This window comes from Triturus cristatus, chromosome 2_1 (assembly GCF_964204655.1).
Source record: "Triturus cristatus chromosome 2_1, aTriCri1.1, whole genome shotgun sequence".
In the NCBI taxonomy this organism is placed as follows: domain Eukaryota; kingdom Metazoa; phylum Chordata; class Amphibia; order Caudata; family Salamandridae; genus Triturus; species Triturus cristatus.
Genome location: NC_140581.1, coordinates 1198299875 through 1198371617, shown reverse-complemented (window position 1 = coordinate 1198371617; position 71743 = coordinate 1198299875).

The window sequence follows — 71743 nt, the reverse complement described above, 5'->3', positions numbered from 1 at the left end:
AGGTATTAACTCTTACTCTGGCCTAATAGCTAAGGTCTTAACTCTTACTCTGGCCTAATAGCTAACGTCTTAGACTCGTACTCTGGCCTAATGGTTAAGGTCTTAACTCTTACTCTGGCCTAATAGCTAAGGTCTTAGACTCATACTCTGGCCCACTGGTTAAGGTCTTAACTCTTACTCTGGCCTAATAGCTAAGGTCTTAACTCTCACTCTGGCCTAATAGCTAAGGTCTTAACTCTTACTCTGGCCTGATAGCTAAGGTCTTAGACTCGTACTCTGGCATAATAGCTAAGGTCTTAGACTCGTACTCTGGCCTAATGGTTAAGGTCTTAACTCTTACTCTGGCCTAATAGCTAAGGTCATAGACTCGTACTCTGGCCTACTGGTTAAGGTCTTAACTCTTACTCTGGCCTAATAGCTAAGGTCTTAGACTCGTACTCTGGCCTACTGGTTAAGGTCTTAACTATTACTCTGGCCTAATAGCTAAGCTCTTAACTCTTACTCTGGCCAACTGGTTAAGGTCTTAACTCTTACTCTGGCCTACTGGTTAAGGTCTTAACTCTTACTCTGGCCTAATAGCTAAGGTCTTAGACTCGTACTCTGGCCTAATGGTTAAGGTCTTAACTCTTACTCTGGCCTAATGGCTAAGGTCTTAACTCTTACTCTGGCCTAATAGCTAAGGTCTTAGACTCTCACTCTGGCCTAATGGTTAAGGTCTTAACTCTTACTCTGGCCTAATAGCTAAGGTCTTAACTCTTACTCTGGCCTACTGGTTAAGGTCTTAGACTCGTACTCTGGCCTAATAGCTCAGGTCTTAACTCTTACTCTGGCCTAATAGCTAACGTCTTAGACTCATACTCTGGCCTAATGTTTAAGGTCTTAACTCTTACTCTGGCCTAATAGCTAAGGTCTTAGACTCGTACTCTGGCCTAATGGTTAAGGTCTTAACTCTTACTCTGGCCTAATAGCTAAGGTCTCAACTCTCACTCTGGCCGAATAGCTAAGGTCTTAACTCTTACTCTGGCCTGATAGCTAAGGTCTTAGACTAGTACTCTGGCATAATAGCTAAGGTCTTAGACTCGTACTCTGGCCAAATGGTTAAGGACTTAACTCTTACTCTGGCCTACAGGTTAAGGTCTTAACTCTTACTCTGACCTAATAGCTAAGGTCTTAGACTCTTACTCTGGCCTACTGGTTAAGGTCTTAACTCTTACTCTGGCCTAATAGCTAAGGTCTTAACTCTTACTCTGGCCTAATAGCTAAGGTCTTAGACTCGTACTATGGCCTACAGGTTAAGGTCTTAACTCTTACTCTGGCCTACTGGTTAAGATCTTAACTCATACTTTGGCCTAATAGCTAAGGTCTTAACTCTTACTCTGGCCTAATAGCTAAGGTCTTAGACTCATACTCTGGCCTAATGGTTAAGGTCTTAACTCTTACTCTGGCCAAATAGCTAAGGTCTTAACTCTTACTCTGGCCTAATGGTTAAGGTCTTAACTCTTACTCTGGCCTAATAGCTAAGGTCTTAACTCTTACTCTGGCCTAATAGCTAAGGTCTTAGACTCGTACTCTGGCCTAATGGTTAAGGTCTTAACTCTTACTCTGGCCTAATAGCTAAGGTCTTAACTCTTACTCTGGCCTAATAGCTAAGGTCTTAGACTCGTACTATGGCCTACAGGTTAAGGTCTTAACTCTTACTCTGGCCTACTGGTTAAGGTCTTAACTCTTACTCTGGCCTAATAGCTAATGTCTTAACTCTTACTCTGGCCTATTGGTTAAGGTCTTAACTCTTACTCTGGCCTAATAGCCAAGGTCTTAACTCTTAATCTGGCCTACTGGTTAAGGTCTTAACTCTTACTCTGGCCTAATAGCTAAGGTCTTAGACTCGTACTATGGCCTACAGGTTAAGGTCCTAACTCTTACTCTGGTCTACTGGTTAAGGTCTTAACTCTTACTCTGGCCTAATAGCTAAGGTCTTAACTCTTACTCTTGCCTAATAGCTAAGGTCTTTACTCTTACTCTGGCCTAATAGCTAAGGTCTTAGACTCGTACTCTGGCCTAATGGTTAAGGTCTTAACTCTTACTCTGGCCTAATAGCTAAGGTCTTTACTCTCACTCTGGCCTAATAGCTAAGGTCTTAGACTATTACTCTGGCCTACCGGTTAAGGTCTTAACTCTTACTCTGGCCTAATAGCTAAGGTCTTTACTCTTACTCTGGCCTAATAGCTAAGGTCTTAGACTCGTACTCTGGCCTACTGGTTCAGGTCTTAACTCTTACTCTGGCCTAATGTTTAAGGTCTTAACTCTTACTCTGGCCTAATATCTAAGGTCTTAGACTCGTACTCTGGCCTACTGGTTCAGGTCTTAACTCTTACTCTGGCCTAATGGTTAAGGTCTTATCTCTTACTCTGGCCTAATATCTAAGGTCGAAACTTTTACTCTGGCCTAATAGCTAAGGTCTTAGACTCATACTCTGGCCTACTGTTTAAGGTCTTAACTCTTACTCTGGCCTACTGGTTAAGGTCTTAACTCTTACTCTGGCCTACTGGTTAAGGTCTTAACTCTTACTCTGGCCTAATAGCTAAGGTCTTAGACTCGTACTCTGGCCTAATGGTTAAGGTCTTAACTCTTACTCTGGCCTAATAGCTAAGGTCTTAACTCTTACTCTGGCCTAATGGCTAAGGTCTTAGACTCATACTATGGCCTACAGGTTAAGGTCTTAACTCTTACTCTGGCCTAATAGCTAAGGTCTTAGACTCTTACTCTGGCCTAATGGTTAAGGTCTTAACTCTTACTCTGGCCTAATAGCTAAGGTCTTAACTCTTACTCTGGCCTAATAGCTAACGTCTTAGACTCGTACTCTGGCCTAATGGTTAAGGTCTTAACTCTTACTCTGGCCTAATAGCTAAGGTCTTAGACTCATACTCTGGCCCACTGGTTAAGGTCTTAACTCTTACTCTGGCCTAATAGCTAAGGTCTTAACTCTCACTCTGGCCTAATAGCTAAGGTCTTAACTCTTACTCTGGCCTGATAGCTAAGGTCTTAGACTCGTACTCTGGCATAATAGCTAAGGTCTTAGACTCGTACTCTGGCCTAATGGTTAAGGTCTTAACTCTTACTCTGGCCTAATAGCTAAGGTCATAGACTCGTACTCTGGCCTACTGGTTAAAGTCTTAACTCTTACTCTGGCCTACTGGTTAAGGTCTTAACTCTTACTCTGGCCTAATAGCTAAGGTCTTAACTCTTAATCTGGCCTACTGGTTAAGGTCTTAACTCTTACTCTGGCCTAATAGCTAAGGTCTTAGACTCGTACTATGGCCTACAGGTTAAGGTCTTAACTCTTACTCTGGTCTACTGGTTAAGGTCTTAACTCTTACTCTGGCCTAATAGCTAAGGTCTTAACTCTTACTCTTGCCTAATAGCTAAGGTCTTTACTCTTACTCTGGCCTAATAGCTAAGGTCTTAGACTCGTACTCTGGCCTAATGGTTAAGGTCTTAACTCTTACTCTGGCCTAATAGCTAAGGTCTTAACTCTTACTCTGGCCTAATAGCTAAGGTCTTAGACTCGTACTATGGCCTACAGGTTAAGGTCTTAACTCTTACTCTGGTCTACTGGTTAAGGTCTTAACTCTTACTCTGGCCTAATAGCTAAGGTCTTAACTCTTACTCTTGCCTAATAGCTAAGGTCTTTACTCTTACTCTGGCCTAATAGCTAAGGTCTTAGACTCTTACTCTGGCCTACAGGTTAAGGTCTTAACTCTTACTCTGACCTAATAGCTAAGGTCTTAGACTCTTACTCTTGCCTACTGGTTAAGGTCTTAACTCTTACTCTGGCCTAATAGCTAAGGTCTTAACTCTTACTCTGGCCTAATAGCTAAGGTCTTAGACTCGTACTATGGCCTACAGGTTAAGGTCTTAACTCTTACTCTGGCCTACTGGTTAAGATCTTAACTCATACTTTGGCCTAATAGCTAAGGTCTTAACTCTTACTCTGGCCTAATAGCTAAGGTCTTAGACTCATACTCTGGCCTAATGGTTAAGGTCTTAACTCTTACTCTGGCCAAATAGCTAAGGTCTTAACTCTTACTCTGGCCTAATGGTTAAGGTCTTAACTCTTACTCTGGCCTAATAGCTAAGGTCTTAACTCTTACTCTGGCCTAATAGCTAAGGTCTTAGACTCGTACTCTGGCCTAATGGTTAAGGTCTTAACTCTTACTCTGGCCTAATAGCTAAGGTCTTAACTCTTACTCTGGCCTAATAGCTAAGGTCTTAGACTCGTACTATGGCCTACAGGTTAAGGTCTTAACTCTTACTCTGGCCTACTGGTTAAGGTCTTAACTCTTACTCTGGCCTAATAGCTAATGTCTTAACTCTTACTCTGGCCTATTGGTTAAGGTCTTAACTCTTACTCTGGCCTAATAGCCAAGGTCTTAACTCTTAATCTGGCCTACTGGTTAAGGTCTTAACTCTTACTCTGGCCTAATAGCTAAGGTCTTAGACTCGTACTATGGCCTACAGGTTAAGGTCCTAACTCTTACTCTGGTCTACTGGTTAAGGTCTTAACTCTTACTCTGGCCTAATAGCTAAGGTCTTAACTCTTACTCTTGCCTAATAGCTAAGGTCTTTACTCTTACTCTGGCCTAATAGCTAAGGTCTTAGACTCGTACTCTGGCCTAATGGTTAAGGTCTTAACTCTTACTCTGGCCTAATAGCTAAGGTCTTTACTCTCACTCTGGCCTAATAGCTAAGGTCTTAGACTATTACTCTGGCCTACCGGTTAAGGTCTTAACTCTTACTCTGGCCTAATAGCTAAGGTCTTTACTCTTACTCTGGCCTAATAGCTAAGGTCTTAGACTCGTACTCTGGCCTACTGGTTCAGGTCTTAACTCTTACTCTGGCCTAATGGTTAAGGTCTTAACTCTTACTCTGGCCTAATATCTAAGGTCTTAGACTCGTACTCTGGCCTACTGGTTCAGGTCTTAACTCTTACTCTGGCCTAATGGTTAAGGTCTTATCTCTTACTCTGGCCTAATATCTAAGGTCGAAACTTTTACTCTGGCCTAATAGCTAAGGTCTTAGACTCATACTCTGGCCTACTGTTTAAGGTCTTAACTCTTACTCTGGCCTACTGGTTAAGGTCTTAACTCTTACTCTGGCCTACTGGTTAAGGTCTTAACTCTTACTCTGGCCTAATAGCTAAGGTCTTAGACTCGTACTCTGGCCTAATGGTTAAGGTCTTAACTCTTACTCTGGCCTAATAGCTAAGGTCTTAACTCTTACTCTGGCCTAATGGCTAAGGTCTTAGACTCATACTATGGCCTACAGGTTAAGGTCTTAACTCTTACTCTGGCCTAATAGCTAAGGTCTTAGACTCTTACTCTGGCCTAATGGTTAAGGTCTTAACTCTTACTCTGGCCTAATAGCTAACGTCTTAGACTCGTACTCTGGCCTAATGGTTAAGGTCTTAACTCTTACTCTGGCCTAATAGCTAAGGTCTTAGACTCATACTCTGGCCCACTGGTTAAGGTCTTAACTCTTACTCTGGCCTAATAGCTAAGGTCTTAACTCTCACTCTGGCCTAATAGCTAAGGTCTTAACTCTTACTCTGGCCTGATAGCTAAGGTCTTAGACTCGTACTCTGGCATAATAGCTAAGGTCTTAGACTCGTACTCTGGCCTAATGGTTAAGGTCTTAACTCTTACTCTGGCCTAATAGCTAAGGTCATAGACTCGTACTCTGGCCTACTGGTTAAAGTCTTAACTCTTACTCTGGCCTACTGGTTAAGGTCTTAACTCTTACTCTGGCCTAATAGCTGAGGTCTTAACTCTTAATCTAGCCTACTGGTTAAGGTCTTAACTCTTACTCTGGCCTAATAGCTAAGGTCTTAGACTCGTACTATGGCCTACAGGTTAAGGTCTTAACTCTTACTCTGGTCTACTGGTTAAGGTCTTAACTCTTACTCTGGCCTAATAGCTAAGGTCTTAACTCTTACTCTTGCCTAATAGCTAAGGTCTTTACTCTTACTCTGGCCTAATAGCTAAGGTCTTAGACTCTTACTCTGGCCTAATGGTTAAGGTCTTAACTCTTACTCTGGCCTAATAGCTAAGGTCTTTACTCTCACTCTGGCCTAATAGCTAAGGTCTTAGACTATTACTCTGGCCTACCGGTTAAGGTCTTAACTCTTACTCTGGCCTAATAGCTAAGGTCTTTACTCTTACTCTGGCCTAATAGCTAAGGTCTTAGACTCGTACTCTGGCCTACTGGTTCAGGTCTTAACTCTTACTCTGGCCTAATGGTTAAGGTCTTAACTCTTACTCTGGCCTAATGGTTAAGGTCTTAACTCTTACTCTGGCCTAATATCTAAGGTCTTAGACTCGTACTCTGGCCTACTGGTTCAGGTCTTAACTCTTACTCTGGCCTAATGGTTAAGGTCTTAACTCTTACTCTGGCCTAATATCTAAGGTCGAAACTTTTACTCTGGCCTAATAGCTAAGGTCTTAGACTCATACTCTGGCCTACTGTTTAAGGTCTTAACTCTTACTCTGGCCTACTGGTTAAGGTCTTAACTCTTACTCTGGCCTACTGGTTAAGGTCGTAACTCTTACTCTGGCCTAATAGCTAAGGTCTTAGACTCGTACTCTGGCCTAATGGTTAAGGTCTTAACTCTTACTCTGGCCTAATAGCTAAGGTCTTAACTCTTACTCTGGCCTAATGGCTAAGGTCTTAGACTCGTACTATGGCCTACAGGTTAAGGTCTTAACTCTTACTCTGGCCTAATAGCTAAGGTCTTAGACTCTTACTCTGGCCTAATGGTTAAGGTCTTAACTCTTACTCTGGCCTAATAGCTAAGGTCTTAACTCTTACTCTGGCCTAATAGCTAACGTCTTAGACTCGTACTCTGGCCTAATGGTTAAGGTCTTAACTCTTACTCTGGCCTAATAGCTAAGGTCTTAGACTCATACTCTGGCCCACTGGTTAAGGTCTTAACTCTTACTCTGGCCTAATAGCTAAGGTCTTAACTCTCACTCTGGCCTAATAGCTAAGGTCTTAACTCTTACTCTGGCCTGATAGCTAAGGTCTTAGACTCGTACTCTGGCATAATAGCTAAGGTCTTAGACTCGTACTCTGGCCTAATGGTTAAGGTCTTAACTCTTACTCTGGCCTAATAGCTAAGGTCATAGACTCGTACTCTGGCCTACTGGTTAAGGTCTTAACTCTTACTCTGGCCTAATAGCTAAGGTCTTAGACTCGTACTCTGGCCTACTGGTTAAGGTCTTAACTATTACTCTGGCCTAATAGCTAAGCTCTTAACTCTTACTCTGGCCAACTGGTTAAGGTCTTAACTCTTACTCTGGCCTACTGGTTAAGGTCTTAACTCTTACTCTGGCCTAATAGCTAAGGTCTTAGACTCGTACTCTGGCCTAATGGTTAAGGTCTTAACTCTTACTCTGGCCTAATGGCTAAGGTCTTAACTCTTACTCTGGCCTAATAGCTAAGGTCTTAGACTCTCACTCTGGCCTAATGGTTAAGGTCTTAACTCTTACTCTGGCCTAATAGCTAAGGTCTTAACTCTTACTCTGGCCTACTGGTTAAGGTCTTAGACTCGTACTCTGGCCTAATAGCTAAGGTCTTAACTCTTACTCTGGCCTAATAGCTAACGTCTTAGACTCATACTCTGGCCTAATGTTTAAGGTCTTAACTCTTACTCTGGCCTAATAGCTAAGGTCTTAGACTCGTACTCTGGCCTAATGGTTAAGGTCTTAACTCTTACTCTGGCCTAATAGCTAAGGTCTCAACTCTCACTCTGGCCGAATAGCTAAGGTCTTAACTCTTACTCTGGCCTGATAGCTAAGGTCTTAGACTAGTACTCTGGCATAATAGCTAAGGTCTTAGACTCGTACTCTGGCCAAATGGTTAAGGACTTAACTCTTACTCTGGCCTACAGGTTAAGGTCTTAACTCTTACTCTGACCTAATAGCTAAGGTCTTAGACTCTTACTCTGGCCTACTGGTTAAGGTCTTAACTCTTACTCTGGCCTAATAGCTAAGGTCTTAACTCTTACTCTGGCCTAATAGCTAAGGTCTTAGACTCGTACTATGGCCTACAGGTTAAGGTCTTAACTCTTACTCTGGCCTACTGGTTAAGATCTTAACTCATACTTTGGCCTAATAGCTAAGGTCTTAACTCTTACTCTGGCCTAATAGCTAAGGTCTTAGACTCATACTCTGGCCTAATGGTTAAGGTCTTAACTCTTACTCTGGCCAAATAGCTAAGGTCTTAACTCTTACTCTGGCCTAATGGTTAAGGTCTTAACTCTTACTCTGGCCTAATAGCTAAGGTCTTAACTCTTACTCTGGCCTAATAGCTAAGGTCTTAGACTCGTACTCTGGCCTAATGGTTAAGGTCTTAACTCTTACTCTGGCCTAATAGCTAAGGTCTTAACTCTTACTCTGGCCTAATAGCTAAGGTCTTAGACTCGTACTATGGCCTACAGGTTAAGGTCTTAACTCTTACTCTGGCCTACTGGTTAAGGTCTTAACTCTTACTCTGGCCTGATAGCTAATGTCTTAACTCTTACTCTGGCTTATTGGTTAAGGTCTTAACTCTTACTCTGGCCTAATAGCCAAGGTCTTAACTCTTAATCTGGCCTACAGGTTAAGGTCCTAACTCTTACTCTGGTCTACTGGTTAAGGTCTTAACTCTTACTCTGGCCTAATAGCTAAGGTCTTAACTCTTACTCTTGCCTAATAGCTAAGGTCTTTACTCTTACTCTGGCCTAATAGCTAAGGTCTTAGACTCGTACTCTGGCCTAATGGTTAAGGTCTTAACTCTTACTCTGGCCTAATAGCTAAGGTCTTTACTCTCACTCTGGCCTAATAGCTAAGGTCTTAGACTATTACTCTGGCCTACCGGTTAAGGTCTTAACTCTTACTCTGGCCTAATAGCTAAGGTCTTTACTCTTACTCTGGCCTAATAGCTAAGGTCTTAGACTCGTACTCTGGCCTACTGGTTCAGGTCTTAACTCTTACTCTGGCCTAATGGTTAAGGTCTTAACTCTTACTCTGGCCTAATATCTAAGGTCTTAGACTCGTACTCTGGCCTACTGGTTCAGGTCTTAACTCTTACTCTGGCCTAATGGTTAAGGTCTTATCTCTTACTCTGGCCTAATATCTAAGGTCGAAACTTTTACTCTAGCCTAATAGCTAAGGTCTTAGACTCATACTCTGGCCTACTGTTTAAGGTCTTAACTCTTACTCTGGCCTACTGGTTAAGGTCTTAACTCTTACTCTGGCCTACTGGTTAAGGTCCTAACTCTTACTCTGGCCTAATAGCTAAGGTCTTAGACTCGTACTCTGGCCTAATGGTTAAGGTCTTAACTCTTACTCTGGCCTAATAGCTAAGGTCTTAACTCTTACTCTGGCCTAATGGCTAAGGTCTTAGACTCATAATATGGCCTACAGGTTAAGGTCTTAACTCTTACTCTGGCCTAATAGCTAAGGTCTTAGACTCTTACTCTGGCCTAATGGTTAAGGTCTTAACTCTTACTCTGGCCTAATAGCTAAGGTCTTAACTCTTACTCTGGCCTAATAGCTAACGTCTTAGACTCGTACTCTGGCCTAATGGTTAAGGTCTTAACTCTTACTCTGGCCTAATAGCTAAGGTCTTAGACTCATACTCTGGCCCACTGGTTAAGGTCTTAACTCTTACTCTGGCCTAATAGCTAAGGTCTTAACTCTCACTCTGGCCTAATAGCTAAGGTCTTAACTCTTACTCTGGCCTGATAGCTAAGGTCTTAGACTCGTACTCTGGCATAATAGCTAAGGTCTTAGACTCGTACTCTGGCCTAATGGTTAAGGTCTTAACTCTTACTCTGGCCTAATAGCTAAGGTCATAGACTCGTACTCTGGCCTACTGGTTAAAGTCTTAACTCTTACTCTGGCCTACTGGTTAAGGTCTTAACTCTTACTCTGGCCTAATAGCTAAGGTCTTAACTCTTAATCTGGCCTACTGGTTAAGGTCTTAACTCTTACTCTGGCCTAATAGCTAAGGTCTTAGACTCGTACTATGGCCTACAGGTTAAGGTCTTAACTCTTACTCTGGTCTACTGGTTAAGGTCTTAACTCTTACTCTGGCCTAATAGCTAAGGTCTTAACTCTTACTCTTGCCTAATAGCTAAGGTCTTTACTCTTACTCTGGCCTAATAGCTAAGGTCTTAGACTCTTACTCTGGCCTAATGGTTAAGGTCTTAACTCTTACTCTGGCCTAATAGCTAAGGTCTTTACTCTCACTCTGGCCTAATAGCTAAGGTCTTAGACTATTACTCTGGCCTACCGGTTAAGGTCTTAACTCTTACTCTGGCCTAATAGCTAAGGTCTTTACTCTTACTCTGGCCTAATAGCTAAGGTCTTAGACTCGTACTCTGGCCTACTGGTTCAGGTCTTAACTCTTACTCTGGCCTAATGGTTAAGGTCTTAACTCTTACTCTGGCCTAATGGTTAAGGTCTTAACTCTTACTCTGGCCTAATATCTAAGGTCTTAGACTCGTACTCTGGCCTACTGGTTCAGGTCTTAACTCTTACTCTGGCCTAATGGTTAAGGTCTTAACTCTTACTCTGGCCTAATATCTAAGGTCGAAACTTTTACTCTGGCCTAATAGCTAAGGTCTTAGACTCATACTCTGGCCTACTGTTTAAGGTCTTAACTCTTACTCTGGCCTACTGGTTAAGGTCTTAACTCTTACTCTGGCCTACTGGTTAAGGTCGTAACTCTTACTCTGGCCTAATAGCTAAGGTCTTAGACTCGTACTCTGGCCTAATGGTTAAGGTCTTAACTCTTACTCTGGCCTAATAGCTAAGGTCTTAACTCTTACTCTGGCCTAATGGCTAAGGTCTTAGACTCGTACTATGGCCTACAGGTTAAGGTCTTAACTCTTACTCTGGCCTAATAGCTAAGGTCTTAGACTCTTACTCTGGCCTAATGGTTAAGGTCTTAACTCTTACTCTGGCCTAATAGCTAAGGTCTTAACTCTTACTCTGGCCTAATAGCTAACGTCTTAGACTCGTACTCTGGCCTAATGGTTAAGGTCTTAACTCTTACTCTGGCCTAATAGCTAAGGTCTTAGACTCATACTCTGGCCCACTGGTTAAGGTCTTAACTCTTACTCTGGCCTAATAGCTAAGGTCTTAACTCTCACTCTGGCCTAATAGCTAAGGTCTCAACTCTTACTCTGGCCTGATAGCTAAGGTCTTAGACTCGTACTCTGGCATAATAGCTAAGGTCTTAGACTCGTACTCTGGCCTAATGGTTAAGGTCTTAACTCTTACTCTGGCCTAATAGCTAAGGTCATAGACTCGTACTCTGGCCTACTGGTTAAAGTCTTAACTCTTACTCTGGCCTACTGGTTAAGGTCTTAACTCTTACTCTGGCCTAATAGCTAAGGTCTTAGACTCGTACTCTGGCCTACTGGTTAAGGTCCTAACTATTACTCTGGCCTAATAGCTAAGCTCTTAACTCTTACTCTGGCCTACTGGTTAAGGGCTTAACTCTTACTCTGGCCTACTGGTTAAGGTCTTAACTCTTACTCTGGCCTAATAGCTAAGGTCTTAGACTCGTACTCTGGCCTAATGGTTAAGGTCTTAACTCTTACTCTGGCCTAATGGCTAAGGTCTTAACTCTTACTCTGGCCTAATAGCTAAGGTCTTAGACTCTCACTCTGGCCTAATGGTTAAGGTCTTAACTCTTACTCTGGCCTAATAGCTAAGGTCTTAACTCTCACTCTGGCCTACTGGTTAAGGTCTTAGACTCGTACTCTGGCCTAATAGCTAAGGTCTTAACTCTTATTCTGGCCTAATAGCTAACGTCTTAGACTCGTACTCTGGCCTAATGTTTAAGGTCTTAACTCTTACTCTGGCCTAATAGCTAAGGTCTTAGACTCGTACTCTGGCCTAATGGTTAAGGTCTTAACTCTTACTCTGGCCTAATAGCTAAGGTCTTAACTCTCACTCTGGCCTAATAGCTAAGGTCTTAACTCTTACTCTGGCCTGCTAGCTAAGGTCTTAGACTCGTACTCTGGCCTACTGGTTAAGGTCCTAACTATTACTCTGGCCTAATAGCTAAGCTCTTAACTCTTACTCTGGCCTACTGGTTAAGGGCTTAACTCTTACTCTGGCCTACTGGTTAAGGTCTTAACTCTTACTCTGGCCTAATAGCTAAGGTCTTAGACTCGTACTCTGGCCTAATGGTTAAGGTCTTAACTCTTACTCTGGCCTAATGGCTAAGGTCTTAACTCTTACTCTGGCCTAATAGCTAAGGTCTTAGACTCTCACTCTGGCCTAATGGTTAAGGTCTTAACTCTTACTCTGGCCTAATAGCTAAGGTCTTAACTCTCACTCTGGCCTACTGGTTAAGGTCTTAGACTCGTACTCTGGCCTAATAGCTAAGGTCTTAACTCTTATTCTGGCCTAATAGCTAACGTCTTAGACTCGTACTCTGGCCTAATGTTTAAGGTCTTATCTCTTACTCTGGCCTAATAGCTAACGTCTTAGACTCGTACTCTGGCCTAATGTTTAAGGTCTTAACTCTTACTCTGGCCTAATAGCTAAGGTCTTAGACTCGTACTCTGGCCTAATGGTTAAGGTCTTAACTCTTACTCTGCCTAATAGCTAAGGTCTTAGACTGGTACTCTGGCCTAATGGTTAAGGTCTTAACTCTTACTCTGGCCTACAAGTTAAGGTCTTAACTCTTACTCTGGCCTAATAGCTAAGGTATTAGACTCTTACTCTGGTCTACTGGTTAAGGTCTTAACTCTTACTCTGGCCTAATAGCTAAGGTCTTTACTCTTACTCTGGCCTAATAGCTAAGGTCTTAGACTCGTACTCTGGCCTACTGGTTAAGGTCTTAACTCTTACTCTGGCTTAATAGCTAAGGTCTTAGACTCGTACTATGGCCTACTGGTTAAGGTCTTAACTCTTACTCTTTCCTACTGGTTAAGCTCTTAACTCTTACTCTGGCATAATAGCTAAGGTCTTAACTCTTACTCTGGCCTAGTAGCTAAGGTCTTAGACACGTACTCTGGCCTACTGGTTAAGGTCTTAACTCTTACTCTGGCCTACTGGTTAAGGTCTTAACTCTTACTCTGGCCTAATAGCTAAGATCTTAACTCTTACTCTGGCCTAATAGCTAAGGTCTTAGACTCGTACTCTGGCCTACTGGTTAAGGTCTTAACTCTTACTCTAGCCTAATAGCTAAGGTCTTAGACTCGTACTATGGCCTACTGGTTAAGGTCTTAACTCTTACTCTGGCCTACTGGTCAAGGTCTTAACTCTTACTCTGGCCTACTGGTTAAGGTCTTAACTCTTACTCTGGCCTAATAGCTAAGGTCTTAGACTCGTACTCTGGCCTACTGGTTAAAGTCTTAACTCTTACTCTGGCCTACTGGTTAAGGTCTTAACTCTTACTCTGGCCTAATAGCTAAGGTCTTAGACTCGTACTCTCTCCTAATGGTTAAGATCTTAACTCTTACTCTGGCATAATAGCTAAGCTCTTAACTCTTACTCTGGCCTACTGGTTAAGGTCTTAACTCTTACTCTGGCCTACTGGTTAAGGTCTTAACTCTTACTCTGGCCTAATAGCTAAGGTCTTAACTCTCACTCTGGCCTAATAGCTAAGGTCTTAACTCTTACACTGGCCTGATAGCTAAGGTCTTAGACTCGTACTCTGGCATAATAGCTAAGGTCTTAGACTCGTACTCTGGCCTAACGGTTAAGGTCTTAACTCTTACTCTGCCTAATAGCTAAGGTCTTGGACTCGTACTCTGGCCTAATGGTTAAGGTCTTAACTCTTACACTGGCCTACAGGTTAAGGTCTTAACTCTTACTCTGGCCTAATAGCTAAGGTCTTAGACTCTTACTCTGGCCTACTGGTTAAGGTCTTAACTCTTACTCTGGCCTAATAGCTAAGGTCTTTACTCTTACTCTGGCCTAATAGCTAAGGTCTTAGACTCATACTCTGGCCTAATGGTTAAGGTCTTAACTCTTACTCTGGCCTAATAGCTAAGGTCTTAGACTCGTACTATGGCCTACAGGTTAAGGTCTTAACTCTTACTCTGGCCTACTGGTTAAGATCTTAACTCATACTTTGGCCTAATAGCTAAGGTCTTAACTCTTACTCTGGCCTAATAGCTAAGGTCTTAGACTCATACTCTGGCCTAATGGTTAAGTTCTTAACTCTTACTCTGGCCTAATAGCTAAGGTCTTAACTCTTACTCTGGCCTAATGGTTAAGGTCTTAACTCTTACTCTGGCCTAATAGCTAAGGTCTTAACTCTTACTCTGGCCTAATAGCTAAGGTCTTAGACTCGTACTCTGGCCTAATGGTTAAGGTCTTAACTCTTACTCTGGCCTAATAGCTAAGGTCTTAACTCTTACTCTGGTCTAATAGCTAAGGTCTTAGACTCGTACTATGGCCTACAGGTTAAGGTCTTAACTCTTACTCTGGCCTACTGGTTAAGGTCTTAACTCTTACTCTGGCCTAATAGCTAATGTCTTAACTCTTACTCTGGCCTATTGGTTAAGGTCTTAACTCTTACTCTGGCCTAATAGCTAAGGTCTTAACTCTTAATCTGGCCTACTGGTTAAGGTCTTAACTCTTACTCTGGCCTAATAGCTAAGGTCTTAGACTCGTACTATGGCCTAGAGGTTAAGGTCTTAACTCTTACTCTGGCCTAATAGCTAAGGTCTTAGACTCGTACTCTGGCCTACTGGTTAAGGTCTTAACACTTACTCTGGCCTAATATCTAAGGTCGAAACTTTTACTCTGGCCTAATAGCAAAGGTCTTAGACTCATACTCTGGCCTACTGTTTAATGTCTTAACTCTTACTCTGGCCTACTGGTTGAGGTCTTAACTCTTACTCTGGCCTACTGGTTAAGGTCTTAACTCTTACTCTGGCCTAATAGCTAAGGTCTTAGACACGTACTCTGGCCTAATGGTTAAGGTCTTAACTCTTACTCTGGCCTAAAAGCTAAGGTCTTAACTCTTACTCTGGCCTAATGGCTAAGGTCTTAGACTCGTACTGTGGCCTACCGGTTAAGGTCTTAACTCTTACTCTGGCCTAATTGCTAAGGTCTTAGACTCTTACTCTGGCCTAATGGTTAAGGTCTTAACTCTTACTCTGGCCTAATAGCTAAGGTCTTAACTCTTACTCTGGCCTAATGGTTAATGTCTTAGACTCATACTCTGCCCTAATAGCTATGGTCTTAACTCTTACTCTGGCCTACTGGTTAAGGTCTTAACTCTTACTCTGGCCTAATAGCTAAGGTCTTCGACACGTACACTAGCCTAATGGTTAAGGTCTTAACTCTTACTCTGGCCTAAAAGCTAAGGTCTTAACTCTTACTCTGGCCTAATGGCTAAGGTCTTAGACTCGTACTGTGGCCTACCGGTTAAGGTCTTAACTCTTACTCTGGCCTAATAGCTAAGGTCTTAGACTCTTACTCTGGCCTAATGGTTAAGGTCTTAACTCTTACTCTGGCCTAATAGCTAAGGTCTTAACTCTTACTCTGGCCTAATGGTTAATGTCTTAGACTCGTACTCTGCCCTAATAGCTATGGTCTTAACTCTTACTCTGGCCTAATAACTAAGGTCTTAGACTCGTACTCTGGCATACTGGTTAATGTCTTAAATCTTACTCTGGCCTAATAGCTAAGGTCTTAGACTCGTACTATGGCCTACAGGTTAAGGTCTTAACTCTTACTCTGGCCTAATAGCTAAGGTCTTAACTCTTACTCTGGCCTGATAGCTAAGGTCTTAAACTCGTACTCTGGCCTACTGGTTAAGGTCTTAACTCTTACTCTGGCCTAATAGCTAAGGTCTTAGACTCGTACTCTGGTCTACTGGTTAAAGTCTTAACTCTTACTCTGGCGTAATGGTTAAGGTCTTAACTCTTACTCTGGCCTAATAGCTAAGGTCTTAACTCTAAATCTGGCCTACTGGTTAAGCTCTTAACTCTTACTCTGGCCTAATAGCTAATGTCTTAGACTCGTACTATGGCCTACAGGTTAAGGTCTTAACTCTTACTCTGGCCTAATAGCTAAGGTCTTAGACTCGTACTCTGGCCTACTGGTTAAAGTCTTAACTCTTACTCTGGCCTAATGGTTAAGGTCTTAACTCTTACTCTGGCCTAATAGCTAAGGTCTTAACTCTAAATCTGGCCTACTGGTTAAGGTCTTAACTCTTACTCTGGCCTAATAGCTAATGTCTTAGTCTCGTACTATGGCCTACAGGTTAAGGTCTTAACTCTTACTCTGGCCTAATAGCTAAGGTCTTAGACTCGTACTCTGGCCTACTGGTTAAGGTCTTAACTCTTACTCTGGACTAATGGTTAAGGTCCTAACTCTTACTCTGGCCTAATAGCTAAGGTGGAAACTTTTACTCTGGCCTAATAGCTAAGGTCTTAGACTCATACTCTGGCCTACTGTTTAAGGTCTTAACTCTTACTCTGGCCTACTGGTTAAGGTCTTAACTCTTACTCTGGCCTAATAGCTAAGGTCTTAGACTTGTACTCTGGCCTAATGGTTAAGGTCTTAACTCTTACTCTGGCCTAATAGCTAAGGTATTAACTCTAACTCTTTCCTACTGGTTAAGGTCTTAACTCTTACTCTGGCCTAAAAGCTAAGGTCTTAGACTTTTACTCTGGCCTAATAGCTAAGGTCTTAGACTCGTACTATGGCCTACAGGTTAAGGTCTTAACTCTCACTCTGGCCTAATAGCTAAGGTCTTAGACTCTTACTCTGGCCTAATGTTTAAGGTCTTAACTCTTACTCTGGCCTAATAGCTAAGGTCTTAACTCTTACTCTGGCCTACTGGTTAAGGTCTTAGACTCTTACTCTGGCCTAATAGTTATGGTCTTAACTCTTACTCTGGCCTAATAGCTAAGGCCTTAGACTCTTACTCTGGCCTAATAACTAAGGTCTTAGACTCGTACTCTGGCATACTGGTTAATGTCTTAAATCTTACTCTGGCCTAATAGATAAGGTCTTAGACTCGTAATATGGCCTACTGGTTAAGGTCTTAACTCTTACTCTGGCCTACTGGTTAAGCTCTTAACACTTACTCTGGCATAATAGCTAAGGTCTTAACTCTTACTCTGGCCTAGTAGCTAAGGTCTTAGACTCGTACTCTGGCCTACTGGTTAAGGTCTTAACTCTTACTCTGGCCTAATAGCTAAGGTCTTAACTCTTACTCTTGCCTAATAGCTAAGGTCTTTACTCTTACTCTGGCCTAATAGCTAAGGTCTTAGACTCGTACTCTGGCCTAATGGTTAAGGTCTTAACTCTTACTCTGGCCTAATAGCTAAGGTCTTTACTCTCACTCTGGCCTAATAGCTAAGGTCTTAGACTATTACTCTGGCCTACCGGTTAAGGTCTTAACTCTTACTCTGGCCTAATAGCTAAGGTCTTTACTCTTACTCTGGCCTAATAGCTAAGGTCTTAGACTCGTACTCTGGCCTACTGGTTCAGGTCTTAACTCTTACTCTGGCCTAATGGTTAAGGTCTTAACTCTTACTCTGGCCTAATATCTAAGGTCTTAGACTCGTACTCTGGCCTACTGGTTCAGGTCTTAACTCTTACTCTGGCCTAATGGTTAAGGTCTTATCTCTTACTCTGGCCTAATATCTAAGGTCGAAACTTTTACTCTGGCCTAATAGCTAAGGTCTTAGACTCATACTCTGGCCTACTGTTTAAGGTCTTAACTCTTACTCTGGCCTACTGGTTAAGGTCTTAACTCTTACTCTGGCCTACTGGTTAAGGTCCTAACTCTTACTCTGGCCTAATAGCTAAGGTCTTAGACTCGTACTCTGGCCTAATGGTTAAGGTCTTAACTCTTACTCTGGCCTAATAGCTAAGGTCTTAACTCTTACTCTGGCCTAATGGCTAAGGTCTTAGACTCATAATATGGCCTACAGGTTAAGGTCTTAACTCTTACTCTGGCCTAATAGCTAAGGTCTTAGACTCTTACTCTGGCCTAATGGTTAAGGTCTTAACTCTTACTCTGGCCTAATAGCTAAGGTCTTAACTCTTACTCTGGCCTAATAGCTAACGTCTTAGACTCGTACTCTGGCCTAATGGTTAAGGTCTTAACTCTTACTCTGGCCTAATAGCTAAGGTCTTAGACTCATACTCTGGCCCACTGGTTAAGGTCTTAACTCTTACTCTGGCCTAATAGCTAAGGTCTTAACTCTCACTCTGGCCTAATAGCTAAGGTCTTAACTCTTACTCTGGCCTGATAGCTAAGGTCTTAGACTCGTACTCTGGCATAATAGCTAAGGTCTTAGACTCGTACTCTGGCCTAATGGTTAAGGTCTTAACTCTTACTCTGGCCTAATAGCTAAGGTCATAGACTCGTACTCTGGCCTACTGGTTAAAGTCTTAACTCTTACTCTGGCCTACTGGTTAAGGTCTTAACTCTTACTCTGGCCTAATAGCTAAGGTCTTAACTCTTAATCTGGCCTACTGGTTAAGGTCTTAACTCTTACTCTGGCCTAATAGCTAAGGTCTTAGACTCGTACTATGGCCTACAGGTTAAGGTCTTAACTCTTACTCTGGTCTACTGGTTAAGGTCTTAACTCTTACTCTGGCCTAATAGCTAAGGTCTTAACTCTTACTCTTGCCTAATAGCTAAGGTCTTTACTCTTACTCTGGCCTAATAGCTAAGGTCTTAGACTCTTACTCTGGCCTAATGGTTAAGGTCTTAACTCTTACTCTGGCCTAATAGCTAAGGTCTTTACTCTCACTCTGGCCTAATAGCTAAGGTCTTAGACTATTACTCTGGCCTACCGGTTAAGGTCTTAACTCTTACTCTGGCCTAATAGCTAAGGTCTTTACTCTTACTCTGGCCTAATAGCTAAGGTCTTAGACTCGTACTCTGGCCTACTGGTTCAGGTCTTAACTCTTACTCTGGCCTAATGGTTAAGGTCTTAACTCTTACTCTGGCCTAATGGTTAAGGTCTTAACTCTTACTCTGGCCTAATATCTAAGGTCTTAGACTCGTACTCTGGCCTACTGGTTCAGGTCTTAACTCTTACTCTGGCCTAATGGTTAAGGTCTTAACTCTTACTCTGGCCTAATATCTAAGGTCGAAACTTTTACTCTGGCCTAATAGCTAAGGTCTTAGACTCATACTCTGGCCTACTGTTTAAGGTCTTAACTCTTACTCTGGCCTACTGGTTAAGGTCTTAACTCTTACTCTGGCCTACTGGTTAAGGTCGTAACTCTTACTCTGGCCTAATAGCTAAGGTCTTAGACTCGTACTCTGGCCTAATGGTTAAGGTCTTAACTCTTACTCTGGCCTAATAGCTAAGGTCTTAACTCTTACTCTGGCCTAATGGCTAAGGTCTTAGACTCGTACTATGGCCTACAGGTTAAGGTCTTAACTCTTACTCTGGCCTAATAGCTAAGGTCTTAGACTCTTACTCTGGCCTAATGGTTAAGGTCTTAACTCTTACTCTGGCCTAATAGCTAAGGTCTTAACTCTTACTCTGGCCTAATAGCTAACGTCTTAGACTCGTACTCTGGCCTAATGGTTAAGGTCTTAACTCTTACTCTGGCCTAATAGCTAAGGTCTTAGACTCATACTCTGGCCCACTGGTTAAGGTCTTAACTCTTACTCTGGCCTAATAGCTAAGGTCTTAACTCTCACTCTGGCCTAATAGCTAAGGTCTCAACTCTTACTCTGGCCTGATAGCTAAGGTCTTAGACTCGTACTCTGGCATAATAGCTAAGGTCTTAGACTCGTACTCTGGCCTAATGGTTAAGGTCTTAACTCTTACTCTGGCCTAATAGCTAAGGTCATAGACTCGTACTCTGGCCTACTGGTTAAAGTCTTAACTCTTACTCTGGCCTACTGGTTAAGGTCTTAACTCTTACTCTGGCCTAATAGCTAAGGTCTTAGACTCGTACTCTGGCCTACTGGTTAAGGTCCTAACTATTACTCTGGCCTAATAGCTAAGCTCTTAACTCTTACTCTGGCCTACTGGTTAAGGGCTTAACTCTTACTCTGGCCTACTGGTTAAGGTCTTAACTCTTACTCTGGCCTAATAGCTAAGGTCTTAGACTCGTACTCTGGCCTAATGGTTAAGGTCTTAACTCTTACTCTGGCCTAATGGCTAAGGTCTTAACTCTTACTCTGGCCTAATAGCTAAGGTCTTAGACTCTCACTCTGGCCTAATGGTTAAGGTCTTAACTCTTACTCTGGCCTAATAGCTAAGGTCTTAACTCTCACTCTGGCCTACTGGTTAAGGTCTTAGACTCGTACTCTGGCCTAATAGCTAAGGTCTTAACTCTTATTCTGGCCTAATAGCTAGCGTCTTAGACTCGTACTCTGGCCTAATGTTTAAGGTCTTAACTCTTACTCTGGCCTAATAGCTAAGGTCTTAGACTCGTACTCTGGCCTAATGGTTAAGGTCTTAACTCTTACTCTGGCCTAATAGCTAAGGTCTTAACTCTCACTCTGGCCTAATAGCTAAGGTCTTAACTCTTACTCTGGCCTGCTAGCTAAGGTCTTAGACTCGTACTCTGGCCTACTGGTTAAGGTCCTAACTATTACTCTGGCCTAATAGCTAAGCTCTTAACTCTTACTCTGGCCTACTGGTTAAGGGCTTAACTCTTACTCTGGCCTACTGGTTAAGGTCTTAACTCTTACTCTGGCCTAATAGCTAAGGTCTTAGACTCGTACTCTGGCCTAATGGTTAAGGTCTTAACTCTTACTCTGGCCTAATGGCTAAGGTCTTAACTCTTACTCTGGCCTAATAGCTAAGGTCTTAGACTCTCACTCTGGCCTAATGGTTAAGGTCTTAACTCTTACTCTGGCCTAATAGCTAAGGTCTTAACTCTCACTCTGGCCTACTGGTTAAGGTCTTAGACTCGTACTCTGGCCTAATAGCTAAGGTCTTAACTCTTATTCTGGCCTAATAGCTAACGTCTTAGACTCGTACTCTGGCCTAATGTTTAAGGTCTTAACTCTTACTCTGGCCTAATAGCTAACGTCTTAGACTCGTACTCTGGCCTAATGTTTAAGGTCTTAACTCTTACTCTGGCCTAATAGCTAAGGTCTTAGACTCGTACTCTGGCCTAATGGTTAAGGTCTTAACTCTTACTCTGCCTAATAGCTAAGGTCTTAGACTGGTACTCTGGCCTAATGGTTAAGGTCTTAACTCTTACTCTGGCCTACAAGTTAAGGTCTTAACTCTTACTCTGGCCTAATAGCTAAGGTATTAGACTCTTACTCTGGCCTACTGGTTAAGGTCTTAACTCTTACTCTGGCCTAATAGCTAAGGTCTTTACTCTTACTCTGGCCTAATAGCTAAGGTCTTAGACTCGTACTCTGGCCTACTGGTTAAGGTCTTAACTCTTACTCTGGCTTAATAGCTAAGGTCTTAGACTCGTACTATGGCCTACTGGTTAAGGTCTTAACTCTTACTCTTTCCTACTGGTTAAGCTCTTAACTCTTACTCTGGCATAATAGCTAAGGTCTTAACTCTTACTCTGGCCTAGTAGCTAAGGTCTTAGACACGTACTCTGGCCTACTGGTTAAGGTCTTAACTCTTACTCTGGCCTACTGGTTAAGGTCTTAACTCTTACTCTGGCCTAATAGCTAAGATCTTAACTCTTACTCTGGCCTAATAGCTAAGGTCTTAGACTCGTACTCTGGCCTACTGGTTAAGGTCTTAACTCTTACTCTAGCCTAATAGCTAAGGTCTTAGACTCGTACTATGGCCTACTGGTTAAGGTCTTAACTCTTACTCTGGCCTACTGGTCAAGGTCTTAACTCTTACTCTGGCCTACTGGTTAAGGTCTTAACTCTTACTCTGGCCTAATAGCTAAGGTCTTAGACTCGTACTCTGGCCTACTGGTTAAAGTCTTAACTCTTACTCTGGCCTACTGGTTAAGGTCTTAACTCTTACTCTGGCCTAATAGCTAAGGTCTTAGACTCGTACTCTCTCCTAATGGTTAAGATCTTAACTCTTACTCTGGCATAATAGCTAAGCTCTTAACTCTTACTCTGGCCTACTGGTTAAGGTCTTAACTCTTACTCTGGCCTACTGGTTAAGGTCTTAACTCTTACTCTGGCCTAATAGCTAAGGTCTTAACTCTCACTCTGGCCTAATAGCTAAGGTCTTAACTCTTACACTGGCCTGATAGCTAAGGTCTTAGACTCGTACTCTGGCATAATAGCTAAGGTCTTAGACTCGTACTCTGGCCTAACGGTTAAGGTCTTAACTCTTACTCTGCCTAATAGCTAAGGTCTTGGACTCGTACTCTAGCCTAATGGTTAAGGTCTTAACTCTTACACTGGCCTACAGGTTAAGGTCTTAACTCTTACTCTGGCCTAATAGCTAAGGTCTTAGACTCTTACTCTGGCCTACTGGTTAAGGTCTTAACTCTTACTCTGGCCTAATAGCTAAGGTCTTTACTCTTACTCTGGCCTAATAGCTAAGGTCTTAGACTCATACTCTGGCCTAATGGTTAAGGTCTTAACTCTTACTCTGGCCTAATAGCTAAGGTCTTAGACTCGTACTATGGCCTACAGGTTAAGGTCTTAACTCTTACTCTGGCCTACTGGTTAAGATCTTAACTCATACTTTGGCCTAATAGCTAAGGTCTTAACTCTTACTCTGGCCTAATAGCTAAGGTCTTAGACTCATACTCTGGCCTAATGGTTAAGTTCTTAACTCTTACTCTGGCCTAATAGCTAAGGTCTTAACTCTTACTCTGGCCTAATGGTTAAGGTCTTAACTCTTACTCTGGCCTAATAGCTAAGGTCTTAACTCTTACTCTGGCCTAATAGCTAAGGTCTTAGACTCGTACTCTGGCCTAATGGTTAAGGTCTTAACTCTTACTCTGGCCTAATAGCTAAGGTCTTAACTCTTACTCTGGTCTAATAGCTAAGGTCTTAGACTCGTACTATGGCCTACAGGTTAAGGTCTTAACTCTTACTCTGGCCTACTGGTTAAGGTCTTAACTCTTACTCTGGCCTAATAGCTAATGTCTTAACTCTTACTCTGGCCTATTGGTTAAGGTCTTAACTCTTACTCTGGCCTAATAGCTAAGGTCTTAACTCTTAATCTGGCCTACTGGTTAAGGTCTTAACTCTTACTCTGGCCTAATAGCTAAGGTCTTAGACTCGTACTATGGCCTAGAGGTTAAGGTCTTAACTCTTACTCTGGCCTAATAGCTAAGGTCTTAGACTCGTACTCTGGCCTACTGGTTAAGGTCTTAACACTTACTCTGGCCTAATATCTAAGGTCGAAACTTTTACTCTGGCCTAATAGCAAAGGTCTTAGACTCATACTCTGGCCTACTGTTTAATGTCTTAACTCTTACTCTGGCCTACTGGTTGAGGTCTTAACTCTTACTCTGGCCTACTGGTTAAGGTCTTAACTCTTACTCTGGCCTAATAGCTAAGGTCTTAGACACGTACTCTGGCCTAATGGTTAAGGTCTTAACTCTTACTCTGGCCTAAAAGCTAAGGTCTTAACTCTTACTCTGGCCTAATGGCTAAGGTCTTAGACTCGTACTGTGGCCTACCGGTTAAGGTCTTAACTCTTACTCTGGCCTAATTGCTAAGGTCTTAGACTCTTACTCTGGCCTAATGGTTAAGGTCTTAACTCTTACTCTGGCCTAATAGCTAAGGTCTTAACTCTTACTCTGGCCTAATGGTTAATGTCTTAGACTCATACTCTGCCCTAATAGCTATGGTCTTAACTCTTACTCTGGCCTACTGGTTAAGGTCTTAACTCTTACTCTGGCCTAATAGCTAAGGTCTTCGACACGTACACTAGCCTAATGGTTAAGGTCTTAACTCTTACTCTGGCCTAAAAGCTAAGGTCTTAACTCTTACTCTGGCCTAATGGCTAAGGTCTTAGACTCGTACTGTGGCCTACCGGTTAAGGTCTTAACTCTTACTCTGGCCTAATAGCTAAGGTCTTAGACTCTTACTCTGGCCTAATGGTTAAGGTCTTAACTCTTACTCTGGCCTAATGGTTAATGTCTTAGACTCGTACTCTGCCCTAATAGCTATGGTCTTAACTCTTACTCTGGCCTAATAACTAAGGTCTTAGACTCGTACTCTGGCATACTGGTTAATGTCTTAAATCTTACTCTGGCCTAATAGCTAAGGTCTTAGACTCGTACTATGGCCTACAGGTTAAGGTCTTAACTCTTACTCTGGCCTAATAGCTAAGGTCTTAACTCTTACTCTGGCCTGATAGCTAAGGTCTTAAACTCGTACTCTGGCCTACTGGTTAAGGTCTTAACTCTTACTCTGGCCTAATAGCTAAGGTCTTAGACTCGTACTCTGGTCTACTGGTTAAAGTCTTAACTCTTACTCTGGCGTAATGGTTAAGGTCTTAACTCTTACTCTGGCCTAATAGCTAAGGTCTTAACTCTAAATCTGGCCTACTGGTTAAGCTCTTAACTCTTACTCTGGCCTAATAGCTAATGTCTTAGACTCGTACTATGGCCTACAGGTTAAGGTCTTAACTCTTACTCTGGCCTAATAGCTAAGGTCTTAGACTCGTACTCTGGCCTACTGGTTAAAGTCTTAACTCTTACTCTGGCCTAATGGTTAAGGTCTTAACTCTTACTCTGGCCTAATAGCTAAGGTCTTAACTCTAAATCTGGCCTACTGGTTAAGGTCTTAACTCTTACTCTGGCCTAATAGCTAATGTCTTAGTCTCGTACTATGGCCTACAGGTTAAGGTCTTAACTCTTACTCTGGCCTAATAGCTAAGGTCTTAGACTCGTACTCTGGCCTACTGGTTAAGGTCTTAACTCTTACTCTGGACTAATGGTTAAGGTCCTAACTCTTACTCTGGCCTAATAGCTAAGGTGGAAACTTTTACTCTGGCCTAATAGCTAAGGTCTTAGACTCATACTCTGGCCTACTGTTTAAGGTCTTAACTCTTACTCTGGCCTACTGGTTAAGGTCTTAACTCTTACTCTGGCCTAATAGCTAAGGTCTTAGACTTGTACTCTGGCCTAATGGTTAAGGTCTTAACTCTTACTCTGGCCTAATAGCTAAGGTATTAACTCTAACTCTGGCCTACTGGTTAAGGTCTTAACTCTTACTCTGGCCTAAAAGCTAAGGTCTTAGACTTTTACTCTGGCCTAATAGCTAAGGTCTTAGACTCGTACTATGGCCTACAGGTTAAGGTCTTAACTCTCACTCTGGCCTAATAGCTAAGGTCTTAGACTCTTACTCTGGCCTAATGTTTAAGGTCTTAACTCTTACTCTGGCCTAATAGCTAAGGTCTTAACTCTTACTCTGGCCTACTGGTTAAGGTCTTAGACTCGTACTCTGGCCTAATAGTTATGGTCTTAACTCTTACTCTGGCCTAATAGCTAAGGCCTTAGACTCTTACTCTGGCCTAATAACTAAGGTCTTAGACTCGTACTCTGGCATACTGGTTAATGTCTTAAATCTTACTCTGGCCTAATAGATAAGGTCTTAGACTCGTAATATGGCCTACTGGTTAAGGTCTTAACTCTTACTCTGGCCTACTGGTTAAGCTCTTAACACTTACTCTGGCATAATAGCTAAGGTCTTAACTCTTACTCTGGCCTAGTAGCTAAGGTCTTAGACTCGTACTCTGGCCTACTGGTTAAGGTCTTAACTCTTACTCTGGCCTACTGGTTAAGGTCTTAACTCTTACTCTGGCCTAATAGCTAAGGTCTTAACTCTTACTCTGGCCTAATAGCTAAGGTCTTAAACTCGTACTCTGGCCTACTGGTTAAGGTCTTAACTCTTACTCTGGCCTAATAGCTAAGGTCTTAGACTCGTACTCTGGCCTACTGGTTAAAGTCTTAACTCTTACTCTGGCGTAATGGTTAAGGTCTTAACTCTTACTCTGGCCTAATAGCTAAGGTCTTAACTCTAAATCTGGCCTACTGGTTAAGCTCTTAACTCTTACTCTGGCCTAATAGCTAATGTCTTAGACTCGTACTATGGCCTACAGGTTAAGGTCTTAACTCTTACTCTGGCCTAATAGCTAAGGTCTTAGACTCGTACTCTGGCCTACTGGTTAAGGTCTTAACTCTTACTCTGGACTAATGGTTAAGGTCCTAACTCTTACTCTGGCCTAATAGCTAAGGTGGAAACTTTTACTCTGGCCTAATAGCTAAGGTCTTAGACTCATACTCTGGCCTACTGTTTAAGGTCTTAACTCTTACTCTGGCCTACTGGTTAAGGTCTTAACTCTTACTCTGGCCTAATAGCTAAGGTCTTAGACTTGTACTCTGGCCTAATGGTTAAGGTCTTAACTCTTACTCTGGTCTAATACCTAAGGTCTTAACTCTAACTCTGGCCTACTGGTTAAGGTCTTAACTCTTACTCTGGCCTAAAAGCTAAGGTCTTAGACTTTTACTCTGGCCTAATAGCTAAGGTCTTAGACTCGTACTCTGGCCTAATGGTTAAGGTCTTAGACTCTTACTCTGGCCTACTGGTTAAGGTCTTAACTCTTACTCTGGCCTACTGGTTAAGGTCTTAACTCTTACTCTGGCCTAATGGTTAAGGTCTTAACTCTTACTCTGGCCTAATAGCTAAGGTCTTAAATCTTAATCTGGCCTACTGGTTAAGGTCTTAACTCTTACTCTGGCCTAATAGCTAAGGTCTTAGACTCGTACTATGGCCTACAGGTTAAGGTCTTAACTCTTACTCTGGCCTAATAGCTAAGGTCTTAGACTCGTACTCTGGCCTACTGGTTAAGGCATTAAGTCTTACTCTGGCCTAATCGTTACGGTCCTAACTCTTACTCTGGCCTAAAAGCTAAGGTCTTAACTCTTACTCTGGCCTAATAGCTACGGTCTTAGACTCATACTCTGGCCCACTGGTTAAGGTCTTAACTCTTACTCTGGCCTAATAGCTAAGGTCTTAACTCTCACTCTGGCCTAATAGCTAAGGTCTCAACTCTTACTCTGGCCTGATAGCTAAGGTCTTAGACTCGTACTCTGGCATAATAACTAAGGTCTTAGACTCGTACTCTGGCCTAATGGTTAAGGTCTTAACTCTTACTCTGGCCTAATAGCTAAGGTCATAGACTCGTACTCTGGCCTACTGGTTAAAGTCTTAACTCTTACTCTGGCCTACTGGTTAAAGTCTTAACTCTTACTCTGGCCTAATAGCCAAGGCCTTAGACTCTTACTCTGGCCTAATAACTAAGGTCTTAGACTCGTACTCTGGCATACTGGTTAATGTCTTAAATCTTACTCTGGCCTAATAGCTAAGGTCTTAGACTCGTAATATGGCATACTGGTTAAGGTCTTAACTCTTACTCTGGCCTACTGGTTAAGCTCTTAACACTTACTCTGGCATAATAGCTAAGGTCTTAACTCTTACTCTGGCCTAGTAGCTAAGGTCTTAGACTCGTACTCTGGCCTACTGGTTAAGGTCTTAACTCTTACTCTGGCCTACTGGTTAAGGTCTTAACTCTTACTCTGGCCTAATAGCTAAGGTCTTAACTCTTACTCTGGCCTAATAGCTAAGGTCTTAGACTCGTACTCTGGCCTACTGGTTAAGGTCTTAACTCTTACTCTGGCCTAATAGCTAAGGTCTTAGACTCGTACTCTGGCCTACTGGTTAAAGTCTTAACTCTTACTCTGGCGTAATGGTTAAGGTCTTAACTCTTACTCTGGCCTAATAGCTAAGGTCTTAACTCTAAATCTGGCCTACTGGTTAAGCTCTTAACTCTTACTCTGGCCTAATAGCTAAGGTCTTAGACTCGTACTATGGCCTACAGGTTAAGGTCTTAACTCTTACTCTGGCCTAATAGCTAAGGTCTTAGACTCGTACTCTGGCCTACTGGTTAAGGTCTTAACTCTTACTCTGGACTAATGGTTAAGGTCCTAACTCTTACTCTGGCCTAATAGCTAAGGTGGAAACTTTTACTCTGGCCTAATAGCTAAGGTCTTAGACTCATACTCTGGCCTACTGTTTAAGGTCTTAACTCTTACTCTGGCCTACTGGTTAAGGTCTTAACTCTTACTCTGGCCTAATAGCTAAGGTCTTAGACTTGTACTCTGGCCTAATGGTTAAGGTCTTAACTCTTACTCTGGCCTAATAGCTAAGGTCTTAACTCTTACTCTGGCCTAATAGCTAAGGTCTTAGACTTGTACTATGGCCTACAGGTTAAGGTCTTAACTCTTACTCTGGCCTAATAGCTAAGGTCTTATGCTCTTACTCTGGCCTAATGGTTAATGTCTTAGACTCGTACTCTTCCCTAATAGCTATGGTCTTAACTCTTACTCTGGCCTAATAGCTAAGGTCTTAGACTCGCACTCTGGCCTACTGGTTAAGGTCTTAACTCTTACTCTGGCCTAATAGCTAAGGTCTTAACTCTTACTCTGGCCTAATAGTTAAGGTCTTAGACTCGTACTCTGGCCTAATGGTTAAGGTCTTAACTCTAACTCTGGCCTACTGGTTAAGGTCTTAACTCTTACTCTGGCCTAAAAGCTAAGGTCTTAGACTTTTACTCTGGCCTAATAGCTAAGGTCTTAGACTCGTACTCTGGCCTAATGGTTAAGGTCTTAGACTCTTACTCTGGCCTACTGGTTAAGGTCTTAACTCTTACTCTGGCCTACTGGTTAAGGTCTTAACTCTTACTCTGGCCTAATGGATAAGGTCTTAACTCTTACTCTGGCCTAATAGCTAAGGTCTTAAATCTTAATCTGGCCTACTGGTTAAGGTCTTAACTCTTACTCTGACCTAATAGCTAAGGTCTTAACTCGTACTCTGGCCTAATAGCTAAGGTCTTAGACTCGTACTATGGCCTACAGGTTAAGGTCTTAACTCTCACTCTGGCCTAATAGCTAAGGTCTTGGACTCTTACTCTGGCCTAATGTTTAAGGTCTTAACTCTTACTCTGGCCTAATAGCTAAGGTCTTAACTCTTACTCTGGCCTAATAGCTAAGGTCTTAGACTCTCACTCTGGCCTAATAGTTATGGTCTTAACTCTTACTCTGGCCTAATAGCCAAGGCCTTAGACTCTTACTCTGGCCTAATAACTAAGGTATTAGACTCGTACTCTGGCATACTGGTTAATGTCTTAAATCTTACTCTGGCCTAATAGCTAAGGTCTTAGACTCGTAATATGGCCTACTGGTTAAGGTCTTAACTCTTACTCTGGCCTACTGGTTAAGCTCTTAACACTTACTCTTTCATAATAGCTAAGGTCTTAACTCTTACTCTGGCCTAGTAGCTAAGGTCTTAGACTCGTACTCTGGCCTACTGGTTAAGGTCTTAACTCTTACTCTGGCCTACTGGTTAAGGTCTTAACTCTTACTCTGGCCTAATAGCTAAGGTCTTAACTCTTACTCTGGCCTAATAGCTAAGGTCTTAGACTCGTACTCTGGCCTACTGGTTAAGGTCTTAACTCTTACTCTGGCCTAATAGCTAAGGTCTTAAACTCGTACTCTGGCCTACTGGTTAAAGTCTTAACTCTTACTCTGGCGTAATGGTTAAGGTCTTAACTCTTACTCTGGCCTAATAGCTAAGGTCTTAACTCTAAATCTGGCCTACTAGTTAAGCTCTTAACTCTTACTCTGGCCTAATAGCTAATGTCTTAGACTCGTACTATGGCCTACAGGTTAAGGTCTTAACTCTTACTCTGGCCTAATAGCTAAGGTCTTAGACTCGTACTCTGGCCTACTGGTTAAGGTCTTAACTCTTACTCTGGCCTAATAGCTAAGGTCTTAGACTCGTACTCTGGCCTACTGGTTAAGGTCTTAACTCTTACTCTGGACTAATGGTTAAGGTCCTAACTCTTACTCTGGCCTAATAGCTAAGGTGGAAACTTTTACTCTGGCCTAATAGCTAAGGTCTTAGACTCATACTCTGGCCTAATGTTTAAGGTCTTAACTCTTACTCTGGCCTACTGGTTAAGGTCTTAACTCTTACTCTGGCCTAATAGCTAAGGTCTTAGACTTGTACTCTGGCCTAATGGTTAAGGTCTTAACTCTTACTCTGGCCTAATAGCTAAGGTCTTAACTCTTACTCTGGCCTAATAGCTAAGGTTTTAGACTTGTACTCTGGCCTAATGGTTAAGGTCTTAACTCTTACTCTGACCTAATAGCTAAGGTCTTAACTCTTACTCTGGCCTAATAGCTAAGGTCTTAGACTCGTACTATGGCCTACAGGTTAAGGTCTTAACTCTCACTCTGGCCTAATAGCTAAGGTCTTAGACTCTTACTCTGGCCTAATGTTTAAGGTCTTAACTCTTACTCTGGCCTAATAGCTAAGGTCTTAACTCTTACTCTGGCCTACTGGTTAAGGTCTTAGACTCGTACTCTGGCCTAATAGTTATGGTCTTAACTCTTACTCTGGCCTAATAGCTAAGGCCTTAGACTCTTACTCTGGCCTAATAACTAAGGTCTTAGACTCGTACTCTGGCATACTGGTTAATGTCTTAAATCTTACTCTGGCCCAATAGATAAGGTCTTAGACTCGTAATATGGCCTACTGGTTAAGGTCTTAACTCTTACTCTGGCCTACTGGTTAAGCTCTTAACACTTACTCTGGCATAATAGCTAAGGTCTTAACTCTTACTCTGGCCTAGTAGCTAAGGTCTTAGACTCGTACTCTGGCCTACTGGTTAAGGTCTTAACTCTTACTCTGGCCTACTGGTTAAGGTCTTAACTCTTACTCTGGCCTAATAGCTAAGGTCTTAACTCTTACTCTGGCCTAATAGCTAAGGTCTTAAACTCGTACTCTGGCCTACTGGTTAAGGTCTTAACTCTTACTCTGGCCTAATAGCTAAGGTCTTAGACTCGTACTCTGGCCTACTGGTTAAAGTCTTAACTCTTACTCTGGCGTAATGGTTAAGGTCTTAACTCTTACTCTGGCCTAATAGCTAAGGTCTTAACTCTAAATCTGGCCTACTGGTTAAGCTCTTAACTCTTACTCTGGCCTAATAGCTAATGTCTTAGACTCGTACTATGGCCTACAGGTTAAGGTCTTAACTCTTACTCTGGCCTAATAGCTAAGGTCTTAGACTCGTACTCTGGCCTACTGTTTAAGGTCTTAACTCTTACTCTGGACTAATGGTTAAGGTCCTAACTCTTACTCTGGCCTAATAGCTAAGGTGGAAACTTTTACTCTGGCCTAATAGCTAAGGTCTTAGACTCATACTCTGGCCTACTGTTTAAGGTCTTAACTCTTACTCTGGTCTACTGGTTAAGGTCTTAACTCTTACTCTGGCCTAATAGCTAAGGTCTTAGACTTGTACTCTGGCCTAATGGTTAAGGTCTTAACTCTTACTCTGGCCTAATAGCTAAGGTCTTAACTCTAACTCTGGCCTACTGGTTAAGGTCTTAACTCTTACTCTGGCCTAAAAGCTAAGGTCTTAGACTTTTACTCTGGCCTAATAGCTAAGGTCTTAGACTCGTACTATGGCCTACAGGTTAAGGTCTTAACTCTCACTCTGGCCTAATAGCTAAGGTCTTAGACTCTTACTCTGGCCTAATGTTTAAGGTCTTAACTCTTACTCTGGCCCAATAGCTAAGGTCTTAACTCTTACTCTGGCCTACTGGTTAAGGTCTTAGACTCGTACTCTGGCCTAATAGTTATGGTCTTCACTCTTACTCTGGCCTAATAGCTAAGGCCTTAGACTCTTACTCTGGCCTAATAACTAAGGTCTTAGACTCGTACTCTGGCATACTGGTTAATGTCTTAAATCTTACTCTGGCCTAATAGATAAGGTCTTAGACTCGTAATATGGCCTACTGGTTAAGGTCTTAACTCTTACTCTGGCCTACTGGTTAAGCTCTTAACACTTACTCCGGCATAATAGCTAAGGTCTTAACTCTTACTCTGGCCTAGTAGCTAAGGTCTTAGACTCGTACTCTGGCCTACTGGTTAAGGTCTTAACTCTTACTCTGGCCTACTGGTTAAGGTCTTAACTCTCACTCTGGCCTAATAGCTAAGGTCTTAACTCTTACTCTGGCCTAATAGCTAAGGTCTTAAACTCGTACTCTGGCCAACTGGTTAAGGTCTTAACTCTTACTCTGGCCTAATAGCTAAGGTCTTAGACTCATACTCTGGCCTACTGGTTAAAGTCTTAACTCTTACTCTGGCGTAATGGTTAAGGTCTTAACTCTTACTCTGGCCTAATAGCTAAGGTCTTAACTCTAAATCTGGCCTACTGGTTAAGCTCTTAACTCTTACTCTGTCCTAATAGCTAATGTCTTAGACTCGTACTATGGCCTACAGGTTAAGGTCTTAACTCTTACTCTGGCCTAATAGCTAAGGTCTTAGACTCGTACTCTGGCCTACTGGTTAAGGTCTTAACTCTTACTCTGGACTAATGGTTAAGGTCCTAACTCTTACTCTGGCCTAATAGCTAAGGTGGAAACTTTTACTCTGGCCTAATAGCTAAGGTCTTAGACTCATACTCTGGCCTACTGTTTAAGGTCTTAACTCTTACTCTAGCCTACTGGTTAAGGTCTTAACGCTTACTCTGGCCTAATAGCTAAGGTCTTAGACTTGTACTCTGGCCTAATGGTTAAGGTCTTAACTCTTACTCTGGCCTAATAGCTAAGGTCTTAACTCTAACTCTGGCCTACTGGTTAAGGTCTTAACTCTAACTCTGGCCTACTGGTTAAGGTCTTAGACTTTTACTCTGGCCTAATAGCTAAGGTCTTAGACTCGTACTCTGGCCTAATGGTTAAGGTCTTAGACTCTTACTCTGGCCTACTGGTTAAGGTCTTAACTCTTACTCTGGCCTACTGGTTAAGGTCTTAACTCTTACTCTGGCCTAATGGTTAAGGTCTTAACTCTTACTCTGGCCTAATAGCTAAGGTCTTAAATCTTAATCTGGCCTACTGGTTAAGGTCTTAACTCTTACTCTGGCCTAATAGCTAAGGTCTTAGACTCGTACTATGGCCTACAGGTTAAGGTCTTAACTCTTACTCTGGCCTATTGGTTAAGGTCTTAACTCTTACTCTGGCCTAATGGCTAAGGTCTTAGACTCATAATATGGCCTACAGGTTAAGGTCTTAACTCTTACTCTGGCCTAATGGTTAAGGTCTTAACTCTTACTCTGGCCTAATAGCTAAGGTCTTAACTCTTACTCTGGCCTAATAGCTAAGGTCTTAACTCTTACTCTGGCCTAATGGTTAAGGTCTTAACTCTTACTCTGGCCTACTGGTTAAGGTCTTAACTCTTACTCTGGCCTAATAGCTAAGGTCTTAGACTCGTACTCTGGCCTAATAGCTAAGGTCTTAACTCTTACTCTGGCCAAATAGCTAAGGTCTTAACTCTTACTCTGGCCTAATAGCTAAGGTCTTAGACTCGTACTCTGGCCTACTGGTTAAGGCATTAAGTCTTACTCTGGCCTAATCGTTACGGTCCTAACTCTTACTCTGGCCTAATAGCTAAGGTCTTAACTCTTACTCTGGCCTAATAGCTACGGTCTTAGACTCATACTCTGGCCCACTGGTTAAGGTCTTAACTCTTACTCTGGCCTAATAGCTAAGGTCTTAACTCTCACTCTGGCCTAATAGCTAAGGTCTCAACTCTTACTCTGGCCTGATAGCTAAGGTCTTAGACTCGTACTCTGGCATAATAGCTAAGGTCTTAGACTCGTACTCTGGCCTAATGGTTAAGGTCTTAACTCTTACTCTGGCCTAATAGCTAAGGTCATAGACTCGTACTCTGGCCTACTGGTTAAAGTCTTAACTCTTACTCTGGCCTACTGGTTAAGGTCTTAACTCTTACTCTGGCCTAATAGCTAAGGTCTTAGACTCGTACTCTGGCCTACTGGTTAAGGTCTTAACTATTACTCTGGCCTAATAGCTAAGCTCTTAACTCTTACTCTGGCCTACTGGTTAAGGGCTTAACTCTTACTCTGGCCTACTGGTTAAGGTATTAACTCTTACTCTGGCCTAATAGCTAAGGTCTTAGACTCGTACTATGGCCTACAGGTTAAGGTCTTAACTCTCACTCTGGCCTAATAGCTAAGGTCTTAGACTCTTACTCTGGCCTAATGTTTAAGGTCTTAATTCTTACTCTGGCCTAATAGCTAAGGTCTTAACTCTTACTCTGGCCTACTGGTTAAGGTCTTAGACTCGTACTCTGGCCTAATAGTTATGGTCTTAACTCTTACTCTGGCCTAATAGCCAAGGCCTTAGACTCTTACTCTGGCCTAATAACTAAGGTCTTAGACTCGTACTCTGGCATACTGGTTAATGTCTTAAATCTTACTCTGGCCTAATAGCTAAGGTCTTAGACTCGTAATATGGCCTACTGGTTAAGGTCTTAACTCTTACTCTGGCCTACTGGTTAAGCTCTTAACACTTACTCTGGCATAATAGCTAAGGTCTTAACTCTTACTCTGGCCTAGTAGCTAAGGTCTTAGACTCGTACTCTGGCCTACTGGTTAAGGTCTTAACTCTTACTCTGGCCTACTGGTTAAGGTCTTAACTCTTACTCTGGCCTAATAGCTAAGGTCTTAACTCTTACTCTGGCCTAATAGCTAAGGTCTTAGACTCGTACTCTGGCCTACTGGTTAAGGTCTTAACTCTTACTCTGGCCTAATAGCTAAGGTCTTAAACTCGTACTCTGGCCTACTGGTTAAAGTCTTAACTCTTACTCTGGCGTAATGGTTAAGGTCTTAACTCTTACTCTGGCCTAATAGCTAAGGTCTTAACTCTAAATCTGGCCTACTAGTTAAGCTCTTAACTCTTACTCTGGCCTAATAGCTAATGTCTTAGACTCGTACTATGGCCTACAGGTTAAGGTCTTAACTCTTACTCTGGCCTAATAGCTAAGGTCTTAGACTCGTACTCTGGCCTACTGGTTAAGGTCTTAACTCTTACTCTGGACTAATGGTTAAGGTCCTAACTCTTACTCTGGCCTAATAGCTAAGGTTGAAACTTTTACTCTGGCCTAATAGCTAAGGTCTTAGACTCATACTCTGGCCTACTGTTTAAGGTCTTAACTCTTACTCTGGCCTACTGGTTAAGGTCTTAACTCTTACTCTGGCCTAATAGCTAAGGTCTTAGACTTGTACTCTGGCCTAATGGTTAAGGTCTTAACTCTTACTCTGGCCTAATAGCTAAGGTCTTAACTCTTACTCTGGCCTAATAGCTAAGGTTTTAGACTTGTTCTCTGGCCTAATGGTTAAGGTCTTAACTCTTACTCTGACCTAATAGCTAAGGTCTTAACTCTTACTCTGGCCTAATAGCTAAGGTCTTAGACTCGTACTATGGCCTACAGGTTAAGGTCTTAACTCTCACTCTGGCCTAATAGCTAAGGTCTTAGACTCTTACTCTGGCCTAATGTTTAAGGTCTTAACTCTTACTCTGGCCTAATAGCTAAGGTCTTAACTCTTACTCTGGCCTACTGGTTAAGGTCTTAGACTCGTACTCTGGCCTAATAGTTATGGTCTTAACTCTTACTCTGGCCTAATAGCTAAGGCCTTAGACTCTTACTCTGGCCTAATAACTAAGGTCTTAGACTCGTACTCTGGCATACTGGTTAATGTCTTAAATCTTACTCTGGCCCAATAGATAAGGTCTTAGACTCGTAATATGGCCTACTGGTTAAGGTCTTAACTCTTACTCTGGCCTACTGGTTAAGCTCTTAACACTTACTCTGGCATAATAGCTAAGGTCTTAACTCTTACTCTGGCCTAGTAGCTAAGGTCTTAGACTCGTACTCTGGCCTACTGGTTAAGGTCTTAACTCTTACTCTGGCCTACTGGTTAAGGTCTTAACTCTTACTCTGGCCTAATAGCTAAGGTCTTAACTCTTACTCTGGCCTAATAGCTAAGGTCTTAAACTCGTACTCTGGCCTACTGGTTAAGGTCTTAACTCTTACTCTGGCCTAATAGCTAAGGTCTTAGACTCGTACTCTGGCCTACTGGTTAAAGTCTTAACTCTTACTCTGGCGTAATGGTTAAGGTCTTAACTCTTACTCTGGCCTAATAGCTAAGGTCTTAACTCTAAATCTGGCCTACTGGTTAAGCTCTTAACTCTTACTCTGGCCTAATAGCTAATGTCTTAGACTCGTACTATGGCCTACAGGTTAAGGTCTTAACTCTTACTCTGGCCTAATAGCTAAGGTCTTAGACTCGTACTCTGGCCTACTGGTTAAGGTCTTAACTCTTACTCTGGACTAATGGTTAAGGTCCTAACTCTTACTTTGGCCTAATAGCTAAGGTGGAAACTTTTACTCTGGCCTAATAGCTAAGGTCTTAGACTCATACTCTGGCCTACTGTTTAAGGTCTTAACTCTTACTCTGGCCTACTGGTTAAGGTCTTAACTCTTACTCTGGCCTAATAGCTAAGGTCTTAGACTTGTACTCTGGCCTAATGGTTAAGGTCTTAACTCTTACTCTGGCCTAATAGCTAAGGTCTTAACTCTAACTCTGGCCTACTGGTTAAGGTCTTAACTCTTACTCTGGCCTAAAAGCTAAGGTGTTAGACTTTTACTCTGGCCTAATAGCTAAGGTCTTAGACTCGTACTATGGCCTACAGGTTAAGGTCTTAACTCTCACTCTGGCCTAATAGCTAAGGTCTTAGACTCTTACTCTGGCCTAATGTTTAAGGTCTTAACTCTTACTCTGGCCTAATAGCTAAGGTCTTAACTCTTACTCTGGCCTACTGGTTAAGGTCTTAGACTCGTACTCTGGCCTAATAGTTATGGTCTTAACTCTTACTCTGGCCTAATAGCTAAGGCCTTAGACTCTTACTCTGGCCTAATAACTAAGGTCTTAGACTCATACTCTGGCATACTGGTTAATGTCTTAAATCTTACTCTGGCCTAATAGATAAGGTCTTAGACTCGTAATATGGCCTACTGGTTAAGGTCTTAACTCTTACTCTGGCCTACTGGTTAAGCTCTTAACACTTACTCCGGCATAATAGGTAAGGTCTTAACTCTTACTCTGGCCTAGTAGCTAAGGTCTTAGACTCGTACTCTGGCCTACTGGTTAAGGTCTTAACTCTTACTCTGGCCTACTGGTTAAGGTCTTAACTCTTACTCTGGCCTAATAGCTAAGGTCTTAAACTCGTACTCTGGCCAACTGGTTAAGGTCTTAACTCTTACTCTGGCCTAATAGCTAAGGTCTTAACTCTAAATCTGGCCTACTGGTTAAGCTCTTAACTCTTACTCTGTCCTAATAGCTAATGTCTTAGACTCGTACTATGGCCTACAGGTTAAGGTCTTAACTCTTACTCTGGCCTAATAGCTAAGGTCTTAGACTCGTACTCTGGCCTACTGGTTAAGGTCTTAACTCTTACTCTGGACTAATGGTTAAGGTCCTAACTCTTACTCTGGCCTAATAGCTAAGGTGGAAACTTTTACTCTGGCCTAATAGCTAAGGTCTTAGACTCATACTCTGGCCTACTGTTTAAGGTCTTAACTCTTACTCTGGCCTACTGGTTAAGGTCTTAACTCTTACTCTGGCCTGATAGCTAAGGTCTTAGACTTGTACTCTGGCCTAATGGTTAAGGTCTTAACTCTTACTCTGGCCTAATAGCTAAGGTCTTAACTCTAACTCTGGCCTACTGGTTAAGGTCTTAACTCTTACTCTGGCCTAAAAGCTAAGGTCTTAGACTTTTACTCTGGCCTAATAGCTAAGGTCTTAGACTCGTACTCTGGCCTAATGGTTAAGGTCTTAGACTCTTACTCTGGCCTACTGGTTAAGGTCTTAACTCTTACTCTGGCCTACTGGTTAAGGTCTTAACTCTTACTCTGGCCTAATGGTTAAGGTCTTAACTCTTACTCTGGCCTAATAGCTAAGGTCTTAAATCTTAATCTGGCCTACTGGTTAAGGTCTTAACTCTTACTCTGGCCTAATAGCTAAGGTCTTAGACTCGTACTATGGCCTACAGGTTAAGGTCTTAACTCTTACTCTGGCCTAATAGCTAAGGTCTTAGACTCGTACTCTGGCCTACTGGTTAAGGCATTAAGTCTTACTCTGGCCTAATCGTTACGGTCCTAACTCTTACTCTGGCCTAATAGCTAAGGTCTTAACTCTTACTCTGGCCTAATAGCTACGGTCTTAGACTCATACTCTGGCCCACTGGTTAAGGTCTTAACTCTTACTCTGGCCTAATAGCTAAGGTCTTAACTCTCACTCTGGCCTAATAGCTAAGGTCTCAACTCTTACTCTGGCCTGATAGCTAATGTCTTAGACTCGTACTCTGGCATAATAGCTAAGGTCTTAGACTCGTACTCTGGCCTAATGGTTAAGGTCTTAACTCTTACTCTGGCCTAATAGCTAAGGTCATAGACTCGTACTCTGGCCTACTGGTTAAAGTCTTAACTCTTACTCTGGCCTACTGGTTAAGGTCTTAACTCTTACTCTGGCCTAATAGCTAATGTCTTAGACTCGTACTCTGGCCTACTGGTTAAGGTCTTAACTATTACTCTGGCCTAATAGCTAAGCTCTTAACTCTTACTCTGGCCTACTGGTTAAGGGCTTAACTCTTACTCTGGCCTACTGGTTAAGGTATTAACTCTTACTCTGGCCTAATAGCTAAGGTCTTAGACTCGTACTATGGCCTACAGGTTAAGGTCTTAACTCTCACTCTGGCCTAATAGCTAAGGTCTTAGACTCTTACTCTGGCCTAATGTTTAAGGTCTTAACTCTTACTCTGGCCTAATAGCTAAGGTCTTAACTCTTACTTTGGCCTACTGGTTAAGGTCTTAGACTCGTACTCTGGCCTAATAGTTATGGTCTTAACTCTTACTCTGGCCTAATAGCCAAGGCCTTAGACTCTTACTATGGCCTAATAACTAAGGTCTTAGACTCGTACTCTGGCATACTGGTTAATGTCTTAAATCTTACTCTGGCCTAATAGCTAAGGTCTTAGACTCGTAATATGGCCTACTGGTTAAGGTCTTAACTCTTACTCTGGCCTACTGGTTAAGCTCTTAACACTTACTCTGGCATAATAGCTAAGGTCTTAACTCTTACTCTGGCCTAGTAGCTAAGGTCTTAGACTCGTACTCTGGCCTACTGGTTAAGGTCTTAACTCTTACTCTGGCCTACTGGTTAAGGTCTTAACTCTTACTCTGGCCTAATAGCTAAGGTCTTAACTCTTACTCTGGCCTAATAGCTAAGGTCTTAGACTCGTACTCTGGCCTACTGGTTAAGGTCTTAACTCTTACTCTGGCCTAATAGCTAATGTCTTAGACTCGTACTCTGGCCTACTGGTTAAAGTCTTAACTCTTACTCTGGCGTAATGGTTAAGGTCTTAACTCTTACTCTGGCCTAATAGCTAAGGTCTTAACTCTAAATCTGGCCTACTGGTTAAGCTCTTAACTCTTACTCTGGCCTAATCGCTAATGTCTTAGACTCGTACTATGGCCTACAGGTTAAGGTCTTAACTCTTACTCTGGCCTAATAGCTAAGGTCTTAGACTCGTACTCTGGCCTACTGGTTAAGGTCTTAACTCTTAGTCTGGACTAATGGTTAAGGTCCTAACTCTTACTCTGGCCTAATAGCTAAGGTGGAAACTTTTACTCTGGCATAATAGCTAAGGTCTTAGACTCATACTCTGGCCTACTGTTTAAGGTCTTAACTCTTACTCTGGCCTACTGGTTAAGGTCTTAACTCTTACTCTGGCCTAATAGCTAAGGTCTTAGACTTGTACTCTGGCCTAATGGTTAAGGTCTTAACTCTTACTCTGGCCGAATAGCTAAGGTCTTAACTCTTACTCTGGCCTAATAGCTAAGGTCTTAGACTTGTACTATGGCCTACAGGTTAAGGTCTTAACTCTTACTCTGGCCTAATAGCTAAGGTCTTAGACTCTTACTCTGGCCTAATGGTTAATGTCTTAGACTCGTACTCTTCCCTAATAGCTATGGTCTTAACTCTTACTCTGGCCTAATAGCTAAGGTCTTAGACTCGCACTCTGGCCTACTGGTTAAGGTCTTAACTCTTACTCTGGCCTAATAGCTAAGGTCTTAACTCTTACTCTGGCCTAATAGTTAAGGTCTTAGACTCGTACTCTGGCCTAATGGTTAAGGTCTTAACTCTAACTCTGGCCTACTGGTTAAGGTCTTAACTCTTACTCTGGCCTAAAAGCTAAGGTCTTAGACTTTTACTCTGGCCTAATAGCTAAGGTCGTAGACTCGTACTCTGGCCTAATGGTTAAGGTCTTAGACTCTTACTCTGGCCTACTGGTTAAGGTCTTAACTCTTACTCTGGCCTACTGGTTAAGGTCTTAACTCTTACTCTGGCCTAATGGATAAGGTCTTAACTCTTACTCTGGCCTAATAGCTAAGGTCTTAAATCTTAATCTGGCCTACTGGTTAAGGTCTTAACTCTTACTCTGACCTAATAGCTAAGGTCTTAACTCGTACTCTGGCCTAATAGCTAAGGTCTTAGACTCGTACTATGGCCTACAGGTTAAGGTCTTAACTCTCACTCTGGCCTAATAGCTAAGGTATTAGACTCTTACTCTGGCCTAATGTTTAAGGTCTTAACTCTTACTCTGGCCTAATAGCTAAGGTCATAACTCTTACTCTGGCCTACTGGTTAAGGTCTTAGACTCGTACTCTGGCCTAATAGTTATGGTCTTAACTCTTACTCTGGCCTAATAGCCAAGGCCTTAGACTCTTACTCTGGCCTAATAACTAAGGTCTTAGACTCGTACTCTGGCATACTGGTTAATGTCTTAAATCTTACTCTGGCCTAATAGCTAAGGTCTTAGACTCGTAATATGGCCTACTGGTTAAGGTCTTAACTCTTACTCTGGCCTACTGGTTAAGCTCTTAACACTTACTCTGGCATAATAGCTAAGGTCTTAACTCTTACTCTGGCCTAGTAGCTAAGGTCTTAGACTCGTACTCTGGCCTACTGGTTAAGGTCTTAACTCTTACTCTGGCCTACTGGTTAAGGTCTTAACTCTTACTCTGGCCTAATAGCTAAGGTCTTAACTCTTACTCTGGCCTAATAGCTAAGGTCTTAGACTCGTACTCTGGCCTACTGGTTAAGGTCTTAACTCTTACTCTGGCCTAATAGCTAAGGTCTTAGACTCGTACTCTGGCCTACTGGTTAAAGTCTTAACTCTTTCTCTGGCGTAATGGTTAAGGTCTTAACTCTTACTCTGGCCTAATAGCTAAGGTCTTAACTCTAAATCTGGCCTACTGGTTAAGCTCTTAACTCTTACTCTGGCCTAATAGCTAATGTCTTAGACTCGTACTATGGCCTACAGGTTAAGGTCTTAACTCTTACTCTGGCCTAATAGCTAAGGTCTTAGACTCGTACTCTGGCCTACTGGTTAAGGTCTTAACTCTTACTCTGGACTAATGGTTAAGGTCCTAACTCTTACTCTGGCCTAATAGCTAAGATGGAAACTTTTACTCTGGCCTAATAGCTAAGGTCTTAGACTCATACTCTGGCCTACTGTTTAAGGTCTTAAATCTTACTCTGGCCTACTGGTTAAGGTCTTAACTCTTACTCTGGCCTAATAGCTAAGGTCTTAGACTTGTACTCTGGCCTAATGGTTAAGGTCTTAACTCTTACTCTGGCCTAATAGCTAAGGTCTTAACTCTTACTCTGGCCTAATAGCTAAGGTCTTAGACTTGTACTATGGCCTACAGGTTAAGGTCTTAACTCTTACTCTGGCCTAATAGCTAAGGTCTTAGACTCTTACTCTGGCCTAATGGTTAATGTCTTAGACTCGTACTCTGCCCTAATAGCTATGGTCTTAACTCTTACTCTGGCCTAATAGCTAAGGTCTTAGACTCGCACTCTGGCCTACTGGTTAAGGTCTTAACTCTTACTCTGGCCTAAAAGCTAAGGTCTTAACTCTTACTCTGGCCTAATAGTTAAGGTCTTAGACTCGTACTCTGGCCTAATGGTTAAGGTCTTAACTCTAACTCTGGCCTACTGGTTAAGGTCTTAATTCTTACTCTGGCCTAAAAGCTAAGGTCTTAGACTTTTACTCTGGCCTAATAGCTAAGGTCTTAGACTCATACTCTGGCCTAATGGTTAAGGTCTTAGACTCTTACTCTGGCCTACTGGTTAAGGTCTTAACTCTTACTCTGGCCTACTGGTTAAGGTCTTAACTCTTACTCTGGCCTAATAGCTAAGGTCTTAGACTCGTACTATGGCCTACAGGTTAAGGTCTTAACTCTTACTCTGGCCTAATAGCTAAGGTCTTAGACTCGTACTCTGGCCTACTGGTTAAGGCATTAAGTCTTACTCTGGCCTAATGGTTACGGTCCTAACTCTTACTCTGGCCTAATAGCTAAGGTCGAAACTTTTACTCTGGCCTAATAGCTAAGGTCTTAGACTCATACTCTGGCCTACTGTTTAAGGTCTTAACTCTTACTCTGGCCTACTGGTTAAGGTCTTAACTCTTACTCTGGCCTAATAGCTAAGGTCTTAGGCTTGTACTCTGGCCTAATGGTTAAGGTCTTAACTCTTACTCTGGCCTAATAGCTAAGGTGTTAACTCTTACTCTGGCCTAATAGCTAAGGTCTTAGACTCGTACTATGGCCTACAGGTTAAGGTCTTAACTCTTACTCTGGCCTAATAGCTAAGGTCTTAGACTCTTACTCTGGCCTACTGGTTAAGGACTTAACTCTTACTCTGGCCTAATAGCTAAGGTCTTAACTCTTACTCTGGCCTACTGGTTAAGGTCTTAGACTCGTACTCTGGCCTAATGGATAAGGTCTTAACTCTTACTCTGGCCTATTGGTTAAGATCTTAACTCTTACTCTGGCCTAATAGCTAAGGTCTTAGACTCGTACTCTGGCCTACTGGATAAGGTCTTAACTCTTACTCTGGCCTACTGGTTAAGGTCTTAACTCTTACTCTGGCCTAATAGCTAAGGTCTTAGACTCGTACTCTGGCCTAATGGTTAAGGTCTTAACTCTTACTCTGGCCTAATAGCTAAGGCCTTAGACTCTTACTCTGGCCTAATAGCTAAGGTCTTAGACTCGTACTCTGGCCAACTGGTTAAGGTCTTAAATCTTACTCTGGCCTAATAGCTAAGGACTTAGACTCGTAATATGGCCTACTGGTTAAGGTCTTAACTCTTACTCTGGCCTACTGGTTAAGCTCTTAACACTTACTCTGGCATAATAGCTAAGGTCTTAACTCTTACTCTGGCCTAGTAGCTAAGGTCTAAGACTCGTACTCTGGCCTACTGGTTAAGGTCTTAACTCTTACTCTGGCCTACTGGTTAAGGTCTTAACTCTTACTCTGTCCTACTGGTTAAGGTCTTAACTCTTACTCTGGCCTAATAGCTAAGGTCTTCGACTCGTACTCTGGCCTAATGGTTAAAGTCTTAGACTCTTACTCTGGCCTACTGTTTAAGGTCTTAACTCTTACTCTGGCCTAATAGCTAAGGTCTTAACTCTTACTCTGGCCTAATAGCTAAGGTCTTAACTCATACTCTGGCCTAATAGCTAAGGTCTTAGACTCGTACTCTGGCCTACTGGTTAAGGTCTTAACTCTTACTCTGGCCTAATAGCTAAGGTCTTAGACTCGTACTCTGGCCTACTGGTTAAAGTCTTAACTCTTACTCTGGCCTAATGGTTAAGGTCTTAACTCTTACTCTGACCTAATAGCTAAGGTCTTAACTCTAAATCTGGCCTACTGGTTAAGGTCTTAACTCTTACTCTGGCCTAATAGCTAATGTCTTAGACTTGTACTATGGCCTACAGGTTAAGGTCTTAACTCTTACTCTGGCCTAATAGCTAAGGTCTTAGACTCGTACTCTGGCCTACTGGTTAAGGTCTTAACTTTTACTCTGGACTAATGGTTAAGGTCCTAACTCTTACTCTGGCCTAATAGCTAAGGTCGAAACTTTTACTCTGGCCTAATAGCTAAGGCCTTAGACTCATACTCTGGCCTACTGTTTAAGGTCTTAACTCTTACTCTGGCCTACTGGTTAAGGTCTTAACTCTTACTCTGGCCTAATAGCTAAGGTCTTAGACTTGTACTCTGGCCTAATAGTTAAGGTCTTAACTTTTACTCTGGCCTAATAGCTAAGGTCTTAACTCTTACTCTGGCCTAATAGCTAAGGTCTTAGACTTGTACTATGGCCTACAGGTTAAGGTCTTAACTCTTACTCTGGCCTAATAGCTAAGGTCTTAGACTCTTACTCTGGCCTAATGGTTAATGTCTTAGACTCGTACTCTGCCCTAATAGCTATGGTCTTAACTCTTACTCTGGCCTAATAGCTAAGGTCTTAGACTCGCACTCTGGCCTACTGGTTAAGGTCTTAACTCTTACTCTGGCCTAATAGCTAAGGTCTTAACTCTTACTCTGGCCTAATAGCTAAGGTCTTAGACTCGTACTCTGGCCTAATTGTTAAGGTCTTAACTCTTACTCTGGCCTAATAGCTAAGGTCTTAGACTCGTACTAAGGCCTACAGGTTAAGGTCTTAACTCTTACTGTGGCCTACTGGTTAAGGTCTAAACTCTTACTCTGGCCTAATAGCTAAGGTCTTAGACTTGTACTCTGGCCTACTGGTTAAGGTCTTAATTTTTACTCTGGCCTAATGGTTAAGGTCTTAACTCTTACTCTGGCCTAATAGCTAAGGTGTTAACTCTTACTCTGGCCTAATAGCTAAGGTCTTAGACTCGTACTATGGCCTACAGGTTAAGGTCTTAACTCTTACTCTGGCCTAATAGCTAAGGTCTTAGACTCTTACTCTGGCCTACTGGTTAAGGACTTAACTCTTACTCTGGCCTAATAGCTAAGGTCTTAACTCTTACTCTGGCCTACTGGTTAAGGTCTTAGACTCGTACTCTGGCCTAATGGATAAGGTCTTAACTCTTACTCTGGCCTAATGGTTAAGATCTTAACTCTTACTCTGGCCTAATAGCTAAGGTCTTAGACTCGTACTCTGGCCTACTGGATAAGGTCTTAACTCTTACTCTGGCCTACTGGTTAAGGTCTTAACTCTTACTCTGGCCTAATAGCTAAGGTCTTAGACTCGTACTCTGGCCTAATGGTTAAGGTCTTAACTCTTACTCTGGCCTAATAGCTAAGGCCTTAGACTCTTACTCTGGCCTAATAGCTAAGGTCTTAGACTCGTACTCTGGCCAACTGGTTAAGGTCTTAAATCTTACTCTGGCCTAATAGCTAAGGACTTAGACTCGTAATATGGCCTACTGGTTAAGGTCTTAACTCTTACTCTGGCCTACTGGTTAAGCTCTTAACACTTACTCTGGCATAATAGCTAAGGTCTTAACTCTTACTCTGGCCTAGTAGCTAAGGTCTAAGACTCGTACTCTGGCCTACTGGTTAAGGTCTTAACTCTTACTCTGGCCTACTGGTTAAGGTCTTAACTCTTACTCTGTCCTACTGGTTAAGGTCTTAACTCTTACTCTGGCCTAATAGCTAAGGTCTTCGACTCGTACTCTGGCCTAATGGTTAAAGTCTTAGACTCTTACTCTGGCCTACTGTTTAAGGTCTTAACTCTTACTCTGGCCTAATAGCTAAGGTCTTAACTCTTACTCTGGCCTAATAGCTAAGGTCTTAACTCATACTCTGGCCTAATAGCTAAGGTCTTAGACTCGTACTCTGGCCTACTGGTTAAGGTCTTAACTCTTACTCTGGCCTAATAGCTAAGGTCTTAGACTCGTACTCTGGCCTACTGGTTAAAGTCTTAACTCTTACTCTGGCCTAATGGTTAAGGTCTTAACTCTTACTCTGACCTAATAGCTAAGGTCTTAACTCTAAATCTGGCCTACTGGTTAAGGTCTTAACTCTTACTCTGGCCTAATAGCTAATGTCTTAGACTTGTACTATGGCCTACAGGTTAAGGTCTTAACTCTTACTCTGGCCTAATAGCTAAGGTCTTAGACTCGTACTCTGGCCTACTGGTTAAGGTCTTAACTTTTACTCTGGACTAATGGTTAAGGTCCTAACTCTTACTCTGGCCTAATAGCTAAGGTCGAAACTTTTACTCTGGCCTAATAGCTAAGGCCTTAGACTCATACTCTGGCCTACTGTTTAAGGTCTTAACTCTTACTCTGGCCTACTGGTTAAGGTCTTAACTCTTACTCTGGCCTAATAGCTAAGGTCTTAGACTTGTACTCTGGCCTAATAGTTAAGGTCTTAACTTTTACTCTGGCCTAATAGCTAAGGTCTTAACTCTTACTCTGGCCTAATAGCTAAGGTCTTAGACTTGTACTATGGCCTACAGGTTAAGGTCTTAACTCTTACTCTGGCCTAATAGCTAAGGTCTTAGACTCTTACTCTGGCCTAATGGTTAATGTCTTAGACTCGTACTCTGCCCTAATAGCTATGGTCTTAACTCTTACTCTGGCCTAATAGCTAAGGTCTTAGACTCGCACTCTGGCCTACTGGTTAAGGTCTTAACTCTTACTCTGGCCTAATAGCTAAGGTCTTAACTCTTACTCTGGCCTAATAGCTAAGGTCTTAGACTCGTACTCTGGCCTAATTGTTAAGGTCTTAACTCTTACTCTGGCCTAATAGCTAAGGTCTTAGACTCGTACTAAGGCCTACAGGTTAAGGTCTTAACTCTTACTGTGGCCTACTGGTTAAGGTCTAAACTCTTACTCTGGCCTAATAGCTAAGGTCTTAGACTTGTACTCTGGCCTACTGGTTAAGGTCTTAATTTTTACTCTGGCCTAATGGTTAAGGTCTTAACTCTTACTCTGGCCTAATAGCTAAGGTCTTAACTCTTACTCTGGCCTAATAGCTAAGGTCTTAGACTCGTACTATGGCCTACAGGTTAAGGTCTTAACTCTTACTCTGGCCTAATAGCTAAGGTCTTAGACTCTTACTCTAGCCTAAGGTTTAAGGTCTTAACTCTTACTCTGGCCTAATAGCTAAGGTCTTAACTCTTACTCTGTCCTATTGGTTAAGGTCTTAGACTCGTACTCTGGCCTAATAGTTATGGTCTTAACTCTTACTCTGGCCTAATAGCTAAGGCCTTAGACTCTTACTCTGGCCTAATAGCTATGGTCTTAGACTCGTAATATGGCCTACTGGTTAAGGTCTTAACTCTTACTCTGGCCTACTGGTTAAGCTCTTAACACTTACTCTGGCATAATAGCTAAGGTCTTAACTCTTACTCTGACCTAGTAGCTAAGGTCTTAGACTCGTACGCTGGCCTACTGGTTAAGGTCTTAAATCTTACTCTGGCCTAATAGCTAAGGTCTTAGACTCGTAATATGGCCTACTGGTTAAGGTCTTAACTCTTACTCTGGCCTACTGGTTAAGCTCTTAACACTTACTCTGGCATAATAGCTAAGGTCTTAACTCTTACTCTGGCCTAGTAGCTAAGGTCTAAGACTCGTACTCTGGCCTACTGGTTAAGGTCTTAACTCTTACTCTGGCCTACTGGTTAAGGTCTTAACTCTTACTCTGGCCTACTGGTTAAGGTCTTAACTCTTACTCTGGCCTAATAGCTAAGGTCTTAGACTCGTACTCTGGCCTAATGGTTAAGGTCTTAGACTCTTACTCTGGCCTACTGTTTAAGGTCTTAACTCTTACTCTGGCCTAATAGCTAAGGTCTTAACTCTTACTCTGGCCTAATAGCTAAGGTCTTAACTCATACTCTGGCCTAATAGCTAAGGTCTTAGACTCGTACTCTGGCCTACTGGTTAAGGTCTTAACTCTTACTCTGGCCTAATAGCTAAGGTCTTAGACTCGTACTCTGGCCTACTGGTTAAAGTCTTAACTCTTACTCTGGCCTAATGGTTAAGGTCTTAACTCTTACTCTGACCTAATAGCTAAGGTCTTAACTCTAAATCTGGCCTACTGGTTAAGGTCTTAACTCTTACTCTGGCCTAATAGCTAATGTCTTAGACTTGTACTATGGCCTACAGGTTAAGGTCTTAACTCTTACTCTGGCCTAATAGCTAAGGTCTTAGACTCGTACTCTGGCCTACTGGTTACGGTCTTAACTCTTACTCTGGACTAATGGTTAAGGTCCTAACTCTTACTCTGGCCTAATAGCTAAGGTCGAAACTTTTACTCTGGCCTAATAGCTAAGGCCTTAGACTCATACTCTGGCCTACTGTTTAAGGTCTTAACTCTTACTCTGGCCTACTGGTTAAGGTCTTAACTCTTACTCTGGCCTAATAGCTAAGGTCTTAGACTTGTACTCTGGCCTAATGGTTAAGGTCTTAACTTTTACTCTGGCCTAATAGCTAAGGTCTTAACTCTTACTCTGGCCTAATAGCTAAGGTCTTAGACTTGTACTATGGCCTACAGGTTAAGGTCTTAACTCTTACTCTGGCCTAATAGCTAAGGTCTTAGACTCTTACTCTGGCCTAATGGTTAATGTCTTAGACTCGTACTCTGCCCTAATAGCTATGGTCTTAACTCTTACTCTGGCCTAATAGCTAAGGTCTTAGACTCGCACTCTGGCCTACTGGTTAAGGTCTTAACTCTTACTCTGGCCTAATAGCTAAGGTCTTAACTCTTACTCTGGCCTAATAGCTAAGGTCTTAGACTCGTACTCTGGCCTAATTGTTAAGTTCTTAACTCTTACTCTGGCCTAATAGCTAAGGTCTTAGACTCGTACTAAGGCCTACAGGTTAAGGTCTTAACTCTTACTGTGGCCTACTGGTTAAGGTCTAAACTCTTACTCTGGCCTAATAGCTAAGGTCTTAGACTTGTACTCTGGCCTACTGGTTAAGGTCTTAACTTTTACTCTGGCCTAATGGTTAAGGTCTTAACTCTTACTCTGGCCTAATAGCTAAGGTCTTAACTCTTACTCTGGCCTAATAGCTAAGGTCTTAGACTCGTACTATGGCCTACAGGTTAAGGTCTTAACTCTTACTCTGGCCTAATAGCTAAGGTCTTAGACTCTTACTCTAGCCTAAGGTTTAAGGTCTTAACTCTTACTCTGGCCTAATAGCTAAGGTCTTAACTCTTACTCTGGCCTACTGGTTAAGGTCTTAGACTCGTACTCTGGCCTAATAGTTATGGTCTTAACTCTTACTCTGGCCTAATAGCTAAGGCCTTAGACTCTTACTCTGGCCTAATAGCTATGGTCTTAGATTCGTAATATGGCCTACTGGTTAAGGTCTTAACTCTTACTCTGGCCTACTGGTTAAGCTCTTAACACTTACTCTGGCATAATAGCTAAGGTCTTAACTCTTACTCTGACCTAGTAGCTAAGGTCTTAGACTCGTACTCTGGCCTACTGGTTAAGGTCTTAACTCTTACTCTGGCCTAATGGGTAAGGTCCTAACTCTTACTCTGGCCTAATAGCTAAGGTCTTAGACTCTTACTCTGGCCTACTGGTTAAGGTCTTAACTCTTACTCTGGACTAATGGTTAAGGTCCTAACTCTTACTCTGGCCTAATAGCTAAGGTGGAAACTTTTACTCTGGCATAATAGCTAAGGTCTTAGACTCATACTCTGGCCTACTGTTTAAGGTCTTAACTCTTACTCTGGCCTACTGGTTAAGGTCTTAACTCTTACTCTGGCCTAATAGCTAAGGTCTTAGACTTGTACTCTGGCCTAATGGTTAAGGTCTTAACTCTTACTCTGGCCGAATAGCTAAGGTCTTAACTCTTACTCTGGCCTAATAGCTAAGGTCTTAGACTTGTACTATGGCCTACAGGTTAAGGTCTTAACTCTTACTCTGGCCTAATAGCTAAGGTCTTAGACTCTTACTCTGGCCTAATGGTTAATGTCTTAGACTCGTACTCTTCCCTAATAGCTATGGTCTTAACTCTTACTCTGGCCTAATAGCTAAGGTCTTAGACTCGCACTCTGGCCTACTGGTTAAGGTCTTAACTCTTACTCTGGCCTAATAGCTAAGGTCTTAACTCTTACTCTGGCCTAATAGTTAAGGTCTTAGACTCGTACTCTGGCCTAATGGTTAAGGTCTTAACTCTAACTCTGGCCTACTGGTTAAGGTCTTAACTCTTACTCTGGCCTAAAAGCTAAGGTCTTAGACTTTTACTCTGGCCTAATAGCTAAGGTCGTAGACTCGTACTCTGGCCTAATGGTTAAGGTCTTAGACTCTTACTCTGGCCTACTGGTTAAGGTCTTAATTCTTACTCTGGCCTACTGGTTAAGGTCTTAACTCTTACTCTGGCCTAATGGATAAGGTCTTAACTCTTACTCTGGCCTAATAGCTAAGGTCTTAAATCTTAATCTGGCCTACTGGTTAAGGTCTTAACTCTTACTCTGACCTAATAGCTAAGGTCTTAACTCGTACTCTGGCCTAATAGCTAAGGTCTTAGACTCGTACTATGGCCTACAGGTTAAGGTCTTAACTCTCACTCTGGCCTAATAGCTAAGGTCTTAGACTCTTACTCTGGCCTAATGTTTAAGGTCTTAACTCTTACTCTGGCCTAATAGCTAAGGTCATAACTCTTACTCTGGCCTACTGGTTAAGGTCTTAGACTCGTACTCTGGCCTAATAGTTATGGTCTTAACTCTTACTCTGGCCTAATAGCCAAGGCCTTAGACTCTTACTCTGGCCTAATAACTAAGGTCTTAGACTCGTACTCTGGCATACTGGTTAATGTCTTAAATCTTACTCTGGCCTAATAGCTAAGGTCTTAGACTCGTAATATGGCCTACTGGTTAAGGTCTTAACTCTTACTCTGGCCTACTGGTTAAGCTCTTAACACTTACTCTGGCATAATAGCTAAGGTCTTAACTCTTACTCTGGCCTAGTAGCTAAGGTCTTAGACTCGTACTCTGGCCTACTGGTTAAGGTCTTAACTCTTACTCTGGCCTACTGGTTAAGGTCTTAACTCTTACTCTGGCCTAATAGCTAAGGTCTTAACTCTTACTCTGGCCTAATAGCTAAGGTCTTAGACTCGTACTCTGGCCTACTGGTTAAGGTCTTAACTCTTACTCTGGCCTAATAGCTAAGGTCTTAGACTCGTACTCTGGCCTACTGGTTAAAGTCTTAACTCTTTCTCTGGCGTAATGGTTAAGGTCTTAACTCTTACTCTGGCCTAATAGCTAAGGTCTTAACTCTAAATCTGGCCTACTGGTTAAGCTCTTAACTCTTACTCTGGCCTAATAGCTAATGTCTTAGACTCGTACTATGGCCTACAGGTTAAGGTCTTAACTCTTACTCTGGCCTAATAGCTAAGGTCTTAGACTCGTACTCTGGCCTACTGGTTAAGGTCTTAACTCTTACTCTGGACTAATGGTTAAGGTCCTAACTCTTACTCTGGCCTAATAGCTAAGGTGGAAACTTTTACTCTGGCCTAATAGCTAAGGTCTTAGACTCATACTCTGGCCTACTGTTTAAGGTCTTAAATCTTACTCTGGCCTACTGGTTAAGGTCTTAACTCTTACTCTGGCCTAATAGCTAAGGTCTTAGACTTGTACTCTGGCCTAATGGTTAAGGTCTTAACTCTTACTCTGGCCTAATAGCTAAGGTCTTAACTCTTACTCTGGCCTAATAGCTAAGGTCTTAGACTTGTACTATGGCCTACAGGTTAAGGTCTTAACTCTTACTCTGGCCTAATAGCTAAGGTCTTAGACTCTTACTCTGGCCTAATGGTTAATGTCTTAGACTCGTACTCTGCCCTAATAGCTATGGTCTTAACTCTTACTCTGGCCTAATAGCTAAGGTCTTAGACTCGCACTCTGGCCTACTGGTTAAGGTCTTAACTCTTACTCTGGCCTAATAGCTAAGGTCTTAACTCTTACTCTGGCCTAATAGTTTAGGTCTTAGACTCGTACTCTGGCCTAATGGTTAAGGTCTTAACTCTAACTCTGGCCTACTGGTTAAGGTCTTAACTCTTACTCTGGCCTAAAAGCTAAGGTCTTAGACTTTTACTCTGGCCTAATAGCTAAGGTCTTAGACTCATACTCTGGCCTAATGGTTAAGGTCTTAGACTCTTACTCTGGCCTACTGGTTAAGGTCTTAACTCTTACTCTGGCCTACTGGTTAAGGTCTTAACTCTTACTCTGGCCTAATAGCTAAGGTCTTAGACTCGTACTATGGCCTACAGGTTAAGGTCTTAACTCTTACTCTGGCCTAATAGCTAAGGTCTTAGACTCGTACTCTGGCCTACTGGTTAAGGCATTAAGTCTTACTCTGGCCTAATGGTTACGGTCCTAACTCTTACTCTGGCCTAATAGCTAAGGTCGAAACTTTTACTCTGGCCTAATAGCTAAGGTCTTAGACTCATACTCTGGCCTACTGTTTAAGGTCTTAACTCTTACTCTGGCCTACTGGTTAAGGTCTTAACTCTTACTCTGGCCTAATAGCTAAGGTCTTAGGCTTGTACTCTGGCCTAATGGTTAAGGTCTTAACTCTTACTCTGGCCTAATAGCTAAGGTGTTAACTCTTACTCTGGCCTAATAGCTAAGGTCTTAGACTCGTACTATGGCCTACAGGTTAAGGTCTTAACTCTTACTCTGGCCTAATAGCTAAGGTCTTAGACTCTTACTCTGGCCTACTGGTTAAGGACTTAACTCTTACTCTGGCCTAATAGCTAAGGTCTTAACTCTTACTCTGGCCTACTGGTTAAGGTCTTAGACTCGTACTCTGGCCTAATGGATAAGGTCTTAACTCTTACTCTGGCCTAATGGTTAAGATCTTAACTCTTACTCTGGCCTAATAGCTAAGGTCTTAGACTCGTACTCTGGCCTACTGGATAAGGTCTTAACTCTTACTCTGGCCTACTGGTTAAGGTCTTAACTCTTACTCTGGCCTAATAGCTAAGGTCTTAGACTCGTACTCTGGCCTAATGGTTAAGGTCTTAACTCTTACTCTGGCCTAATAGCTAAGGCCTTAGACTCTTACTCTGGCCTAATAGCTAAGGTCTTAGACTCGTACTCTGGCCAACTGGTTAAGGTCTTAAATCTTACTCTGGCCTAATAGCTAAGGACTTAGACTCGTAATATGGCCTACTGGTTAAGGTCTTAACTCTTACTCTGGCCTACTGGTTAAGCTCTTAACACTTACTCTGGCATAATAGCTAAGGTCTTAACTCTTACTCTGGCCTAGTAGCTAAGGTCTAAGACTCGTACTCTGGCCTACTGGTTAAGGTCTTAACTCTTACTCTGGCCTACTGGTTAAGGTCTTAACTCTTACTCTGTCCTACTGGTTAAGGTCTTAACTCTTACTCTGGCCTAATAGCTAAGGTCTTCGACTCGTACTCTGGCCTAATGGTTAAAGTCTTAGACTCTTACTCTGGCCTACTGTTTAAGGTCTTAACTCTTACTCTGGCCTAATAGCTAAGGTCTTAACTCTTACTCTGGCCTAATAGCTAAGGTCTTAACTCATACTCTGGCCTAATAGCTAAGGTCTTAGACTCGTACTCTGGCCTACTGGTTAAGGTCTTAACTCTTACTCTGGCCTAATAGCTAAGGTCTTAGACTCGTACTCTGGCCTACTGGTTAAAGTCTTAACTCTTACTCTGGCCTAATGGTTAAGGTCTTAACTCTTACTCTGACCTAATAGCTAAGGTCTTAGACTCGTACTCTGGCCTACTGGTTAAGGTCTTAACTTTTACTCTGGACTAATGGTTAAGGTCCTAACTCTTACTCTGGCCTAATAGCTAAGGTCGAAACTTTTACTCTGGCCTAATAGCTAAGGCCTTAGACTCATACTCTGGCCTACTGTTTAAGGTCTTAACTCTTACTCTGGCCTACTGGTTAAGGTCTTAACTCTTACTCTGGCCTAATAGCTAAGGTCTTAGACTTGTACTCTGGCCTAATAGTTAAGGTCTTAACTTTTACTCTGGCCTAATAGCTAATGTCTTAACTCTTACTCTGGCCTAATAGCTAAGGTCTTAGACTTGTACTATGGCCTACAGGTTAAGGTCTTAACTCTTACTCTGGCCTAATAGCTAAGGTCTTAGACTCTTACTCTGGCCTAATGGTTAATGTCTTAGACTCGTACTCTGCCCTAATAGCTATGGTCTTAACTCTTACTCTGGCCTAATAGCTAAGGTCTTAGACTCGCACTCTGGCCTACTGGTTAAGGTCTTAACTCTTACTCTGGCCTAATAGCTAAGGTCTTAACTCTTACTCTGGCCTAATAGCTAAGGTCTTAGACTCGTACTCTGGCCTAATTGTTAAGGTCTTAACTCTTACTCTGGCCTAATAGCTAAGGTCTTAGACTCGTACTAAGGCCTACAGGTTAAGGTCTTAACTCTTACTGTGGCCTACTGGTTAAGGTCTAAACTCTTACTCTGGCCTAATAGCTAAGGTCTTAGACTTGTACTCTGGCCTACTGGTTAAGGTCTTAATTTTTACTCTGGCATAATGGTTAAGGTCTTAACTCTTACTCTGGCCTAATAGCTAAGGTCTTAACTCTTACTCTGGCCTAATAGCTAAGGTCTTAGACTCGTACTATGGCCTACAGGTTAAGGTCTTAACTCTTACTCTGGCCTAATAGCTAAGGTCTTAGACTCTTACTCTAGCCTAAGGTTTAAGGTCTTAACTCTTACTCTGGCCTAATAGCTAAGGTCTTAACTCTTACTCTGTCCTATTGGTTAAGGTCTTAGACTCGTACTCTGGCCTAATAGTTATGGTCTTAACTCTTACTCTGGCCTAATAGCTAAGGCCTTAGACTCTTACTCTGGCCTAATAGCTATGGTCTTAGACTCGTAATATGGCCTACTGGTTAAGGTCTTAACTCTTACTCTGGCCTACTGGTTAAGCTCTTAACACTTACTCTGGCATAATAGCTAAGGTCTTAACTCTTACTCTGACCTAGTAGCTAAGGTCTTAGACTCGTACGCTGGCCTACTGGTTAAGGTCTTAAATCTTACTCTGGCCTAATAGCTAAGGTCTTAGACTCGTAATATGGCCTACTGGTTAAGGTCTTAACTCTTACTCTGGCCTACTGGTTAAGCTCTTAACACTTACTCTGGCATAATAGCTTAGGTCTTAACTCTTACTCTGGCCTAGTAGCTAAGGTCTAAGACTCGTACTCTGGCCTACTGGTTAAGGTCTTAACTCTTACTCTGGCCTACTGGTTAAGGTCTTAACTCTTACTCTGGCCTAATAGCTAAGGTCTTAGACTCGTACTCTGGCCTAATGGTTAAGGTCTTAGACTCTTACTCTGGCCTACTGTTTAAGGTCTTAACTCTTACTCTGGCCTAATAGCTAAGGTCTTAACTCTTACTCTGGCCTAATAGCTAAGGTCTTAACTCATACTCTGGCCTAATAGCTAAGGTCTTAGACTCGTACTCTGGCCTACTGGTTAAGGTCTTAACTCTTACTCTGGCCTAATAGCTAAGGTCTTAGACTCGTACTCTGGCCTACTGGTTAAAGTCTTAACTCTTACTCTGGCCTAATGGTTAAGGTCTTAACTCTTACTCTGACCTAATAGCTAAGGTCTTAACTCTAAATCTGGCCTACTGGTTAAGGTCTTAACTCTTACTCTGGCCTAATAGCTAATGTCTTAGACTTGTACTATGGCCTACAGGTTAAGGTCTTAACTCTTACTCTGGCCTAATAGCTAAGGTCTTAGACTCGTACTCTGGCCTACTGGTTACGGTCTTAACTCTTACTCTGGACTAATGGTTAAGGTCCTAACTCTTACTCTGGCCTAATAGCTAAGGTCGAAACTTTTACTCTGGCCTAATAGCTAAGGCCTTAGACTCATACTCTGGCCTACTGTTTAAGGTCTTAACTCTTACTCTGGCCTACTGGTTAAGGTCTTAACTCTTACTCTGGCCTAATAGCTAAGGTCTTAGACTTGTACTCTGGCCTAATGGTTAAGGTCTTAACTTTTACTCTGGCCTAATAGCTAAGGTCTTAACTCTTACTCTGGCCTAATAGCTAAGGTCTTAGACTTGTACTATGGCCTACAGGTTAAGGTCTTAACTCTTACTCTGGCCTAATAGCTAAGGTCTTAGACTCTTACTCTGGCCTAATGGTTAATGTCTTAGACTCGTACTCTGCCCTAATAGCTATGGTCTTAACTCTTACTCTGGCCTAATAGCTAAGGTCTTAGACTCGCACTCTGGCCTACTGGTTAAGGTCTTAACTCTTACTCTGGCCTAATAGCTAAGGTCTTAACTCTTACTCTGGCCTAATAGCTAAGGTCTTAGACTCGTACTCTGGCCTAATTGTTAAGTTCTTAACTCTTACTCTGGCCTAATAGCTAAGGTCTTAGACTCGTACTAAGGCCTACAGGTTAAGGTCTTAACTCTTACTGTGGCCTACTGGTTAAGGTCTAAACTCTTACTCTGGCCTAATAGCTAAGGTCTTAGACTTGTACTCTGGCCTACTGGTTAAGGTCTTAACTTTTACTCTGGCCTAATGGTTAAGGTCTTAACTCTTACTCTGGCCTAATAGCTAAGGTCTTAACTCTTACTCTGGCCTAATAGCTAAGGTCTTAGACTCGTACTATGGCCTACAGGTTAAGGTCTTAACTCTTACTCTGGCCTAATAGCTAAGGTCTTAGACTCTTACTCTAGCCTAAGGTTTAAGGTCTTAACTCTTACTCTGGCCTAATAGCTAAGGTCTTAACTCTTACTCTGGCCTACTGGTTAAGGTCTTAGACTCGTACTCTGGCCTAATAGTTATGGTCTTAACTCTTACTCTGGCCTAATAGCTAAGGCCTTAGACTCTTACTCTGGCCTAATAGCTATGGTCTTAGATTCGTAATATGGCCTACTGGTTAAGGTCTTAACTCTTACTCTGGCCTACTGGTTAAGCTCTTAACACTTACTCTGGCATAATAGCTAAGGTCTTAACTCTTACTCTGACCTAGTAGCTAAGGTCTTAGACTCGTACTCTGGCCTACTGGTTAAGGTCTTAACTCTTACTCTGGCCTAATGGGTAAGGTCCTAACTCTTACTCTGGCCTAATAGCTAAGGTCTTAGACTCTTACTCTGGCCTACTGGTTAAGGTCTTAACTCTTACTCTGGACTAATGGTTAAGGTCCTAACTCTTACTCTGGCCTAATAGCTAAGGTGGAAACTTTTACTCTGGCATAATAGCTAAGGTCTTAGACTCATACTCTGGCCTACTGTTTAAGGTCTTAACTCTTACTCTGGCCTACTGGTTAAGGTCTTAACTCTTACTCTGGCCTAATAGCTAAGGTCTTAGACTTGTACTCTGGCCTAATGGTTAAGGTCTTAACTCTTACTCTGGCCGAATAGCTAAGGTCTTAACTCTTACTCTGGCCTAATAGCTAAGGTCTTAGACTTGTACTATGGCCTACAGGTTAAGGTCTTAACTCTTACTCTGGCCTAATAGCTAAGGTCTTAGACTCTTACTCTGGCCTAATGGTTAATGTCTTAGACTCGTACTCTTCCCTAATAGCTATGGTCTTAACTCTTACTCTGGCCTAATAGCTAAGGTCTTAGACTCGCACTCTGGCCTACTGGTTAAGGTCTTAACTCCTTCTCTGGCCTAATAGCTAAGGTCTTAACTCTTACTCTGGCCTAATAGTTAAGGTCTTAGACTCGTACTCTGGCCTAATGGTTAAGGTCTTAACTCTAACTCTGGCCTACTGGTTAAGGTCTTAACTCTTACTCTGGCCTAAAAGCTAAGGTCTTAGACTTTTACTCTGGCCTAATAGCTAAGGTCGTAGACTCGTACTCTGGCCTAATGGTTAAGGTCTTAGACTCTTACTCTGGCCTACTGGTTAAGGTCTTAACTCTTACTCTGGCCTACTGGTTAAGGTCTTAACTCTTACTCTGGCCTAATGGATAAGGTCTTAACTCTTACTCTGGCCTAATAGCTAAGGTCTTAAATCTTAATCTGGCCTACTGGTTAAGGTCTTAACTCTTACTCTGACCTAATAGCTAAGGTCTTAACTCGTACTCTGGCCTAATAGCTAAGGTCTTAGACTCGTACTATGGCCTACAGGTTAAGGTCTTAACTCTCACTCTGGCCTAATAGCTAAGGTCTTAGACTCTTACTCTGGCCTAATGTTTAAGGTCTTAACTCTTACTCTGGCCTAATAGCTAAGGTCATAACTCTTACTCTGGCCTACTGGTTAAGGTCTTAGACTCGTACTCTGGCCTAATAGTTATGGTCTTAACTCTTACTCTGGCCTAATAGCCAAGGCCTTAGACTCTTACTCTGGCCTAATAACTAAGGTCTTAGACTCGTACTCTGGCATACTGGTTAATGTCTTAAATCTTACTCTGGCCTAATAGCTAAGGTCTTAGACTCGTAATATGGCCTACTGGTTAAGGTCTTAACTCTTACTCTGGCCTACTGGTTAAGCTCTTAACACTTACTCTGGCATAATAGCTAAGGTCTTAACTCTTACTCTGGCCTAGTAGCTAAGGTCTTAGACTCGTACTCTGGCCTACTGGTTAAGGTCTTAACTCTTACTCTGGCCTACTGGTTAAGGTCTTAACTCTTACTCTGGCCTAATAGCTAAGGTCTTAACTCTTACTCTGGCCTAATAGCTAAGGTCTTAGACTCGTACTCTGGCCTACTGGTTAAGGTCTTAACTCTTACTCTGGCCTAATAGCTAAGGTCTTAGACTCGTACTCTGGCCTACTGGTTAAAGTCTTAACTCTTTCTCTGGCGTAATGGTTAAGGTCTTAACTCTTACTCTGGCCTAATAGCTAAGGTCTTAACTCTAAATCTGGCCTACTGGTTAAGCTCTTAACTCTTACTCTGGCCTAATAGCTAATGTCTTAGACTCGTACTATGGCCTACAGGTTAAGGTCTTAACTCTTACTCTGGCCTAATAGCTAAGGTCTTAGACTCGTACTCTGGCCTACTGGTTAAGGTCTTAACTCTTACTCTGGACTAATGGTTAAGGTCCTAAGTCTTACTCTGGCCTAATAGCTAAGGTGGAAACTTTTACTCTGGCCTAATAGCTAAGGTCTTAGACTCATACTCTGGCCTACTGTTTAAGGTCTTAAATCTTACTCTGGCCTACTGGTTAAGGTCTTAACTCTTACTCTGGCCTAATAGCTAAGGTCTTAGACTTGTACTCTGGCCTAATGGTTAAGGTCTTAACTCTTACTCTGGCCTAATAGCTAAGGTCTTAACTCTTACTCTGGCCTAATAGCTAAGGTCTTAGACTTGTACTATGGCCTACAGGTTAAGGTCTTAACTCTTACTCTGGCCTAATAGCTAAGGTCTTAGACTCTTACTCTGGCCTAATGGTTAATGTCTTAGACTCGTACTCTGCCCTAATAGCTATGGTCTTAACTCTTACTCTGGCCTAATAGCTAAGGTCTTAGACTCGCACTCTGGCCTACTGGTTAAGGTCTTAACTCTTACTCTGGCCTAATAGCTAAGGTCTTAACTCTTACTCTGGCCTAATAGTTTAGGTCTTAGACTCGTACTCTGGCCTAATGGTTAAGGTCTTAACTCTAACTCTGGCCTACTGGTTAAGGTCTTAACTCTTACTCTGGCCTAAAAGCTAAGGTCTTAGACTTTTACTCTGGCCTAATAGCTAAGGTCTTAGACTCATACTCTGGCCTAATGGTTAAGGTCTTAGACTCTTACTCTGGCCTACTGGTTAAGGTCTTAACTCTTACTCTGGCCTACTGGTTAAGGTCTTAACTCTTACTCTGGCCTAATAGCTAAGGTCTTAGACTCGTACTATGGCCTACAGGTTAAGGTCTTAACTCTTACTCTGGCCTAATAGCTAAGGTCTTAGACTCGTACTCTGGCCTACTGGTTAAGGCATTAAGTCTTACTCTGGCCTAATGGTTAAGGTCCTAACTCTTACTCTGGCCTAATAGCTAAGGTCGAAACTTTTACTCTGGCCTAATAGCTAAGGTCTTAGACTCATACTCTGGCCTACTGTTTAAGGTCTTAACTCTTACTCTGGCCTACTGGTTAAGGTCTTAACTCTTACTCTGGCCTAATAGCTAAGGTCTTAGGCTTGTACTCTGGCCTAATGGTTAAGGTCTTAACTCTTACTCTGGCCTAATAGCTAAGGTGTTAACTCTTACTCTGGCCTAATAGCTAAGGTCTTAGACTCGTACTATGGCCTACAGGTTAAGGTCTTAACTCTTACTCTGGCCTAATAGCTAAGGTCTTAGACTCTTACTCTGGCCTACTGGTTAAGGACTTAACTCTTACTCTGGCCTAATAGCTAAGGTCTTAACTCTTACTCTGGCCTACTGGTTAAGGTCTTAGTCTCGTACTCTGGCCTAATGGATAAGGTCTTAACTCTTACTCTGGCCTAATGGTTAAGATCTTAACTCTTACTCTGGCCTAATAGCTAAGGTCTTAGACTCGTACTCTGGCCTACTGGATAAGGTCTTAACTCTTACTCTGGCCTACTGGTTAAGGTCTTAACTCTTACTCTGGCCTAATAGCTAAGGTCTTAGACTCGTACTCTGGCCTAATGGTTAAGGTCTTAACTCTTACTCTGGCCTAATAGCTAAGGCCTTAGACTCTTACTCTGGCCTAATAGCTAAGGTCTTAGACTCGTACTCTGGCCAACTGGTTAAGGTCTTAAATCTTACTCTGGCCTAATAGCTAAGGACTTAGACTCGTAATATGGCCTACTGGTTAAGGTCTTAACTCTTACTCTGGCCTACTGGTTAAGCTCTTAACACTTACTCTGGCATAATAGCTAAGGTCTTAACTCTTACTCTGGCCTAGTAGCTAAGGTCTAAGACTCGTACTCTGGCCTACTGGTTAAGGTCTTAACTCTTACTCTGGCCTACTGGTTAAGGTCTTAACTCTTACTCTGTCCTACTGGTTAAGGTCTTAACTCTTACTCTGGCCTAATAGCTAAGGTCTTCGACTCGTACTCTGGCCTAATGGTTAAAGTCTTAGACTCTTACTCTGGCCTACTGTTTAAGGTCTTAACTCTTACTCTGGCCTAATAGCTAAGGTCTTAACTCTTACTCTGGCCTAATAGCTAAGGTCTTAACTCATACTCTGGCCTAATAGCTAAGGTCTTAGACTCGTACTCTGGCCTACTGGTTAAGGTCTTAACTCTTACTCTGGCCTAATAGCTAAGGTCTTAGACTCGTACTCTGGCCTACTGGTTAAAGTCTTAACTCTTACTCTGGCCTAATGGTTAAGGTCTTAACTCTTACTCTGACCTAATAGTTAAGGTCTTAACTCTAAATCTGGCCTACTGGTTAAGGTCTTAACTCTTACTCTGGCCTAATAGCTAATGTCTTAGACTTGTACTATGGCCTACAGGTTAAGGTCTTAACTCTTACTCTGGCCTAATAGCTAAGGTCTTAGACTCGTACTCTGGCCTACTGGTTAAGGTCTTAACTTTTACTCTGGACTAATGGTTAAGGTCCTAACTCTTACTCTGGCCTAATAGCTAAGGTCGAAACTTTTACTCTGGCCTAATAGCTAAGGCCTTAGACTCATACTCTGGCCTACTGTTTAAGGTCTTAACTCTTACTCTGGCCTACTGGTTAAGGTCTTAACTCTTACTCTGGCCTAATAGCTAAGGTCTTAGACTTGTACTCTGGCCTAATAGTTAAGGTCTTAACTTTTACTCTGGCCTAATAGCTAAGGTCTTAACTCTTACTCTGGCCTAATAGCTAAGGTCTTAGACTTGTACTATGGCCTACAGGTTAAGGTCTTAACTCTTACTCTGGCCTAATAGCTAAGGTCTTAGACTCTTACTCTGGCCTAATGGTTAATGTCTTAGACTCGTACTCTGCCCTAATAGCTATGGTCTTAACTCTTACTCTGGCCTAATAGCTAAGGTCTTAGACTCGCACTCTGGCCTACTGGTTAAGGTCTTAACTCTTACTCTGGCCTAATAGCTAAGGTCTTAACTCTTACTCTGGCCTAATAGCTAAGGTCTTAGACTCGTACTCTGGCCTAATTGTTAAGGTCTTAACTCTTACTCTGGCCTAATAGCTAAGGTCTTAGACTCGTACTAAGGCCTACAGGTTAAGGTCTTAACTCTTACTGTGGCCTACTGGTTAAGGTCTAAACTCTTACTCTGGCCTAATAGCTAAGGTCTTAGACTTGTACTCTGGCCTACTGGTTAAGGTCTTAATTTTTACTCTGGCCTAATGGTTAAGGTCTTAACTCTTATTCTGGCCTAATAGCTAAGGTCTTAACTCTTACTCTGGCCTAATAGCTAAGGTCTTAGACTCGTACTATGGCCTACAGGTTAAGGTCTTAACTCTTACTCTGGCCTAATAGCTAAGGTCTTAGACTCTTACTCTAGCCTAAGGTTTAAGGTCTTAACTCTTACTCTGGCCTAATAGCTAAGGTCTTAACTCTTACTCTGTCCTATTGGTTAAGGTCTTAGACTCGTACTCTGGCCTAATAGTTATGGTCTTAACTCTTACTCTGGCCTAATAGCTAAGGCCTTAGACTCTTACTCTGGCCTAATAGCTATGGTCTTAGACTCGTAATATGGCCTACTGGTTAAGGTCTTAACTCTTACTCTGGCCTACTGGTTAAGCTCTTAACACTTACTCTGGCATAATAGCTAAGGTCTTAACTCTTACTCTGACCTAGTAGCTAAGGTCTTAGACTCGTACGCTGGCCTACTGGTTAAGGTCTTAAATCTTACTCTGGCCTAATAGCTAAGGTCTTAGACTCGTAATATGGCCTACTGGTTAAGGTCTTAACTCTTACTCTGGCCTACTGGTTAAGCTCTTAACACTTACTCTGGCATAATAGCTAAGGTCTTAACTCTTACTCTGGCCTAGTAGCTAAGGTCTAAGACTCGTACTCTGGCCTACTGGTTAAGGTCTTAACTCTTACTCTGGCCTACTGGTTAAGGTCTTAACTCTTACTCTGGCCTACTGGTTAAGGTCTTAACTCTTACTCTGGCCTAATAGCTAAGGTCTTAGACTCGTACTCTGGCCTAATGGTTAAGGTCTTAGACTCTTACTCTGGCCTACTGTTTAAGGTCTTAACTCTTACTCTGGCCTAATAGCTAAGGTCTTAACTCTTACTCTGGCCTAATAGCTAAGGTCTTAACTCATACTCTGGCCTAATAGCTAAGGTCTTAGACTCATACTCTGGCCTACTGGTTAAGGTCTTAACTCTTACTCTGGCCTAATAGCTAAGGTCTTAGACTCGTACTCTGGCCTACTGGTTAAAGTCTTAACTCTTACTCTGGCCTAATGGTTAAGGTCTTAACTCTTACTCTGACCTAATAGCTAAGGTCTTAACTCTAAATCTGGCCTACTGGTTAAGGTCTTAACTCTTACTCTGGCCTAATAGCTAATGTCTTAGACTTGTACTATGGCCTACAGGTTAAGGTCTTAACTCTTACTCTGGCCTAATAGCTAAGGTCTTAGACTCGTACTCTGGCCTACTGGTTACGGTCTTAACTCTTACTCTGGACTAATGGTTAAGGTCCTAACTCTTACTCTGGCCTAATAGCTAAGGTCGAAACTTTTACTCTGGCCTAATAGCTAAGGCCTTAGACTCATACTCTGGCCTACTGTTTAAGGTCTTAACTCTTACTCTGGCCTACTGGTTAAGGTCTTAACTCTTACTCTGGCCTAATAGCTAAGGTCTTAGACTTGTACTCTGGCCTAATGGTTAAGGTCTTAACTTTTACTCTGGCCTAATAGCTAAGGTCTTAACTCTTACTCTGGCCTAATAGCTAAGGTCTTAGACTTGTACTATGGCCTACAGGTTAAGGTCTTAACTCTTACTCTGGCCTAATAGCTAAGGTCTTAGACTCTTACTCTGGCCTAATGGTTAATGTCTTAGACTCGTACTCTGCCCTAATAGCTATGGTCTTAACTCTTACTCTGGCCTAATAGCTAAGGTCTTAGACTCGCACTCTGGCCTACTGGTTAAGGTCTTAACTCTTACTCTGGCCTAATAGCTAAGGTCTTAACTCTTACTCTGGCCTAATAGCTAAGGTCTTAGACTCGTACTCTGGCCTAATTGTTAAGTTCTTAACTCTTACTCTGGCCTAATAGCTAAGGTCTTAGACTCGTACTAAGGCCTACAGGTTAAGGTCTTAACTCTTACTGTGGCCTACTGGTTAAGGTCTAACCTCTTACTCTGGCCTAATAGCTAAGGTCTTAGACTTGTACTCTGGCCTACTGGTTAAGGTCTTAACTTTTACTCTGGCCTAATGGTTAAGGTCTTAACTCTTACTCTGGCCTAATAGCTAAGGTCTTAACTCTTACTCTGGCCTAATAGCTAAGGTCTTAGACTCGTACTATGGCCTACAGGTTAAGGTCTTAACTCTTACTCTGGCCTAATAGCTAAGGTCTTAGACTCTTACTCTAGCCTAAGGTTTAAGGTCTTAACTCTTACTCTGGCCTAATAGCTAAGGTCTTAACTCTTACTCTGGCCTACTGGTTAAGGTCTTAGACTCGTACTCTGGCCTAATAGTTATGGTCTTAACTCTTACTCTGGCCTAATAGCTAAGGCCTTAGACTCTTACTCTGGCCTAATAGCTATGGTCTTAGATTCGTAATATGGCCTACTGGTTAAGGTCTTAACTCTTACTCTGGCCTACTGGTTAAGCTCTTAACACTTACTCTGGCATAATAGCTAAGGTCTTAACTCTTACTCTGACCTAGTAGCTAAGGTCTTAGACTCGTACTCTGGCCTACTGGTTAAGGTCTTAACTCTTACTCTGGCCTACTGGTTAAGGTCTTAACTCTTACTCTGGCCTACTGGTTAAGGTCTTAACTCTTACTCTGGCCTAATAGCTAAGGTCTTAACTCTTACTCTGGTCTAATAGCTAAGGTCTTAGACTCGTACTCTGGCCTACTGGTTAAGGTCTTAACTCTTACTCTGGCCTAATAGCTAAGGTCTTAGACTCGTATTCTGGCCTACTGGTTAAAGTCTTAACTCTTACTCTGGCCTAATGGTTAAGGTCTTAACTCTTACTCTGGCCTAATAGCTAAGGTCTTAACTCTTAATCTGGCCTACTGGTTAAGGTCCAAACTCTTACTCTGGCCTAATAGCTAAGGTCTTAGACTCGTACTATGGCCTACAGGTTAAGGTCTTAACTCTTACTCTGGCCTAATAGCTAAGGTCTTAGACTCGTACTCTGGCCTACTTGTTAAGGTCTTAACTCTTACTCTGGCCTAATGGTTAAGGTCCTAACTCTTACTCTGGACTAATAGCTAAGGTCGAAACTTTTACTCTGGCCTAATAGCTAAGGTCTTAGACTCATACTCTGGCCTACTGTTTAAGGTCTTAACTCTTACTCTGGCAAACTGGTTAAGGTCTTAACTCTTACTCTGGCCTAATAGCTAAGGTCTTAGACTCGTACTCTGGCCTAATGGTTAAGGTCTTAACTCTTACTCTGGCCTAATAGCTAAGGTCTTAACTCTCACTCTGGCCTAATAGCTAAGGTCTTAACTCTTACTCTGGCCTGATAGCTAAGGTCTTAGACTCGTACTCTGGCATAATAGCTAAGGTCTTAGACTCGTACTCTGGCCTAATGGTTAAGGTCTTAACTCTTACTCTGCCTAATAGCTAAGGTCTTAGACTGGTACTTCGGCCTAATGGTTAAGGTCTTAACTCTTACTCTGGCCTACAAGTTAAGGTCTTAACTCTTACTCTGGCCTAATAGCTAAGGTATTAGACTCTTACTCTGGCCTACTGGTTAAGGTCTTAACTCTTACTCTGGCCTAATAGCTAAGGTCTTTACTCTTACTCTGGCCTAATAGCTAAGGTCTTAGACTTGCACTCTGGCCTACTGGTTAAGGTCTTAACTCTTACTCTGGCCTAATAGCTAAGGTCTTAACTCTTACTCTGGCCTAATAGCTAAGGTCTTAGACTCGTACTCTGGCCTAATTGTTAAGGTCTTAACTCTTACTCTGGCCTAATAGCTAAGGTCTTAGACTCGTACTAAGGCCTACAGGTTAAGGTCTTAACTCTTACTGTGGCCTACTGGTTAAGGTCTAAACTCTTACTCTGGCCTAATAGCTAAGGTCTTAACTCTTACTCTGTCCTATTGGTTAAGGTCTTAGACTCGTACTCTGGCCTAATAGTTATGGTCTTAACTCTTACTCTGGCCTAATAGCTAAGGCCTTAGACTCTTACTCTGGCCTAATAGCTATGGTCTTAGACTCGTAATATGGCCTACTGGTTAAGGTCTTAACTCTTACTCTGGCCTACTGGTTAAGCTCTTAACACTTACTCTGGCATAATAGCTAAGGTCTTAACTCTTACTCTGACCTAGTAGCTAAGGTCTTAGACTCGTACGCTGGCCTACTGGTTAAGGTCTTAAATCTTACTCTGGCCTAATAGCTAAGGTCTTAGACTCGTAATATGGCCTACTGGTTAAGGTCTTAACTCTTACTCTGGCCTACTGGTTAAGCTCTTAACACTTACTCTGGCATAATAGCTAAGGTCTTAACTCTTACTCTGGCCTAGTAGCTAAGGTCTAAGACTCGTACTCTGGCCTACTGGTTAAGGTCTTAACTCTTACTCTGGCCTACTGGTTAAGGTCTTAACTCTTACTCTGGCCTACTGGTTAAGGTCTTAACTCTTACTCTGGCCTAATAGCTAAGGTCTTAGACTCGTACTCTGGCCTAATGGTTAAGGTCTTAGACTCTTACTCTGGCCTACTGTTTAAGGTCTTAACTCTTACTCTGGCCTAATAGCTAAGGTCTTAGACTCATACTCTGGCCTACTGGTTAAAGTCTTAACTCTTACTCTGGCCTAATGGCTAAGGTCTTAACTCTTACTCTGACCTAATAGCTAAGGTCTTAACTCTAAATCTGGCCTACTGGTTAAGGTCTTAACTCTTACTCTGGCCTAATAGCTAATGTCTTAGACTTGTACTATGGCCTACAGGTTAAGGTCTTAACTCTTACTCTGGCCTAATAGCTAAGGTCTTAGACTCGTACTCTGGCCTACTGGTTAAGGTCTTAACTCTTACTCTGGACTAATGGTTAAGGTCCTAACTCTTACTCTGGCCTAATAGCTAAGGTCGAAACTTTTACTCTGGCCTAATAGCTAAGGCCTTAGACTCATACTCTGGCCTACTGTTTAAGGTCTTAACTCTTACTCTGGCCTACTGGTTAAGGTCTTAACTCTTACTCTGGCCTAATAGCTAAGGTCTTAGACTTGTACTCTGGCCTAATGGTTAAGGTCTTAACTTTTACTCTGGCCTAATAGCTAAGGTCTTAACTCTTACTCTGGCCTAATAGCTAAGGTCTTAGACTTGTACTATGGCCTACAGGTTAAGGTCTTAACTCTTACTCTGGCCTAATAGCTAAGGTCTTAGACTCTTACTCTGGCCTAATGGTTAATGTCTTAGACTCGTACTCTGCCCTAATAGCTATGGTCTTAACTCTTACTCTGGCCTAATAGCTAAGGTCTTAGACTTGCACTCTGGCCTACTGGTTAAGGTCTTAACTCTTACTCTGGCCTAATAGCTAAGGTCTTAGACTCATACTCTGGCCTAATTGTTAAGGTCTTAACTCTTACTCTGGCCTAATAGCTAAGGTCTTAGACTCGTACTAAGGCCTACAGCATCGTGCCCCCATGCCCATGGCTGGACTGGGGGTATGATTCCTTCATGTTTGACACCAAACACGATATGGTTCTGTGTAGCCATTCCTAAGTTACAGCGATGACGCAATAACTTATAATGCGGTTAAGAGTATATGGTATGGCTACACTACAAACAACCCAGTAATGATTTTACGAAGGTTGCAGAGTGGTCCTACTCACATAGGGGTCCCCCCTCACACATACCTCAGCACCCAGCCCTGTAGGATTACCAGGGCCTGCCATAGGGGTGACCTATGAGAGTATATGTGTTGTAATGGTATGGGACATAGGGTACCTACATCCCTGTAAGGGATGCTAGCACCACCTTACCCAGGCTACAGTAGTGGCCTGGTGGTGTCAGTTTGGGTGGCTGTCCCAGGGTGGCACAATAGGTGCTGCAGCCCTGGTAGGCCTACTGGGGGACCCATGCCCTGGGTACCTAGGGTACCATCTACAAGGGACTGGTAGGGCATGCCCAGCATCCAATTATGTTTGTACCTAGAGTACTCACAACAGTTTTAGGGAGAAAGCAGATAGGCTGGGGTCCTGGATAGCAGGATCCCAGCCAGACTAGTCAAAACCACTTAAATACCAGGCAAAAAGTTGGGGGCAACCATTAGTCAGATTCCACTCTCCTACATAACCCCCCCCCAAACGAAAGGAGATAAGGCAAACCTTGTCCAGATAAGCCTTTATTTCCTGAGTGGCCATATAAGGAAGAACCTGTACTAACATGGTTGCTCCCTGTGTCATGGTCCACTTGGGAAATCCTACCCCAAGGGGTTCTAGAGTTTCTCCAAAGTCTAGGGAAATTACCTGTATTGGTTTTTGGGTCAGAGGTGGGCTGGTGGGGTGTCTGAGTCTGGAAGTGAGACCCTACTTGGGTTGGTCTCAACCTCCTCAGATCACTGGCCACTATGGAAGCCTTTCTGCCCATGACTGTGTCATATCTGGCCCTAAGGGTCAACCTCTGGCTGCCTACAGCTGGGGGTTGGATCCCTTTGGCTGGAATAGTGGAGGGCACTGGAAGGTTTGGGGCAGCTAGGCCCCAAGTTTCCCTGTGCTCAACAACATCCATTTGAGGGGTGCCTATACCTAGGGGTAAGGGGGATCCCTCAGTTTGTAGAGGAATATTCACCTGGCTGAAACTACTCTGCTGGGTGTCCCTAATCTGTTGATGAGGGGGTTCCTCTGGGCAGGGGCCCAATAAGGGTCCACTGACCTCCCTGACCTCTGCAGCCCTGGGCTGACTGAGGCAGGGTAGAGAGGGGCAGGATACCTGCTCCAGACTGGGTACCACCTTGGAAGGGTCCCCTGCCATCAGAGAGGTGGGCAGGCCAGGCCTGTCCACTTCTGGGGCAGTTACTTCACAAGGGGCAGGATCAGTTCCCTGAGAAACTTGACCCTTACCTGTAGTCTGGTGGGGGGAGGACTGTTCCTCTTCCCCTATGCTCTCTGTTTGGGTAGAGTGATCCATAGTTTCAGGCTTCACTCTTTCTATTTTCTCCTGGGGTGGAGGTGAGGCCCTCAGGGGCTCATCCACTCCCTCAGGGATTCCTACCATTTTCAAATGGGCCTTGTGGTCAACCTCAGCCCAGGCTGAGATTTCTAGATCATTCCCCAGTAGACAATCTACAGGCAAGTTTGGGGACACTGCCACTCTCTTTGGGCCAGTGACCCCTCCCCAGCTGAGATTTATCACTGCCATGGGATGATCTGTCCTGATTCCATCTATGTTGGTCACCTGGTAGCTAAACCCAGGTAAAAGCTGATCTGGGGGCACTAGCCTCTTGGTCACCATGGTGACACTGGCCCCTGTGTCCTTATAGGCCACAGCCTTCTGACCATTGATTATTGGTTCCTGTCTGTACCTGCCCAGAATACTGGGGCTCATGGTAAAGTTGGCAAACCCCATGCCACCATCACAGACCATAGTTGCTTGAGTAGGGGACCTGGATAGGCCAGAGTCCCCCTGAGTTCCCCAAGAAATCCCAACTAAGTTTCTGGGTGCACTCCCACCACCTGGGGGATTACTACTAGTAGTAACAGGAGGTGTTGGAGCTGGTTTTGGAGGAACATTCTCTTTATTGCCATTCTTTGGACAGCTGGAGTCAGTTTTCCAGTGGCCAGGCTTCTTACACACATGGCAATATGGTTTCTTGTTATTAGAGGAAGTATTTTGGGACCCACCCCCAGCACTGGGTTGTTGGGGCCCTTCAGAGGACTTTTCTTGTTTATCATCCCCACCTTTCTCTTTGGGCTTAGTGGAATCCTTCTTCTGGTCACCAACTTGGTTCTTAGGCCTAATCCTGGTTCTGACCCATTTGTCTGCCTTCTTTCCCAATTCTTGGGGAGAGGTCAGATCAGAGTCCACCAGGTGCTGGTGTAAAAGTTGGTTCTGACAATTATTAAGAATCTGCTCCCTCATAATGAGATTATACAATCCTTGATAATCATTAACTTTACTGCCATTTAACCAACCTTCCAGTGCCTTGGTTGCACAATCCACAAAGTCTACCCAATCTTGATTCTGTGCTTTCTGGGTGTCTCTGAACTTAAGTCTGTATTGATCAGTGGTTAAGCCAAACCCATCTATTAAAGCAGCTTTCAAGATGTAATAATCATCAGCATCCTCTTCTCTTACAGAGAGGAGCTTGTCTCTACCTTTATCTGAAAAGGAGAGCCACAGGATTGCTGCCCACTGCTCTACAGGGACCCTCTGAACTCTACAGGCCCTTTCAAGAGCAGATATCCATTTGTGGATATCATCCCCATTCTGATAGGGGGGCACAATCTTGTGGAGGTTCCTATTGTCAGGGACTTTCTCTCTAACTCTAGGGGTTTCATCACTGCCACCAGGGATCTCTAGACCCCACTTCTTTGAAGCTTTCTGAAGCTCCAGGGTTTCCCTGTCCAATGCTAACTATTCTCTTTTAAGCTCAAGCTTAGCCTGCTCAAATTTGATCAGTCTGCATTTCCTCTCATGAGAGGATTCTCTTCTCTGAGAAGAGGCAGAGGACCCTTTGGATCTCCTAGAATGGTTGGATCCCACTGAGGGGGATCTGTTCCTTCTTGGATCCACCACTCTCCTTTTAAGGGTGGAGGGAGTGCCTCTTGAGCCATCACCTCCATGCTGTGAGTGGTCTGTTTCTTCCAGGTCAGGATTTTCATCCTCTTCCTGTTCCTCATCAGAGTCCACTCTGGGAGTGTCCTCTTCTGAAGGATGCCCACCCACTCTGTCCGTCCCTCTGGACCCTATGGACTCCATAAAGTCTGCTATGAGCAGGATTTCCCTGAGACGTTTTGTGTTGGCACCTTTGTTTGTCTTCAGTTTTCTAAGGGTGCACATTTCCCTGAGCTCTGCAAAGGTGAAATTATCATACTTATCTACTGGGACCCTCTGGGGTCCTTCCATAGCCTTAGTGCCACCTGAAGACATGTTTAGTGTAGTGATGTATCTACCTACACTAAGTGTGGCCTACTGAACCCTCTCTTGAGTTGTAGTCAAGGTGTGCTAAACCCTCTACACACAACTCTAAGTTCAGTAGAACTTATTGTATTCTAGCTTGAATTTATATGTACCTTTGGTACCTTGTGGCTTTCACTTTAGAAATTCAATTTGTTATCTGGTAAAACAATGGCAAGCTTGAATCCAACCGCTGCACACCAATGTGAGAAGTTGGCCTGGCATATGCTGTTCCTAGTTATAGGGACACCTTGCACCAGTCCAATTCGACTCCTATTGATGATAGGTTTAAGACAACCTTTAAAGAAAGCTATCCTAGTGGTAGCTGTGGAGAGCAGCCTTCAGGCTAAGTCTTGAAGGAGTGTTAAGCTTATTGTTTTACCATAATAACCTCTTGAATAACCAAATGAAAGAGTAGCCCACACAGGTATATATATAAAATATATGTATTTATTCTAGACAGAATCCCACAGTCACTTTATGTGGCTAGTGGCAAAGTTACACTTCAAACAAGCATTTATAAACACAATAAATAGCACAGAAATCAATGGGCCCCAGGGGGGGACCAAACCATATACTAAAATAGTGGTATAAGAACCACGACAATTCTACAGGCAATGCCTAGGGCATTCAGGATCGCTGGCCCCTTAAGAATCCACCCACAGTTAAGAGGAAGGGGACCCACGGGAGGCGTGTGCAGTGCGAGAAGTTGCTATCGGGATCGCAATGTTAGCCTATGGAGAATGTCGCGGTTGAATAATTAAGGTTTAAGGACACTTCTAACAACAGTACAAAGTTAAGGCTTGAGACTTAAGGCTTTGGAGAGCCCACCACCATGGCAGTACCGAAGTACCACTGTTACCTGCCCCAGGGAAGCCGGGTGCATAGTTCGATTCTGGTGTCGGGTCGCGGGCTGATTTTCTATGGAAAAGGAGTCCAAACTGCTGCTAGCTGGAAGTGTCGTTGAAGTCGTGAAGATT